We start from the raw sequence: 72089 nt of genomic DNA, 5'->3' as shown, positions 1-72089 counted from the left end.
GTTTCTACTCATTTAATGATATTTTGCCCATCAGCTGCCCTGGGGAAGCCAGAAACCTGACACAAACTTACCAGAAACACCGGAGTCACTCAACAGTTGTGTGAGCCACTCACAGTCTGTGTGCCATGGAGAAGCAGAACAGTCAGCTGGACAGGTTGTGATAATTCTTGTCATCTTCCACTGGAATCAACCTTTGGTTTTACTACAGACATGAATCTGACTTCAGGTGAGACTATCAGAAGCCTGAAGAGCAACTATGTTACAAAAAACACAGGTGAAGGTCCACTCCAGGATAGTATCAAAAGATCAGCTTTCTTGCCCAGTAACTCTTATTTGTGGTGAAATTTTCTTATCACTGCTTGGCCCCTTAGTATATAGCAGAATGAAAAAAAAAGGCCCAAACAATAGGCCTAAATCAAAGTTGACTTCTGAGTGAATTCTCTGACCAGCAACCAGCATCTTATCAGAGTGAAATGCAACCCTGGGAACAATCCCTGAAAACTATAAGTAAACAATAGGAAGTAACTATAAACCCCAAATGTAAAGAAAAACAGAAACTCCTCAGATGTGCCCGGATCCTGGCCAGATCCACACATGCCTGAGTGAGGCATATCAATCTACCAGATATCTCCTGTGCATTTTGTATAGATTTGTTTGTTAAACTGTATAAAAGCCGGACCCTCTCACAGCACAAACGGAGACCTCACCTACGAGTGGATGCACTGCATAGGACTTCCCAATTGCCGGGAAAGGCTCTCTGACCCTTCGCTGTGACGGGGCTCCCCAGCTGATGCATGGGTCTGGATGATGGTAAAGTCTGAGGGCAATTGGTGATGTATCTTTCTTAATCACTATAGCTAGCTTTATGTAGTAATGACTAGGTGCATTACCTTGCTTATTCTTTCTGCTGCTTTACACTAAAGTAAAATAAGCCTATTTCTTTAGCTTGTGTCCTTTGTGTTAACCACGTCAATTGGCAAAACACAGAATGAGTAGTCAACTGAGCAAAAAATTCTCCTGCAGAAGGATTCACTACAGCCTTTCCTGGATCACAAAAGCTTATGGATTACTTATTGAATATGTTTACAGGGCCAGGAAATCAGCTCCTGGACATTTTCACTCATATATTAGAATCTCAGTTTTTACAGAACTCAGCTCACACAGCAGGGTTTAACTGACAGCCTAGCACCTCACACTGACATCAGCAGAGATTTCTCTTCCCTCCCTCATCCTAAGGAGAAAAAAATAGAATATGGTAATTGCCAGGATATTTTAAATGTGGATGTTAGTGTGTCTTTGGGTTATGGCTTTATTTTTATTGAAATTGCATGAGTAAAAGAGAAGATACTGTTTTATAATACAAGACCTAGTGAGGAATGAAAGACCTATAATACCATGGTGTTCGTGGTTTGAGCCTGATCGGCAGCCAAACACCATGCAGCCACTATCTCCCTCTTCTCTTCCGGCAATGAGAAGGGACAGATGAGCCAGGTGTAGGGCAATGAGATAGGACCAGGAGGGGTAGATCACCCATTATGGTTACGAGCAGAAGGCAGACTCGTTAGGGGAAGAAAACAAGAACTTACATTTATTACAGGCACTAACAAAAACACTTGACAGAGTAGGACAATGAGAAACATTGCCACAACTTGAAAACACCTTCCCCCCACCCCTCCCTTCTTCCCAGGCTCAGGTCTGCTCCCAATATCTCTACCTCCTCCCCTCAGCAGCAGTGCAGGGGCAGGGAATGGGGGGTGCAGTCAGTGCTGCTGCTTCTTCCAACTTTGGTGGGGGGAACTTCTGGAACTTCTTCCCCCTGCTCCATCGTGGTCCCTCTCTCACAGGAGAGAGTCCTCCACAAATTTTCTCCAACATGAGTCTCTCCCACGAGCTGCAGCATTTCGTTACACTGCTTCAGTGTGGGACACTAACTTTCTCCAACTGGAGTCCCTCCCACGGGCTGCAGCCCTTCCCAAGCTACTCTGGTGTGGGACACCCCCGCATGCTGCAATCATCCCAGCACTGAGTTACAACAGTGGAGTCTACCTTTTCCCACAAGACTCTGGCCTTCTTCAGGCACAGCACCTTGATCATCTATGTGAAAAACACAGGCCATGAATCAGTGTCTGCTCCACCATAGATCTTCATGGGTGGCAGTGGCGGGGCCTCCCTGCTGTCTCACCACAGGATACAGGGGGCTCTTTGCTCCAGCACACCTGCCCGCTCCTTTTTTCCCCTGTTCCTCCACTGACCTTGGTGTTCACGCAGCTGCTGCAACTCCGGCTCACCAGTTCCACTGCTCGTCACCACATCCCTTCTTAAATACGTTATCGCAGAGGCGCAGCTGATTGGCTCAGTGTTCGAGCAGAGGTGGAGCTGACTTGGAGCTGGGGGAGCTTTGAGAAGCTTCTCATGGGGGGCCACCCCTATAGCCCCCTCTCCTGCTACCAAAAAACCCCAACACTCACTCAAAGACAGGACATAGGGAATTTATATTACAGCGATAAATTTCTTTATTACTTTTTTTTTCCCTATTTTCATTCTGTTTATTCCTTGGATACAAGGATAAAACCAGAGCTTATTTGTATGGATAAGGATATTAACCATTATACCAGATTACCAGTAAAACATATACATTTAGGTGAGAAGCAGACTACTTTCAGTTTTGCAGGCTGCTTTCAGATCATCTACTCTGTAGCTCCTTTAATATCACTTATTTAAAGGACCTTCTTCTAGCAAGTCTGTGACACACTCCTCTGCTCCAGCTTGCATCTTGTTTCACAGTGTTTTTTCAATAGTGTGTCACTTGCACAGTATAGTACAAAAAGACAAATTGTGGGGGACCTCAGCTGGACTGAGGCCTTGGGAAGGGACAACTTCAACCTTGAAAGGATTCCAATCTACCCCTGAGAAAGCAAACAAGAACAAGAGGAGCTGCAAGATGAGCAAGCTTATCAAGTGCAGTAAGAGAGCGTAACAACTCTGAACCAATAAGAAGAGAGACATATCAGAAGAACTGATAACCCCATACTTGGAACTAGTTTTAGGTGGATAGAGGTACCAGAAAGCTTGCGAGCCTGAACTTTTGAACTTTTCATCTTACTATGCTTACGTGATGAGCTTATGCATATTAACTTCTCCACTCTGGCAAGAGCCAGGATACATTTCCATGAACATGCAATGTATGAACACATACATGAAGGGGTGTGTCGGTAGGCAGTCCGGAAACTCTGTACACCCTGTAGTAAAAGTATAAAGGAACAAAGGAGGAGAGCAATAAAGGGACTTGTGTGTTAACTTGCTTTAAAGAAGAATCTGTCTTGTAGTTTTTTCCAACTCGACCTTGACAACAAATAGTCATGAATCAGAGGAAAAAACATAAATGTCCATAAATGCATATTTTTCTCCTGTCTGCCTGGTAGATTTTGCATTGCATGTGCTTTATATGGTAGATATGTCATTTAGACTCTGTCATTGTTTCAAGACTGATGCCTTGTCATGGCTTGTTGAACTACAATGCCTAGCAGCCTCCATATGTCTTCATGACCTTTCATAGGCATTGAGGTAGAGATGGTTGCTGATTCCCACTTCCAGTTCCCACTCAATCTGTCTGTGCTGGGAGAGAAGTGCCAGACAGCTATGCAATATTAACTCCATGGAGCTCCTGCATGATGGCGGTCTATTCATGAATACTCTGCTGTGATTTAATGTATGGCCTGGTGGCAGAATTATACTGAGTATTATCAGTGGTTAGACAAGAGAGGTGCAGAGACCCTCCTGTGTCTACTTTGTACAGAAGCAGTCCAGGTAGACGATTTACCTCTTTTCTTCCATGGATCTTCCCTCTTCCTCCTCTCAGCAGTTGCATCTGAAGACACAATAATGATGCAGAAGTTACAGAAGCACATTATCTAGACAGCAAACCAAGTAATGTAGAAGAGTTTGGATTTTGGAGGCTCTGTCCAAGAAGAAAAATTGGAATATGCCTTATCTGCTGAGAACTGTAGCTCCTTTTCAAGTTTCAAATGCTGTTAAGACCTTCCAGGGCTGCAAAACTGGTCTGTGTAGTTATTCTCAGACCTGGATCTGGATCCTGTTTTGTCTGTGAAAGCAAAAGATGTGGTATGTCATATTGGTCAATGAAATTCCTTCTAGTTGAGGCTGTCTTCCCCGATCTGTACTTCTACAGCCTCCAGAAGCATCAGTCAAAAGCTATGGTCATGTATCCCCTGGGGACTTTTGTTCACTGACACAGGCAGTATACTGCATAAGGACCAAATATCAGGCAGATCATATGGCAGTTTCAACTTAAGGGCTTCCAATCTTGTAATTTTCTCTGTCTTGTTCCTGCTACTTTTTTCTCCCCTTTTATGCACAGTTGATTGTGCAACTTTACGAAGAACTGAATATGGGAACTTACGTAGTTGCAAGAAAGAAACAATGCAATTTAACAGCTTTTACAAAATACCAGATTGGCAGAACAGGGCAAAGACACAAACAGCTCTACAAGCTTAGCCCAAGAAGTGGTCTGGTGAAGCAGAGGGATAGGAGCTTCTTTTTTTTCTTAGCCCCACAGCCATAGCAGAATTGGCAGATCTCTGGCAAAAAAGCTGTGCAACACTTAGTGCTACAGACCCACATGACGTAGAGACTCTCGTTCCCCTGTGATAGTGGAAGTAAGTAACACAGCAACATCAGAAAAAGAGGGACAGGGAATCAAGGAGTGAGATCAAAGAAATAAACACAGCAGCTATTTCAGTGAAAGATAATAACATCACAAAAGAGAGAGAACTGAATGGAAAACAGTAAGTCAAGAAAAGAAATACTCTAAATACTGAACAAAAGTTGAGCAACTATAAAGGGAATTGGGAAAATTTTAATGGAAGTGGAAAGGTTATGTGAAAAAGAGAAAGAGAAATATCCATCAGGGTGGAGATCTGGTCTTCCAAGTGAGTCTGGGAGATACAAGAGGTGGATAGAATGACAGAGCTCTGAATCATTACTGTGTGAAGGCATTTTCTTAAATGACCAAGCCTGTGCTTGGACATTCCCTTTCAGCTACTTCATGATTGTTTTTCACATGATGGCAGAATGAAAATTAATTGTTTTATATATTCAGGTATCATCTATGCAGTGTTGTGAAATTTTACCTCTACTCTTGCCTACAGACAATTAGACTTAAGTTCATTTGCCATTCCCTATCCTCTGGAGGGTAGCTTGCCTGTAGAAAGGTGGCCAGTGTTTTCATAGTCATCTGAGATCTTTTTAGGAAGTATTGAGTCCCAAACCAGTCAGAACCGGAATAAAATACTCATGTGGATTCAGGGAGCCCCTGAAGAGGCAGAAGAGGGTAAACAAAATAAATGGTGGGAGAAACTCAGAAAGTGCATGTCTAAAAGATTGACGGAGAGATTCAGCTGCACTCCTTGTATTTGATTGCTTGGCTTTGCATTGTTGAAAAAAGTAATATGCTTTTTTCCATTATTAATGAAAAAAAAAATTACTTTAATGAAACATTTATTCTGAGACTCAGAATAGTTTTGAATATGAGGGAGGTTTTCGGTCTCTTCTTTCTTCTCCTTTCCTACTTGTCGTTATGCAGGGAAAAGAATGGGAAGGAAGAGGTAAGTAGAGTTAAGGAAGTCTGAGCAGACAGTACAAAGTTAGAGAGTTCTGGTTGCATGTAATGAAACACTTTTTCCTGTGAGATCAAGTATTGAAACAGGTTGCCAAGAGAGGTTGTATAGTCTTTATTCTTGCAGAATTGGAAGATGCATCTGGATAAAGCCCTGAGCAACCTGATGCGACTTCATAGCTGAATCTGCTTTGAGCAGGATCCTGATCCAATGACCTGAAGTCCTCTCCAACCTCAGCTGTAACCTAAAAGAATGAGTACTACATGAAACCAAGGAGATCAGTTGTTGGGTAATTATCTGTGAAGTCTTCAGACAGGATGTCATTTTGAAGAAGAGGAGAGAGAGCCTAGGGCTGACAGTCAACTAAGAAAGGGAGAGCTGAAAGCCAGAAAGTTTTGCTTCAGGATAGAAGGTGAAGTCAACCAAAGTGAGGGTGAGATAAGGAAGAGCAAAGTGCTTTGTCAGGCAGGGATGGACTATAAAACAAAATGGATTAGATGTGGGAAGGGAAAGTTGCACCACATTTCAAAATCATAAATATTTCTGGGGCACTTCACTGTCTATAAAAGCCATTTTTGGACACAGCATTCTGGCAGATTTCAAATTAGGAAGTGTCTCTTATGAAATACATAGATCCATGGTTCATATCTTCACACTGGCTGACTTCAGTTCAAGCTCCAGCCCAGAAGACAATGCCATTAACTGGGTATTGATCCTCACATACAGACACATCTACTTCAAAAAATCAGATTTATACACAAGTATTTATCCAGAGAGCAAAAATAGTGTAAATAGTCCTACATTTGGGAATGTCATAAGAAGAATATTTTAATTAGACTACAAGGGATATTTCTAAGCCCGTACCTTACCAACATTTTTTTTCTTTGCTTTATGTCAAAAGAGAACTGAAATTTTTACAATCATTACTAAAAGAACTGAGTGATTATTTGTTTGGGATTAAAGTTTTATTTTGTAAAATCTAGTTCCAAGATAACAGTAATTATTTGTGAAGTCATGCTGAATTCAACTAACATTCCTTCCTCCCCTCACCCTGCAAAATAAGAGTTAGGAAAAACGAGACAGAGATGCTAATCCTTGTTTGGAAGTGTCGTGGTCTGAGCTCAGAGGGCAACTGAGCAGCTGCTTATTCCCCACTTCCTCCCCAGCACTGAAAAGGATAAAATAATCAAAAGCTTAGGAATCGAGATAGGACAGGGAGGACTGAATCACCCATTATGGTCATGGGCAAAAGACAGACTTGTTAGGGGAATTAAAAAAGAAGATAAATTTAATACAGACACTAACAACAACAACACTACTTAACAGATGGAGTAGGACAGTAATAAGCATTACCATATCTTGAAAACACCTTCCCCCCACCCCCCCTTCTTCCCAGGCTCAGCTTTGCTCCTGATATCTCTGCCTCCTCCCCGCAGTGGCACAGGGGGCAGGGAATTGGGAGTGCAGTCAGTGCTGTCGCTTCTTCCATCTTTGGGGGGCATCTTCTTCCCCCTGCTCCAGCATAGTCCCCCTCTCACGGGACACAGTCCTCCACAACTTTTCTCCAACTTGAGTCCCTCCCACGGACCACAGCATTTCCTCAAACTGCTCCTGTGTGGGACACCAACTTTCTCCAACCTGAGTCCCTCCCACAGGATGCAGCTTTTCCCAAGGTGCTCCAGCATGGGACACCCACACATGTTGCAATCCTCCCAGTGCCGAACTACAATAGCGAGGGCTGCTTCTTTCCACAGCTGTCCCAGCTTCCTTCAGGTGCAACCATCTTAAATGGCTGTGTGGGACTCCTCCTACCTCTCCTCCAGCTCTATCAGTGTCTGCTCTATGGTAGACCTCCATGGGTGGTAGGGAGGGGCTGACCTGCCGTCTCACCACAGGATCCAGGGGCATCTCTGCTGCGGCACACCTACCCCCCTTTCTTCCTCCATCCCTCCATTGACATTGGTGTTCACACAGCTGTCTCAACTCTTCCTCGCAAGTCCAACTCCTCCTCCCAGGTCCCTTCTTAAATATATTATTGCAGAGGTGCAGCTGACTGGCTCAGTCTTAGTTCAGAGGTAGGACCAACTTGGAGCTGGAGGAGCTTCAAGAAGCTTCTTGCAGGGGGACACTACTGTAGCCCCCTCCCCTGCTATCCAGAAACCCCACCACTCACTCAAACCCAGGACAGAAAGAAAGAAGAGAGATTTATCTTTGACAGTATGCTAGATTTCGAGGGGTTTTTTTCTTCATGAAAGAACAGTCAAAGAGATAGCAGAATGTAGTAATAAGGAAGAAATGCAAAATGGATTAACCAAAGATGGATCATACTACAACAGGACTTCAGTGATCTGAGAAAGAAAAATAATTGAGTAAACTTACCATTCCAGGATGGTTATGATTTACCAAGTGTATGCAGTTATGGAAGGGACAAAAGGAGATGTAGAATGTGTAAGTTTAGGTATTTGGGAATGAGGTCAATGGTAATCAGGGCATCACCTTGCTGCCAGAACTGCTTCCAGTTCTGTTCCTCTCACAATAATGGAGGGTGAATTCATACTGGACCTGATGCAGATAAAGGTTGTGATGGTTTTGGGAAATTGAGAGCCTGCTGTATAAATGAAGGTCAAGAATGAACTGACTATAAGAAGCTGTATAAATGTTCTTTTAGAATACTGTGTATTCCAGTCTCTCCATCTTGGAAAGACTATCTTCTAACCATGGACAAGGAAAGGCTTCAGGGACAAAGAATGCATGGAGTCCATACACAAAACCACAGTGCAGTAACTGAGAACCTTCAGCCTGGAAGCAACTGAGAGTCTCCTGGGAATACAGCTGAATGAGATCATCATGGTTACAGGGAAAGGGAAAAGGATATGATATTGCAGCATATCTTTGAATGCTAAAACTGTGGCTGCTGAAAAGAACCAACTTATTGCAAGTTCAAGGTGGAGACTTAGCTGTTTCTTCATGCCACTCACAGACCCCAAAGTATTATGGATGCTAAAATATGAGATTAGACAGACAAATTCAATGAAGAAAAAAGCAGTTAGAATATTCAAAGACACAGCACGAAGCCAAGAAACCTCAACTCACAGATTGCTGCAAGCAGACTTGGTCTTAGACAATTCCTAATACAACCTGTCCTGACTAGTGCAAGAGTCAGGGTTCTGGGCAGAAGCACATTTCTTCAGAAAGGAGACAAAAGGAGTGTGGTTGTTTCCCCCTGCTAAGAGGAGGCTTGAAGGTATCTGATTACTTTCTGTAAAAACATGAGGGTAGAAAAGGTCATGGTGGGTGAAGTGCGGAAAGACGACTTTACAACCAGTGAGGTTATAAAGTAGGTATGTTTATTCAGTGCTGGACACACGGGGGATCGCTCCTCCACAGCATGCGTGCCCTGGAGCCAAAAGTGGCCCCCTTTTATGATGCCAAAGTTACATATTCATTAGTCCTAATATATATGCATTATAATTCCGGGAATAGGGAGGGAATATTATAATTAATTCTGAGAAATCATTAACATATTCCCCGCCCCAAGTCCCTCCCCATCACGCCTGCGCAATACCTCTTGGTGGTCATGGGCAGGGGTCTTCTGATGAAGGCTCGTAGTCTTCTTCACTGTGTTTGCTAGTTGACCCTTGCTTTTGCGCAGACTCAGTTCTGTAGTTACACACATCTCGTCCTTCAGGCCTTGTTGGATATGATTTGTTGCTAACTTGCAGCTGCTTTATCTTGGTGGCTCAGTAGTTCCTTCCTTATCTCAAGGACGATGGTGGGCTCGTCCTGTTTTTCTCTCATTATTTGCAAGGTAGTTATCTAGTTAATGTTTTCTTGAGAAATCATCTGGTTAATGCCGCTTCATTCATACATCAATTCCCCCCTTTGCTTTCCAAAAAGTAAATTATTTTATTTCTTTACTTCTCAATATTGGTGTTAGTAGGGTACTAATATACTAGTGCTAATTAATTACTTATCGTCCTTAAGCTAATCTCTGTAGGATCTGTCTGGCTTTTTTTACTGGAAGAGTAGGAGTATTAAAAGCCGATTCACATCCTTTTAGTAATCCTTGTTCTAAACATTTTTCGATGATGGGTCGTATGCCTTCTCGGTCCTCTCGTTTCAGAGGATATTGTTTTATCTTTACCAGCTTCTGTCCTGCTTTTAATTCTACTATAACTGGTGTGTCATTTTTAGCTCGTCCTGGTACATCTATTTCCCAAACTCCAGGGTATACCCGATTGGTGATTTCTTCACTCAAATTCCCCTTTAATGGGGTATTGGACAAAAGTAAGCTCATTACTTGAACATACTGCTCGTCGTTTACCTCCAGAGTAACCTCTCCATTTTTAAATTCTATTACTGCTTCCAGTTGTTCTAAAAGGTCCCTCCCTAAGAGGGCCTTGGGAGAATTTGATAAATATAAAAATTTATGAATCCCCATCTGTTTTCCTAATTCATATTTTAAAGGTTTACAAAAATAAGCTTTTTCTGTTTGGCCAGTATCCCCCTTTACCATAACATATTCACCTTCTAAGGGTATTAAGGCTTGATTTAGTACAGAATAAGTGGCCTCCATGTCAACCAGAAACTCCACCTTTTTCTTTTCATTCCCTAGCCTCATGGTAACCAGCGGATCAGCTAGGGTTGATCCACCTGGTCCCCATCAAACCTTGCTTACTGCCGTTATCTTTTTCAGTTTACCCCAATCGAGCCGCTTCAATCTTGGGCATTCTGATTTCCAATGTCCCCTCCTTACAAAGGGCACACTGGTCCCTTTCCAGTGATTCCTTCTGGACCCTTCTTCCCCGCACCTCATTTACACATGCCACAACCTTCTTCTGACCTTTCCTGTATTCTTCCTCTCTGTTACTAAAAATCCTCCAAGCCCCGTCCAACAGCACTTCCAAATTTCTACCATCTGTATGACGTAACTTTTGCAACCTGCATCTTATGTCTCCAGTTGATTGTCCTTTAAAGAGTGAGACTAACTGCTGTACTCCCACATCGGACCCCGGATCGAGGGGAGTATTTTTATGCATTACTTCCCTCAATCGGTCCAGGAATTCTGATGGAGTCTCTGAAGTGCCTTGTTTAACTGCATATAGGGTTGACCAATTAATTGTTTTTGGCATTGCCCTCTCCATTCTCCTTAAAATCCATTCTTGGTATGTTTTCGATCTCCTGAATTGAGCCAAGCTATTCGTGGGTCTTGGAGAGGGAAATATTCCTTAATATCCTCTCCTGAATTCTTGCAATATTCTATGGCCATATCTCCTGTCACTTTTAATACCAATTGTTTTTCAGTCTCTGTTAGGCAGTCCAATAACAATTATATATCATTCCAATTAGGGTTATGCTGTTTTAATATAAACTGAAATTGTCTGGTGACCCTTACTTGATTGTTTCAAAATTCTTTCACAGTTCTTTCCCATTTTTCCAAGTCGGTGGTGGAAAACGGAACTCGTATTAATACAGCTCCCCCATCCACACCAACCGCCTCCCTCAGAGGTTCTTGAAAAAAAAAAAAAAACAAAAACTCCTTACTCTTTTTCCCTCAGAGTTGGGTAGTTGCAGGTCTATCTGGGGGAGGAGGAGTTGGAGTCTGATCAGGATCTGACTCTCGCTCTTCTGATGAGGGAAGCGGGGGAAGCGGCTGCTGTGGGGAAGGATGAAACAGTCTACTTGACCAGAGTCTGTTTCTAATTTTCTTAGTGCATCTCTGACCAATGCTGCATGCAGAGCAACATCACTTTAGTTTTTCTTTTATTTCCTGATTATTCCCTCGCTCCAAAGCAAGTACCAGAGGATCTGACAGTGCTATTAAGCTGCAGTCCCTTTGCTAATCAGGGTGATTTCAGAGGGTGAAAAACCCGCATATGACACCTCATCCCATTTCCTTTCCTTTCTCAGAAACAACATTAGTTGTAAGAGAGTATTAAAGTCTAGTGTCTCATTTAATGGCCATTCTGCTTCATCTTCCAATTTATAAAGTGGCCACCACTGATTACAGTATTTCATAAGGGTCCTCTTGTTTTCCGTGGATCCAGACCCCGTAATATCCTTCCAATGAGCTAAAATGCAACCCAAGGGACTCTTTTTCAGGACTTCTTTGTCCTGAGAATTCCCCGTTTTTCTAAAGGACTGTGTTTTGGTACTTGCTTCAGAGGAAAGTACAGCCTGATCACAGTTCAGTTCTTACCACTTTCTTTAGTTTTAACGTTCTTATTCACTTGCTTTGTTCACTCACTTCGTTCATCTCCAGCCACTCCCCTCACGGGGATATGGAACTGCAGATCAGAACTCCTCACTCGCTTCGCAGCGACACTGCATCTCACTCGCTCACACACACCAAACCAAATGTCTGTATCTCAAACTTTAAACATTAATCAATGAGTCATATACCATTAAGACATTGCCACAAATATAAAATCAGTTGATTCACACAATAAGCTTAAATAGAACGGTACCGGATGTAAAGATTTCACAATCTTGTAAAAAGATGATTCCTTCTAGCAGCCGGCTGCAAACATTCTTAAGTTCTGAGTCAATATGTAACAACCCTGGATCCACTCAACCAGTATCCAAGACTACTGGTGCTGTGCTACCGATTGGCAAACCTCAATAACAATACTTCATACAACATACAACCAACAAGGTACCCCCCCAATAGAGACTTATGCTGTACGCCAGACGTCTCTGCGCGATTTATCAGCAATCCCAGCCACGCATAAAACTTACTGGCCCCAAATGGTCATTTTGATAATTTCTGTTGTAAAGAATTGTCATTGTCTACCCCCGCAGTGAGCGTCCGGGGAGCAGAGACCCTCCGAGAAACACTCGGGGCACACCTAGGGCGTCCACCCCTTGGTCGATCCTGCAGCCGAGCAGAGCACGTCCCACCTGGGTCTCCAAAACTGACGTGCGGAAAGACGACTTTACAACCAGTGAGGTTATAAAGTAGGTATGTTTATTCAGTGCTGGACACACGGGGGATTGCTCCTCCACAGCGTGCATGCCCTGGAGCCAAAAGCGGCCCCCTTTTATGATGCCAAAGTTACATATTCATTAGTCCTAATATATATGCATTATAATTCCGGGAATAGGGAGGGAATATTACAATTAATTCTGAGAAATCATTAACATATTCCCCGCCCCAAGTCCCTCCCCATCATGCCTGCGCAATACCTCTTGGTGGTCATGGGCAGGGGTCTTCTGATGAAGGCTCGTAGTCTTCTTCACTGTGTTTGCTAGTTGACCCTTGCTTTTGCGCAGACTCAGTTCTGTAGTTACACACATCTCGTCCTTCAGGCCTTGTTGGATATGATTTGTTGCTAACTTGCAGCTCCTTTATCTTGGTGGCTCAGTAGTTCCTTCCTTATCTCAAGGACGATGGTGGGCTCGTCCTGTTTTTCTCTCATTTATTTGCAAGGTAGTTATCTAGTTAATGTTTTCTTGAGAAATCATCTGGTTAATGCCTCTTCATTCATACATCAGTGGGTGAGGAACTTTTTGAACTATAACACAATTTTGGCATAAGGACAAGTGAGTACAGTTTTGCTGTAAATTTAGGCTTGTCGTGGTTTAGGCCTGATTGACAGCCAACCACAATGCAGCACCACTCTCTCCCTTCCCCTCCGGCAATGAGAAGGGACAGAGAGCCAGGCTTGGGGTTCAAGATAGGACTGGGATGGGGGAAAATCCCCCTTTTATGATCACGAGCAAAAGGCAGACTCATTAGGGGAAGAAAAAAAGACATACATTTATTACAGACACTAACAACACATAACAGAGTAGGACAGTGAGAAGCATTGCCACATCTTGAGAACACCTTCCCCCCACCCCTCCCTTCTTCCCGGGCTCAGCTCTGCTCCCGATATCTCTACCTCCTCCCCCAGTGGCGCAGGGGCAGGGAATGGGGGGTGCAGTCAGTGCTACCACTTCCTTCATGTTCGGTGAGGGGAGTGTCCAAAACTTGTTCCCTCCTGCTCCATTGTGGTCCCCCTCTCACAGGAGACAGTCCTCCACAAACTTTCTCCGACTTGAATTCCTCCCATGGGCCGCAGCGTTCCCCACACTGCTCCGTCATGGGTCACTAACTTCCTCTGACTGGATTCCCTGCCACGGCTGCAGCCCTTCCCGAGCTGCTCCGGCGTGGGACTCCCCCGCATGCTGCAATCCTCCCAGCACTGAATTACAGCAGCGGGGCTACCTTTTCCCATGAGACCCCGGCCTTCTTCGGGCACAGAACCTTGATTATTCCGAGCAGGAATAACAGGCCATAAATCAATGTCTGCTCCACCGTAGATCTTCATGGGTGGCAGGGGGGGGCTGCCCTGCCGTCTCACCACAGGATACAGAGGGGTCTCTGCTCCGGCACACCTCTCCCCTCCTTTCTTCCTCCATTCCTCCACTGACCTTGGTGTTCATGCAGCTGCAGCGACTCCTCCTCACAAGTCCCACTGCCCGTCACCACGTCCCTTCTTAAATATGTTATCGCAGAAGCGCAGATGATTGGCTCATTTTCCCAAACAGAAGTGGAGCTGACGTGGAGCTGGGGGAGCTTCGAGAAGCTTCTCACAGGGGGCCGCCCCAATAGCCCCCTCCCCTGCCCCCAAAAAACTCCACCACTCACTCAACCCAGGACAAGGCTATAAAATAAAGAATCTTTCTAACCACTGGAGAAGGGAGGTTCTATGAGTGCCTGCCCACAGGAGTCATAGTTACAGGATGCTGGTCTGTCTTTAGAGAGACGTATAGCTAGATTTTGCAGAGGGGAATTTGATGTGGTGTGCAAAGTAGAAGAAATGAGGTTTCCTAAGCTCCTGTCAGGTCCAGGCTCCTTACTTCAAAATTTATCATCAGAGGAATCTCTTGACTCACAAAGTTTTGCTTACCACTCCAGTATATGGTAATTATAGCTTCCTATGTTCAGAATACATTAGTGGTAATGGAGGTGAGACACAAGTTCCTTGCTATAATTAGAACACTTGAAATAACATGTTCCTTTCCAGGAGTTACTAACTGGAAATGATACATGCGAGAGATTTGCAGATGTGGTTTGTCCTACGTCATATTGTTGACAGCTGCCTGAAATGCAGACTTCCCACCTCTTTTACTTCTAGTAGTCTGTCCAATCACTGTGATCAGCCATGAGGCAACATTGGAAGTTGCTGTCACTAAATGTCAAGCAGTGAATATATTTTCTGTCACAGAGATATGCACATCCTGGTGCTTTCATTGCTATTTTGCAAATATCCTGTCAGAGTAGATACAGAATTCACACCATCAATTTGTAAGGGATAGCAAAAGGAAGAAACATGACAGGGATCCTCTGTCTGATGTAAGTCTCAAAGCCAGGTTACTTTCAACTCCCTGGTTAAAAGGACTAAATTTCTTTCAGTATTGTGAATATAACAGTGTTTGTTATGTCCATGTGGGTTATACATCAGATTTTTCAGTATTAAAAAAAGCACGTGGTGCTCATCTGTGCTCTTTATGAGCACAACAGTGTACACCCTATCACACACTTTCATGATACAAGCTTCTCATAATGAGCTCAAAGTTTTCCTTTGAATCTTTGCCTTTAAAACCTTTTTCTCACAGGTGATATATGAGCACTGCAGATAGAGATATGATGGCAATAAGAGTCTGACAGGAAAACGGTGTCCTTACAGTAACAGTATGAGATGGCCCCACACAGGAAACATATTGTGCTTAACACCAGGGAGGCACCAAATCCTGCATCCTTAGACTGTGTCAGTGAGACTGTCTTTACTAGCCAGAGGTCTGATCTTGGAGAAACAGCAGTTTACAAGCTGCTTGGAGAAGTCCCAGGTTTCCCTCAGTCTGACTGCTTGTGGCCTAAATACTTAAACTTCCTCAGGCACCGTGCCCTGCCTGCCAACCCTGGCTGAGTAATCACAGTTGTCTTCTGTCATCCCAAAAGACAGAAGGGGACACAAACTAGCTCACAAACTAGCTCTCCTTAACCTGCTTTTCCTAGCAGACCTGTAGTATATGACAGAGAGTAGCCCTTTAGGGAGGATCTTTACTATTAGTTTTCACAGTATCTCTAGGCTTTTATAATTCAAATTAGTGTAGTAGCTCAAGCATCACTTTGTGGACAAAAGCCACAGAACCCAGCAATCCCCGGCCCCATTTCACAGCATACTCAGAACTTAAAGCAATATACAAAGACTTGTCAAGACAGACAAAATCTGTGTTAAGACATTTGCCTCGAAAAAGATTCATGAACCTCATGGACTCACATGAACCTCAAGGGGGTTAGGCAGTCATCTCCTATCGAGCCTGATGCTTGCACTTGTGCTAACAGCAGAACTGCATTACAGTGCCACAGGCATAGCCTGTTGCTCTTATGTGAATGCTCCACAACTTAGATCTTTTCTTTGTCTCTTGTGGAAACATCTTAAATACAGGAGGAACCTGAATGTTACATGAGTTCAAGTGGAGGTGGAGTTTTGAACAGTCCATATTTTGGGGGTAGGGGGGTAGCTGGGTGTGAGAAATGCTCAATTGCCAATGATCAATGGCTCAAACAGGATGCGTTGTGAAGCACTTTTTATTATGTTCTTGTAAGACCAGGTGCCCCACCAAGTGGATGGGCCTAACAGCCATAGTGCAATGGTTTATATGCCTTTCTCCCTACTGCAGGTTCCCTCCCCTGATTCCTCACTGACTGAGTACTACAGGGTGTACAGACTTCCTGAACCGCCTACCAACACGCCCCTTCATGTATGTGTTCATACATCACACGTTCATGGAAATGGACCTTGGCTTTCTCCAGGGTGGAGAAATTAATATGCATGAGCTCATCACGAAAGCATACTAAGATGAAAAGTTTGAAAGTCCAGGTTCCCCAAGCCTTTGGGTATCTCCATCCAACTAAAACTAGTTCCAAGTACTGGGTCATCACAGTTGACAAAAAGACCACTTATCTTCTAGCCGCAGGCTAGGGACGTAAGCAGTTGTGAATCAGTCCTGATCCCATCATTCTTATAGGCTTGTTATGTTAAAACAACATTATTTGCCTTACAGCTGGAATGTTGGCATAGAAGCATATAAGTTCTTTAAGAAGGACAGGCAGCGGGGAGGAGGAGGACAGGGTGTGGCCTTCTATGTCAATGACCAGGTAGAGTGCATGGGGCTCTGCTTGGGGATGGATGAGGAGCAGACCAACTGCTTATGGGTCAGGATTAAAAGGAAAGTGGGGGCAAGAGACATTATAGTGAGGGTCTGCTACAGGCCACCTGACCAGGACAACTGAGCAGATGAGGCCCTCTATAGGCAGATGGGATCAGCCTCACATTCACATGAGCCCCAGCCCTCATGGGGGACTTCAATCACCCAAGATGTCTGTTGGAGGGACAATGCAGCAGGGCATAGGCAATCCAGGAGGTTCATGGAATGCATTGATGATAACTTCTTTCTCCAAGTGACAAAGGAGCCAACAAGGAGAGATGCTGTGCTGGACCTTATTCTCACCAACAAGGAGGAGCTGGTGGGTGTGAAGTTCACGGGCAGCCTTGGCTGCAGTGACCATGAAATGGTGGAGTTCAAGATCCTTAGCGCAACAAGAAGACTGCACTACAAGCTTGCTACCCTGGACTTTAGGAGAGAAGACTTTGGCCTCTTCAGGGGTCTGTTTGACAGAGAAGCATGGGATAAAGCCCTGGAGGAAAGAGGGGCCCAAGCAAGCTAGTTAATATTCAAAGATCACCTCCTCCAAGCTCAGGAGTGATGCATCCTGACAAAGAGGAAGTCAGATAAGAATGACAAGAGGCCTACATGCATGAACAAGGAACCCCTGGCCAAGCTGAAACACAAAGAACCCCACAGAGTGTGGAAGCAAGGACAGATAGCCTGGGAGGAACACAGAGAAACTGTTCTGAGCAGCCAGGTATCAGGTTAGGAAGGTCAAAGCCCTAATAGAATTAAATCGGCCAGGGACATAAGGGGCAACAAGAAAAGCTTCTGTAGGTACATCAATGATAAAAGGAAGACTATAGAAAATATGACCCCTCTCCGGTAGGAAAAAGGAGACCTGGTCACCTGGGATATGGAGAAAGCTGAGGTACTCAGTGAATTTTTTGCCTCAGTCTTCACTGGCAAGTGCTCCAGTCACACCGCCCAAGATGTAGAAGGCAGGAACTGGAAGAATGGAGAACTGCCCACTATGGGAGGAGGTCAGGTTTGAGACCATCTAAGAAACCTGAAGGTGCACAAGTTCATGGGACTTGATGAGATGCATCCATGGGTTCTGAGGGAACTGTTGGATGAAGTGGCTAAGCCACTATCCATCATATTTGAGAAGTTGCAGCAGTTCAGTGAATTTCCTGCTGACTGGAGAAGGGGAAACATAACCCCTGTTTTTAAAAAGGGAAAAAAGGAAGACCTGGGGAACTACAGGCCAGTCAGTCTCAACTCTGTGCCCAGCAAGATCATGGAGTGGATCCTCCTGGAAGCTATGCTAGGGCACATGGAAAATAAAGAGGTGATCAATGACAACCAACATGGCTTCACTAAGGGCACATGGTGCCTGACAAATCTGGTGGCCTTCTGTGACAGGGTTATGGTGCAGGGAAGAGCAACTGATGCTGTCTAGCTGGACTTGTGCAAAGCATTTGACACTGTCACATATGACATCATTGTCTCTAAATTGGAGGGATATGGATTTGACAGATGGACTGCTCAGTGAGTAAGGAATTAGCTGGATGGTTACACCCAAAGAGCTGAGGTCAATGGCTCGATTTCCAAGTGGAGAACAGTGATGAGTGACTTTCCTCAGGGGTCAATACTGGGACCACTGCTGTTTAACATCTTTGTTGTAGTCATGGACAGGGTGATTGAATTCACACTCAGCAAGTTTGATGACAAAGCTGTTTGGTGCAGTCGACATGCTGGAGGGAAGGGATACCATGCAGAGGGACCTTGACAGGCCTGAAAGGTGGACTCGTGCAAACCTCATGAAGTTCAACAAGGCCAAGTGCAATGTCCTGCACATGGGTCAAGGCAATCCCATGCACACATACAGGCTGGGCAATGAGTAGATTGAGAGTAGCTGTGTGGAGAAGGACTTGGGCGCATTAGTGAATGAAAAACCAAATATGAGCCAGCAATGTGTGCTCACAACCTGGAAAGCCAAACATATCCTGGGCTGCATCAAGAGAAGAGTAGCTAACACATTGAAGGAGATGACTCTTCCCGCCTACTCCTCTCTCATGAGAACCCACTGGGAGCAGTGTTCAGTTCGGGGGCCCCCATCATGAGAAGGACATAGACCTGCTCAAGCAGGTCCAGAGAAGGGCCACAAAGATGATCAGGAAGCTTGAACACCTCCTATATAAGGACAGCCTGAGAGAATTTGAGTTGTTTGGCCTGGAGAAAAGAAGGCACTGGGAAGACCTTATAATGGTCTTCCGGTACTTACAGGGGATCTTTGGGGAGGGAGGGAGTTGGGGAGGGACTCTTTCTCAGGGAGTATAGTTATAGGACGAGGGGTAACAATTTTAAACTGAAATAGGGTAGATTTAGATTAGATATAAGAAAGAAATTCTTTATTGTGTGGGTGGTGAGACACTGGAACAGGTTGCCCAGAGAAGTTGTGGCTGCCTCCTCCCTGGACGTGTTCAAAGCCAGGCTGCATGGGGCTTTGATCAACCTGATCTAGTGGAGGGTGTCCCCTTCCCATGGCAGGGGAGTTGGAACTAGATGATCTTTAAGGTCCCTTCCAACCCAGTCCTGTTATGATTCTGTGATTCTATGATCTGAATATGGATTCAATTTAATGATTCTGAGTGAAGATGTTCCTTCCTTGGGCAGAAGGAAATAGGTGAGTTTAGCTAGCAGACAAACTGCCAGACTATCCTTAGAAACTCCTCTGTTAATTTTTCAGCCAAAAAGTTATTTTGAAAATGTTTATCTTTCTCTGATGTCCAGTGTGTTGAAAGGACATTTGCAATGCCAGATTGTAATACCTGGTGTGTACACAATAGATGGTCTTTTAGTTTCATTTTATAGCACTTTTTTGAGTCCAACTGGTCTTTTTCCTTCCAAACATGTACAGGAACACCATCCTGATTTTCTGAATTATCGTTATGTCACATTTCCAGATGTACTGCAGCAGCTTTGCTCTGTTCACAGACCTCTAGTGAAGTAGTTGCATGAGGTTACTTAGTTGAAGTTCATAGGCCATATGACATAGGAAGAAAATAAGGCCAAATCACACAGAACAGATTTTTGGATGTAATCATGTCCTTTGCCTTACCTCCACTTTAGTTTTCTTTGGGAGCAGGTCTGTCGCATGACACAAGTCCATTTTTAAAATCAGCAACACTGAATACTGTTTTCCTGAAGATTAACTGAGCAACTATGGACCTCGTCCTACCCTCCGTCGCTTACCATCAAAAAGAATCCCCCTCCTTGTCACCAAAACTTTACACATACTACGTAACAGATTATTCCTCCCCTAGAACTGCTCTGGAGGATATGCTGGGGGCCAAAGTGCATTAATTGCAGTCATAACAATAGACTTCAAAGACAATCACTGACAAAGCTGAACTTGATATGTCCCACAGGAACAGCACTAACAACAGTAATGGGAATAACAATGCAAAGCTTACAAGGGACAACCCAACCCTACCAAACAAAAGGAAGAGCCAGCTGGGGTTTTATGCAAAATGAACCCTTGTCAAAAACACCTGCAGAGCCAGAATGAAATTATCAAATTATATATCAAACCCAGGAGGAAAAGCCTCAAACACAAAAAAGAAAGAATGGTATCTTATCTTGTAGAGGGGAGCTTCAGAGGGGGAGGAATGTCCTAGAGATGTTGTCTAAATACAAGGAATCCATTGTGTAGCCTTTGCAAGTAACAGTATAGTTGGACATTACTAATGGAAGTAGTCTTGACTATTGAGACAAACAGATGGCCTCTCAACACTCCAAAACCATCTCAGCAGGTGCAGGAGGGAAGCTGTGTGTCTACCTCCAAATATGAAGCCTCAGTCACATGCTGGCTTCTGTGCATAAGCTTGTAAAGTTTAACAGCCAAAGGGAAGAGACAACAGTCCAAGAACTCATGTACAAATCCAATGGCACATTTTGGCTGCATTGTGCAATTCTGACCATTTTCACTTTACAGTGTAAGGTGGTCTCTAAAGCAAAATATTAGCAGACACTTTCAATCCTATGCTGGAGCCAAAACATCCAGAAGAAGTAATTTTATTTGTGGAACAACCACAGCCCATAAATGCCTTCTAAGGAAAGAAATGGCTTAATCAAAATCCCACTTTGTGTGTCCTACTAGTACATACTGCAGTCGGTGTACAGGAGAGAGTTCCATCTCTGTGGGGTCTTGAGAAAAACAACACTGATTGCAGATTGCAAAATTTTTGTCTCATCATGAGACAAAAGAAGGATGAGAATGAGCCTTGTGAGGGAATATACTAGTCTGCGCCACTTGAAATCTTCATCTTAGTGCTAGGTGTGGTAGCCATTCATGAGGGAGTACTTGAAAGAAGCAGAACAAAAAGTGGGATACCCAAGGAGCCCGCCATGTTAGTACTGACCATGAGGAATGACCTATGAATTTATAGGTTCAGCAGGTCCCAGGAGGAAGAAAGCATTTTTACACCAGTGTGTATACACTCTGAAATGCTCATACAAGTCCTCAGAGCCCTTCACAACCTCCAGGACCTGTGCCTCAGGAAAATCCTTCCCCTAGCCCTATCCACTCATTGTTTTAGTCACAATTTTGGCTATGGGATACAGACAAATCTGAATATGTGCAGCTGTGTGGCCACTATGTCTGTGCCTGGCTTCATACCTCCCCGATTCTGATCTGGACCCAGAATTGCTGATTTGGCTTCCTGGGTTGACCTCAGACCTGCCTTATCATGCTGGCTTTCTAATCATTACTGAAGTGTTCCTGACACTGGTTAGTGTCTCCAGATCTGATCCTCACTTGCTGACTTGACCTCCTGAATTAACCTTGCTGTCACCCTTAGCTCCAGTCTTCCTTGCCTTTTGGACAAGTTTAATTCTTGTTGCTGCATGACAACATGGAGTGCCCAGAATCCAGTAATCTGAATGCACAGCTGTCCAGAGACAGCCATCAAGACATGTTAAGAGTAACTGTCCTTTAGATCTTTCTCTTTTCCAGGGCTAAGACAACTCATCAGACTTCTTGAAAGTGAGATGGAGAAATGTATAGAGGCTCCATTGAGCATTTGGAATCAGGACCAGATCTTCTCTGGAGGTAGAACTACCTGACTAGTCTTTCAGAAACAGATTTTATTTCAGAAATTGAGGAAAGAGCAAACTCTTTGGTACTCTTGTACTTCTTTGGCCCAGTAACAAGCGATTAGGGCAATCACCTAAGACATGCTGGACCATGAGTCCACACTGCCAGCCCCGAAGCAACGCAACCTGATGTTTGAGCTGCCTCTGTGGGAGGCCTCCCTCCACTGCCCTGCTGAAGGAAGCTGTTATGAAACGTCTCAAATAAACAATAAAAAATAAAATTTATTTTTAGTCACAATTAATCAATACTCTGCAAACATACAAACAGCAGGTCCAAACGTCTGTGAGAGGAGAACAAACTATCATCTCCCAAACTCCTGGGGTTTAACAACATCCCAGAATTCCTTCCAAGGCTTTAATAACAACCCAAAACACCATCCAGGGGTTTAATGACAACCCAAAATGCTCAGTCACTCATCTAATAAAATAAAAGGACTCTCAACCTTGAGGAACATTTTAGGGCAGTGTTCCAACCCATAGGAACCCTGAGGAGTTTCCTTGGCTGGCATCCCAACCCAAGTGGAAAGTCCTTACCTGTAGCATCCTGCTCCTGTAACCCTGAGTCCTTAACATAATTCTTATTTCCTAATACACATTAGCTTTACCATGCCAGGCTTTCTCTGCCAGTATGAATAAACATTTGTGTCATTGCATTGCTGATGATTTCCTGATGGCACTAAGAAACCACAGGGCTGATGTCAACCTTGAAGTGCTGGATATTCAGATGTGTTTCTTGGGAGAGATAATTAGTCTGTGAAATATCTGTGCCCTCTTCTAGCTGGCAGAGAGAATGGGTATTCTGTGATGCAGATAAGGACTGATCTTCACTGGATTATACAAGTCTTCAAATTCTGTCCCTGCACAAAGATGTTTCCCAAATAGAAAGTCAACTCAGCGGAATAAGACCTGGAGAAGTCTTCACTCAACTTCCAACATATATTTTATGACGGACTCTAAGACTCTGGTATCAGTGAAAGAGGAAAATAAAAGTGTGATTCTACTTTCCCAAGTACCATGTGCTCTCCCACATGCTCACAGAATCATAGAATCACAGACTCATAGAATCATAGAACGGTTTGGGTTGGAATGGACCCTGAAGATCTTTTAATTCCAACCCTCTTGATGTAGGCAAGGACATCATCCATGAGATTAAATTGCTGAAAGACCCATCCAACCTGATCTTGAACAGTTTCAGTGATGGAGCATCCACATTTTCTCTGGGCAACTTGTTCTAGTGTCTCTTCACCCTTATCGTAAAGAATTTCTTCCTAATATCCAATCTAAATATACCCTCTTTTAGTTTAAAACCATTTCCCCTTGTTTTATCACTACAGGCCCTGGTAAAAATTCTCTCTTCATCTTTCTCATAAGCTTGTGGTAGGGCAGAAGAAGACTATGTTATGGTAACCCAGAATAGTTCATCTCTCCCATCTGAGTATATAGAGTCCTGAGCACATTCTATTTTGTTGTCATGGTAACCCATGATGGTTCAGTTCCCCCCTCATCTGCTCCCACCTTTGCACAGGAGCCAACCTGATGGCCAGCTGTGGATCTCAAAATTCACACAACAGCACTTGCACTACATCAGCAAGTTCACTAATAAGCAAGATGGAACATTGTATATATATGATACATTAGTCAGCACAGATTTTACTGTCCACCCCTGTGGTGCATTACTTTGAACTTTACTCCTGAGCAGGGCTCCAATCTGTCAGGTCCCCACTTGATTAATGTTTCTGTCCTGGAGCTCCCACTGTGGTAATGCTTTCACTAAAGCCAATGTTTTTACTTGCTGAGTGTTGTGCCTCATCCCTGAGGGATCTGCACCTGTTTTTAGCTTGTAACACTCCCTTTATATATCAAAAGGACACAACTAGGTCTTTGTAGAGCCTTCTCTTCTCCAGTCTGAGCAATGACAGCACTCAGCCTTTCTTCACAGAAGAGGTCTTCCATCACTCTGATCATTTTCATGGTCCTCCTCTGGACCCACTCTAACAGTTCTATGGGTCTATGTCTTTCTTGTGCTGAGGACTCTAGAGCTGGAAGCAGTACTCCAGCTGCAGTCTCACAAGAACAGAGTAGAGCAGGAGAATCACCTCCTTTGAGTTGCCAGACATTCTTCTTTGTATGCAGCCCAGGATATGATTGGCTTTCTGGCTCACATCTGATTTTTCATCCACTGGTATCCCCAAGACATTCTTTGCAGGGCTGCTCTCTATCCATTCATCCCCAGACTGTACTGATACTGGTGATTGCTCTGACACTGGTGCAGGACTTATACTTGGCCTTGCTGAACTTCAGGGGGTTCACACAGGCCCACTCCTCAAGCCTGTTAAGGTCCCTCTGGATGGCATCCCTTCTATCAAGCCTATCAACTGGACAACTCAGCTTGGTGTCATCTGCAAACTTGCTGAGATTGCACTTAATCCCACTGTCTATGTCATTAATGGAAGTATTGAACAGTACTGGTGCCAGTACAGACCCCTGAGGGACATTACTCGATACTGATATCCATTTGGACATTGAGATATTGACTCCTTGGATGTGGCTATTCAGTCAATTCCTTACACATTGAACAGTCTATCTATCAAACCCATAACTCTCCAATTTAGAGGCAATGATGTTGTGTGGGACCATGTCAAAGGCCTTACATAAATCAGTGTAGATTACACCAATTGCTTTTTCCTTATCCACCAATGAAGTCACTGCATCCTAAAAGGCCACCATACTAGTCAGGTTTGACTTACCCTTGGTGAAGCCATGCTGGCTGTCTCTAATCAGCTCCTTGTCTTCCATATGTTTCAACATAACATTCTTGAGAATCTGTTCCATGATCTTACCAGGCATGGAAGTGAGGCTGACTGGTGAGTAATTCCCAGGGTCCTCCTTTCTACCCTTTTTTAAAGTGGGTATGATTTTTCTCTTTTCTACCTCTACTGGAGACTTCACCTGACTGCCATGACTTTTCAAATATGATGAACAATGGCTTAGCAACTACATCAGCTGTTCCCTCTGGACCCTGGGATGAATCTCATCAGGTCCCATGGTACCAGGCATATCACTGATAAAGCAGAGGACATATCAGAACAGCCTGACAACCTTTTACAATTAAATGACTGGCTTGGTAGATGCAGGGGATATTGTCTACCTTGACTTCAGTAAGGATTTTGACACTGTCTCCCAATAGGTCCTCAACTGAAGCTTATGAAATATTGGCTAGATGAGCAGACAGTGAGGTGGGCTGAAAGCTCGCCAGACGCAGAGGGTACTGATCACTGGTATGAAGTACAGTTGGAGACCAGTAACCAGAGGTGCAGTCCTGGGGCCAGTACTGGATCCAGAATCATTGCTACTGTGATCAACATCTTCATTAATTGTCTGGATGATGAGGCAGAGTGTACCCTCAACAAATCTGCATATAATACAAATCCAGAAGAAGTGGCTGATATTCCAGAGGGTTGAGCTGACATCCAGAGTGACCTCAACAGGCTGGAAAAATGGGCTGACAGAGACCTTGTATAGTCCAACAAAGGGAAACACAAAGACCTGGGGAGAAACAATCCCATGCACCAGTACATGCTGGGGCCAGTAAGCACAAAATCAGCTTTGCAGAAAAGGACCTAGAGTCCTGATGGACTTTAAGTTGAGCCAATATTTTGTCCTCAAAGCAAATAATATATCTTGGGCTGTATTAGGAGGAGTGTTGCCAGCTGCTCAAGGAAGGCGATATTTCCTCTCCACTCAACACTGTTGAGGCCACATCTGGAGTGCTGGGTGCAGATCTGGGCTCTCCAGTACGAGAAAGAGATAGCAACCAGAGTCCAGAAAAAGGTATTTATGATGATTAAGGGACTGCAGCATCTATCCTGTGAGGAAAGGCTGAGAGAGCTAGAACTGTTCAGCCTGGAGAAGAGAAGGGTCAGGGGGGATCTTTGCATAGAAATATTGGAAAGGAGGGTGTGAAGGAAGTGGGGCCAGCTGCTTTTCAGTGGTTCCCAGTGACAGGACAAGAGGCAATGGGCAAATACTGAAACACAGGAGTTTCCATCTGAACATCAGGAAATGTTTTTTTTTTTACTGTGAGGGAGACAGAGCACTGGCACAGTGCCCAGAGAGGTGGTGGAGTCTACCTCCTTGGAGATCTTCAAAAGCCATCTGGATATGGTCCTGGGCACCCAGCTCTAGGTGGCCCCTCTTGAGCAGGGGAATTGGACTAGGTGACCTCCAGAGGTCTCTTCCAACCTCAGACAGTCTGTGATCCCATGAGAGCCCTCACCCAAGGTTCATATTATAATTTAAGCTCCTTTGTTCCTGATATTCATCCCTGCCTGGCAAATTTCTCCTTCCCTGAATGTGAAGCACCATTTAAAACAGTTTCAGCAGCCTCCTTCCCCTAAATTTTTCTTTCACCATTAACTGTGGCATTCATCTTCAGATCATTATTCTTGACTCACCATTAGGAATAGACTCCATACTTCTCCTTGTTATTTGATTGTGTGAATAAATTCAGTAAAGCTGTCAGAAAAAAAACCCTTTGTTTTTTTCACAAAATCAATAAGTGACTGATGGTAATTTGAAAGATCATTAATACCTTTCAAATTCCATATTTAAAGCCATATCATCTTATTAATGAATGTATATAATGAAATTGTTTCAATTTTAGAATATTATTTTGATTTTTGATTATACGGGTGATATAGAGTTATAGTAGCTATGAGAACATATGATATTTTAAGATATTAGACATTAGCATCTAGCATTGTGCTTGCCTTGATTACTATGGAAATAGGTATGGACTCTGAATTAAAACAATGGGTACCAGAAGAAACCGACCTTGGTTTGGGAGATCAGACAAAGGGTGAAATGAGCATGTGCAAGGATGGAGTTCAATCAGCGGACAGAGTGAGGAAGACTATCAACAACCACCAGAGGAACCCTGTCCAACATAACCACACATGTGTTGGAGATATTTGCATATGATAATGATTCCCAGGAAATAACATGAATATGCTAATCACTACTCTGCCCTCTTTGATTTTAATATCAAGGATTACAATCAGTGAGGTTAATATCAAGGATTACTTAGAATAGAAGTATAGATAAGGTCAGCTAATTGATAAAGCCAATCATTCTAAAGATCAAATTAAGAAGTGAGCATTCTACGCATTTTGAACCTTATGTAACCATGACTCTGCTGAAAAAGTGTATAAATATGTTGTGCTTTGTACCTGTTGGTGAACATGTCTTTGGTGAAGCTATCCCCCGTGTTCCCCAGGCTGGAATAAAGAAGTGCCTCCTTATCTACTTTGTGTAGATGAGTTTTATTTGCAATTGTGACTGATAGCACTCCCATCTATGCAGTTTACCAGGCAAGAATTGCCCCAGTCACTGCATTTGAAATCAAGGAAACACACTGCTGCACTACTGTGTGTTTGATCAAACCTCACCAGGGACCCAATATGTTTGATGTTGGTGTATTCTGGCTTTGATTGCCTTCTCAGGTAAGGGGCTTTATGTCTTCTATTTAGAACTTTATGTCTCCTATTTAGACAGGCTCAGCTTTAAATCAGTTTGCACTTGTTGGCAGATCTGCTGATGAATATTATACTACACTGTTACAATTGCAAGCTCTTTGAAGGACTGTCTACATTTGTTCAGCACCTAACACAGTACACCTACCAGTGTAGTCTATAGATATTACTGTAATTAAAATGTAAATCATTAAAGTAATTAATGAACACACAGCTTTTAAGAAAAACAGTTTTTATCCCAGGGATCCTGTCAGTGAATGTGATGAACAATGTATGAGACAATGGTTTGGGGTGGAACAATGGGAAGATGTGCCTGGAGAGGAAACTGGTGTGGGAAAACAAAGTGTGAAGTAAGTATAGAGTGAACCACCGCATATACCTCTTGATATGTGGTATGTCTCATTGGAGATTCAGGAAGAAGATGGGGGATGGTTATGGGACAGACATACAGACATCTGCAGTTTTGGGGAGGTACATGTAAAGTCAGGTGAAAGATTTTGGTTTGTTGGTTTCACATTTGTCTCCAAGAGTGAAAGCTGGGTTCTCTCCATTGCATTATCACCTAGCCCACTGTGCTGGGCAATAGGACAATGTCACTATAAAATCTTGTACAGAGATTGTGAGAATAAGTACATCATGATAATTAGGAGATATACAGGTGACGAAAGTCTGACCTGAAACTCCTTCTTCCAAAGCACCTCATAGTTCCCATATGAAATGCCAGCTCCATTCTCAGACATTTCTGATAATGTGACCTCAGGAATTTCATGATGCACATAAATCCAGCTGCACTGGGCAGGCTTGGTTCCACAATTTGTGTTGTTTCTGCAGTAATCAGTAATGTCTAGAAGCCTTGAACTGTGGCAAAAAAATAAGAAAACATGTCTGATGAGGCAGGTGATTCAGATGAAAATATGCACATATATTTTCAGCACAGGGACTTGCTGCTGCATTTGGGAACAGCACTGAAGGACTTCATCACCAAGGCTCCATCTTTCAACACAATTCCTTTTTGAGGCAGTATGCAATCCTTCTGAGCTCTCCTCTGTCAGGGAAGGAAAAAGATTCTTCACAGTCCTCCAGCTCATGTTGTTACTCAGCTTTAGGTAAAAGTGACATGAAATATGTGACATTGTATCCTATCATGTGGAGATTACAGTAGTGGCAAAGCAGGCTCTGTCTGTTATCTGAGCCAAAAATGTGTTGAGTCAACAATGTTGTCCTGCTGTTGGTGGGACACATTGGCAGTCCCATGAGAGCAATTTCCACAACTTTGATATTATGCCATGTTAGTCACTTCAGTTTAACCTTATATTGGAGAAGTTTCAGGAAGGTATATATCACTATCCTTTCACGTGTATAGTTTGTATTCTGAGGAGAAGCTGTGTTAGCATCAAGGCTGCTTGTTTCTGCTAGCAAAGTTAGCTATAAACAGAAGGGCCATAAAAAGAGTTTCAACAATCTGCATGTGACCAGCCCAGCATGCTAGTGGTTTTCCTGTTCAAAACTGTTTCTGGACCAGCTCTAAAGATAGGCCTTATTTTGGTGCTTTCTGTTGTCTAAGTCCAGGGTTCTTCAAATATTAGACCCTGAATTTTGGAGGGAAGGGAGTGAGGTGTTGGTAATTAAACAGAAAAATCTTTTATGTTTCATAGACTGTAAAAACCAGAAGACTGGACATTGAAAAAAGGCCCCTTTAGCAATCATCACTGGATTGCTACTGCCTCTCCTCCATGCAGACACAACATTCATATATTCATTCTTACCTCAACCAGAGAAGCAAAGGGGAGTACAGTCATAGTACATCTCACTTACACATACAGGGGCAGTTATTCTGTAATTCATGGCAAAAAGACCCCAACAAGGAGCAATATATTTTTGAACTGTTCATGTTGATAACACACAGATGCTCTGAGCCCTATGGACTTTATCATCTTCATAATGTTGAAACACCATTGTAGATGCAAGATGAGCCAAAACAACTTAAAAGTATCATGAAGATTATTGGAAATAGGAATGCACATCCACTATTGTGAATGATGAACCTTTCACTAAGAGTATACTGTGCCTTGAGAGATGAGATAATGACAGTATGATGCAATCGCCTTTAGCAAACATAAATGAAGAATCCAGATGACGCAAACAAAGCTCTACCATTTGTTCAGAGATGTTTCAAGTCACGCTCTACTCAGTCCACAACATTTATAAAGTGACACGAAACTGCATAATAAAGCTCCATCAGCCTCTTTTCAGGATTTACACCTAATAATGAAAGACAAAAAGCCATGTAACACTGTGGAAATCCTTGTTCCTCCTGATGCTGTAAAAAAAAAGTGGCTGAAATCGTGCAGGAAAACAATCTGAAGTGCATTCCTTTGTCAGCAGCAAACACAAGAAGTCATTGATGAAGGTTGGAAGGAACAAGTATGAGAGTAAATGATGCAGTCTGGCAGGCTGGTATAGAGCTGGATGAAAGTACAGATGTTTTTAACATGTTCATGGTATTTCCCAGATTCTGCTACAATAAGGAAATGCACAAAGAATTACTTTCTTGGAAGCCACCACAGGAAAGTTGCACTGGAGAAGACATATTCTCCCCAATCATAGCCAAAGCTATCTTCCTCAGTATTGCTTCTAGTCAGTCACATTTGAACAATGTAGTTCAGTACTAAAGCCAATACACCAGGCAAGTTACTTATACTAGTTCTTGATAGTAGCTATTATTTTTATACACTACTTGCATTAGTTACTGTTGCAGTAGCTGGTGCAAGTCTGTCTCTTGCTGTCTCCTCTTGGCTTGACCACCCATGCTTTCTCAGTCCACATACACAGTCTGTTTTCTCCAGATTATGGAGTTGAACAGCACTGCAGGATAACATCAAAGTCCAGCTGATTTGTTCCTTCTGTCTGCCTTGGCCAGCCCTTCCAGGATTCTTCAGCAGTTGGAGGAAACTCTCTTTGCTCTGCCCAGACTCTCATCACTTAACATTGTCCAGAGGGTCCAAAGGCTTATTGTCCTCATCTTTATTGTTTTAATACTTAGACCAGGGTTTTGTAAACCTCACAGAATTTGACCCAAATGCTGAAGGGAACAGAACCATTGATTTCCACTTGCTCTACGTCAAATTTTCCTTTACAGGAAAAAATCTTGATCCAATAGAGAATGTGTTGGCTTATAATTATTGGGGTTTTTTGCTTTCTAAATTTTAAATATCAAATAAAAGCACAGTAACCTACTCAGCGAAATGGGGAGTGTGGGCATGTGGTGCATATTTCCCCTTTCTATTGTTTGCAAAATATACTTAGTGTTTTACTTCCAGTTGGTCCTGCATAGCAGCCACTGGGAGACTGCTGAAATCTGAGAGCATCATCTGGGTCCGGTGACTGTCCAGTACAGGAGGAGTGCTACTGAAATCACAGAACCCTTGTTAATCTAGAGAATAAATGGGGAAAAACTGAGGAAAAATTTTTAAGTCATTTAACCCACAGTGCTTGAGAAATAGATTTTCTCACAGAGCTGGAGAACACAGAGTGAAATATAGGACGCCAGAAGGCAGCTATTCGGGGCACCACATGATGAAGGTGAAGCAATGTCTAGAGGAGTAACTCCACAAACCCAGCAGTCCAGGCACTGGCTGCTGCCCCAACCTTACCCATCACAACTCTTTGACAAGGCTCTCAAACAGGAGCTCAGAAGCCATTAGAACAGCAAAGAGAGCAAGGATATTTGTGCATGTGAGAGAGGTTCCCAACTAAAAAACATGATGAATGGAGCAGTTTGACACCTAATGCTGCAGCTTTCATAGTGAACAAGCCAGTTACAGTCTGCAAAAATGAGAAAGGTTATATTTGAAACCCGTTAGCATACACCTCTCATTTGAATATGAATTTCTCTTCTGTGAATGTTGTGATCTAATGCTGAAACCTTCCCTCTTTCTCCCTGGGCATCATCTGATATAAGCAACTGGATAGAGCATTTCCCTGTCATTGCCTATAACATTTCATTATAGTTGGATTTACTGCTTGTCTCTGGAGTCCAAACAGTTGCAGCTCTGGTAGTTACAAGTAACGGGTGCTATTCAGTAGCTTTTTCTGTAGGTGCTCCATTATGACAGGACGCCAGCACCATGTTACAATGTCACCAACATACAGCACAGGAGTCATGGTGACATATGAGAATTTCCCCTAGGAACTTGCAGCCAGTTGGTGCCAGTTTGTTGGCTCTTGCTGTCTGACAGGACCAAGCTCAGCTGCTCAGGGAAATGACTACAGCTGGGCACCCTTTTTGTCAAATCCAGACAAGAGTATCAGAGGGAATCATCATCTCCAGGTGGAACATCATCTACTTCTGCTCTAGATGAGCTGGCTGAGTCCACAGACTCAACTTCTTCTGTCCCTGCAGGGTGGCACAAAAGAAAAGCTTGTGATGCTGCTCTAGCATCTATTGTGATGGTCCAATGAAATCACAGCTAATGTCTCAAACCTCCAGTAGAGAACTGTGGTAAAGGAAATGGTGTCTCTATGGAAATGCCAGGGCTGTACTGTGTAATGATGGGAAGATGCAGTAAGAAGAGAGGTTCCCATGGAGGTGGGACCACACTTTTCTGAGGCTGGGCTTCCCTATCTTAAGCAACTCTGTAAAGAGACAGTAGAGAAGCCATTTTCATTACACATGTACCATGAAGAAAGGTCAGACAATGGTCATACCTGCAGGGAGTGGGAAAGTAACTCCCCAACAATCCCCAAGCCCACTGATTGATTTCCAGAAGACTCTGAAGGTACAAACTCTGCATGCACAAAAAACAAGAGAATTACAGATGTATAGACCATTCATGACACTTAATTAGCCTAATTAGTCCAAGTGCCCACCTGGAGGAGGGGAAAGGAATTATAAAAGGACGCAAATCAAAGCCCTATGTGGTGGGACCCCTCCAGAACTGGACCTCTAGGCTGGCTGGACCAATGCTGGAACAAGGACTGGTGAAATCTTTCCTTTTTTGTCTCTCTTCCTTCCTCTCTTGACTACTTTTCCTCTTTCTCTCTCATTTTCTCTTCCATTCTCTATCCCTATATCCCTGAATATATTCCAAGGCTTGTCAGGGCATGTTTGTGGGTTGTTGGGTCATGTTTATTTTGTGGCTTGTTGGTATACATTGTAAGGTTGCGGTTTGTCGGTGTGAGTTGTGGGATTTACTGCTTGTTGCAGAGTTTGCAAGGCTTACTGCCAAAGTTTCATTGTCAATATCTGTTGTGAACAAATAAAAGTCAAGGTTTTTGAATTGAAGAATCCCTGATGTCGTTTCACCTTAATCCTGACCTGTGAATTGACAAACCTGAGTTATCATCCCAAGAAATTGGGATGTGGCATCTATAAAGGAAGAAAAGGATTTCCAGGCTTGCAGCAATGACCACGGGACCAAAAGTGTCCCTTCTATTTCTTCTGAGGAGAGCTCTGATCAAGCTGATGACTTTTTGTCTCTCAGCTTTCCAAAGAAGCTTTAGAAACATGTTGAAAGCCACCAGTTTAAGAACATTTGGTGGGTTAATGATGGAATTTGTGTTGTGATTGATGAAGAAAGAAGTGCTGGCAAGGAGAGGGCATTGGAGAGGTTTTGAAACTGAGAGCATTAAAAGTGTCATTCATCAGCTCAACCTGTATGGATTCTCACATCATCCTGCCAATGTGTAGGCTGGAGGTGCACAAGAGGCTGGGAGAGGACACAGTCAGGACAGTTGACCAGAGCTATCCAAAGGGATATTCCATACCACATGGCACAGTGCTCAGCAATAAAAAGCTGGGGGAAGAAGAAGAAAGGAGGGACATTTGGAGTTATGGCATTTGTCTTCCCATGTAACTGGGAATGATGGGAAATAGTGAATTAATTCTTTCTTCCGCTTTGCTTTCATGTGCTTTTCCTTTACTTACTAAACTGTCTTTACCTCAACTCATGAACTTTCTCACTTTTCCATATCTTTCCTCTATCCTTCTGTGGACAAGTGAGTGAGAGTCTGTGTGGTACTTAGTTGCCAGCTGGGGTTAAATGATGATAATGGTTTTTGGTGCCCAATGTGGAGCACAAAGATTTCAAGGTAACAACACATCTGATTGGAATGTGCTAGATTGAATTTATAACTGTTATTGCTGTTTGGCTATTAATTGGGGAGCTCCTGTGCTTGCCATGGGGCATGCTTGCCTTACTGTGTATTAGAGTCTAGTGTTCATTAGTGGCTGCTTTTTGCTTTCGCTGCTTGCTATACTGCTGTACTGCTTATCATCTTCATTTACTGTACCTGGGAACATTTTGACAACAGCAATGGTGATGCACCTGGCCTGGCAGATCATAACATCATAGAATCATAGAATAGTTTGGGTTGGAAGGAACCTTAAAGATCATCTAATTCCAACTCCTCTGCATAGGCAGGGACACCTTTCACTAGATCAGGTTGATCAAAGCCCCATCCAACCTGGCCTTGAACACTTCCAGGGAGGCGGTAGCCACAGCTTCTCTGGGCAACTTGTTCCAGTGTCTCACCACCCTCACATGAAAGAATTTCTTCCGTACATCTAATCTAAGTCTATCCTCTTTCAGTTTAAAACCATTATCCCTTATCCTATCACTACACTTCCTGATAAAGAGTCCTCCCCATCTTTCCTGTAGGTTCCCTTCAAGTACCAGAAGGCCGCTATAAGGTCTTTCCAGAGTCTTCTCCAGGCTCAACAACCCCAACTCCCTCAGCTTGTCCCCATAAGGAAGGTGCTCCAGCCCCCTGAACATCTCTGTGGCCCTTCTATGGACCGACTCCAATGGGTGCATCTAATGGGATGGCCAGGGCATCGTTGTTGTTATTGTGGTGCTGTACTGGACTATCTGGAACTCCATTGTGAACTCAAGTCAAAGGGACTGTGACCTGGAGATGAGTCTACAAAGGAGCAGAATACCCTGAATGTGGCCATGGATAAGTCCACACCAGAACAGGTACATTTTGAAGTGTCTGTGGCCATGGTTATATCTGTGCCATGGTGGGTATAGATCTGACATGATTGTGGTCCAAGGATACACACTGGAGAAGTTACACCTTGAAGCACCTATGCTGTGGATAAGTCCATGCTGCAGCAGGTACACCTTGAAGCATAAGTGACTGTGCATGAGATCATACCAGAGCAACTCAAAGTGTGTGGCCATGGATAAGCCCACAACAGAGCAGGCATACCATTGAAGGGACTGCAGCCATGAATAAGGTCATGCTGGATCAGGTTTACTTCTGAAGAGACTGTGGCTGTGGGTAAGGCCATGCTGGAGCAGGTGTATCTCTGAAAGCATTATGGCCCATGGATCAGGCTGGAAGAGATGCATCTCAGAGCAACGACAGATATACCCCTGAAAAGACTGTGGCTCATAGATAAGGATTCACTTGGAACAGCTTCACCACTTCAAGAAGTGTCACAAGAAGAAAGTAACAGCTGCATTTTCACAGAGCCCAAATCTGAAGGAAAACTACTGCATAAGAAGCCCATATGTGCATCCTGAGTGGGCAACCATTGCTGGGGAGAAGGATGACCCATTCACAGCAGCTTCACAGGAGGACATGCAGACAGCTGCACCCAGCAAGTTGACACCTAACAAGCAAAGTGCCCAAGCAACTCCCTGCATCACCACTGCCTGTCCATTTCTATAGGCAGGTACTCTAATGCTTTCAGACCCTGCTGTAGCAGCAGGCAGGAAGAAGGTCAATCCTTAGGTCCCCTCCCTTTTACTATCACACTGCAGCCAGGCCCCAGCCAGCCTCCAGGAAGCTGCTTCTGTTGCAGTTGCTCCTTCATCAAGCCATGGTATACCTCCATACCAAATTTTACATTGCATACCAGGGCTAAGGCTTCCCAGCTTTCCACCTCTTCAGCCAGGTGCAGCAGCTCTGCAGGCCTTCTTGGTTGCCCTGCCTTCTTTCTGGCACCCATGGTTTCTAATGGTCATGCTGTCAGCAGCCTCTGTTCTAGCCATGCCAAGGACACTGAATGGCCAATTCCAGCAGCCCCTCATTACCTGACTTGCACTGCTGCAGGTGATGTGCTGGGACCCCACCATGGGATAGACTAGATAAAGTAGACACACTAGGTACACAGAAAGTAGAGTATCAGTGTTCTGGGTTGAGTGAGTGGTGGAGTTTTTTCGTGGCAGGGGAGGGGGCTATCGGGGTGGCCCCCTGTGAGAAGCTTCTCAAAGCTCCCCCAGCTCCAAGCCAGCTCCACTTCTGTTTGGGAAATTGAGCCAATCAGCTGCGCTTCTGCGATAACATATTTAAGAAGGGACGTGGTGACGGGCAGTGGGACTTGTGAGAAGGAGTTGCTGCAGCTGCATGAACACCAAGGTCAGTGGAGGAATGGAGGAAGAAAGGAGGGGAGAGGTGTGCCGGAGCAGAGACCCCCCCCCCTGTATCCTGTGGTGAGACGGCAGGGTGGCCCCCCCCTGCCACCCATGAAGATCTACAGTGGAGCAGTCATTGATTTATGGCCTGTTGTGCCTGCTCGGAATAATCAAGGTTCTGTGCCCGAAGAAGGCCGGGGTCTCATGGGAAAAGGTAGCCCCGCTGCTGTAATTCAGTGCTGGGAGGATTGCAGCATGCGGGGGAGTCCCATGCCAGAGCAGCCCGGGAAGGGCTGCAGCCGTGGGAGGGAATCCAGTCGGAGGAAGTTAGTGACCCATGACGGAGCAGTGTGGGAAACGCTGAGGCCCATGGGAGGAATTCATGTCAGAGAAAGTTTGTGGAGGACTGTCTCCTGTGAGAGGGGGACCATGATGGAGCAGGAGGAACAAGTTCCAGACAATCCCCTCACCAAAGATAAGGGAAGTGGCAGCGCTGACTGCACCCCCCCATTCCCTGCCCCTGCGCCACTGGGGGAGGAGGTAGAGATATCGGGAGCAGAGCTGAGCCCGGGAAGAAGGGAGGGGTGGGGGGAAGGTGTTCTCAAGATGTGGCAATGCTTCTCACTGTCCTACTCTGTTATGTGTTGTTAGTGTCCGTAATAAATGTATGTCTTTTTTTCTTCCCCTAACGAGTCTGCCTTTTGCTTGTGATCATAAAGGGGAATTTTTCCCCATCCCAGTCCTATCTCAAACCCCAAGCCTGGCTCTCTGTCCCTTCTCATTGCCGGAGGGGAAGGGAGGGAGAGCTGCTGCATTGTGGTTGGCTGCCAACCAGGCCCAAACCACAACAATCAGACAGCTGGAAATAAACTGTCTCAGTAAGAAACCTTTTCTAGTTGTCCTGTCCTGTTTTTACAACTGAGTTTTATTGCACCAGTGAAAGTAGAACAAATTGATCCACAAGCAATTGCATGATTTCTCATAACAAACAAGCTCAGATTCTGAGAAATCCATGGTAGTTCATCTAATTTGAGAGCTTTCCAAGTTTGCATAAAGTCATATAGAAGAAAAGCAAGGGGGGAACACTAGTTCTAGTAAGGTTCACCAATGGAAACACATTTCACACCAAAATGAACCCCAGAGATATGCAAGAATATCCTTTGTGATGTGGGAAGGAAGAATTTTTATTTATATTTAGTTTATATTGAGACATAAAGCAATAAATTAAGCTTTAGTGACATTTAGCATACAAATTGAAGAAGGTTTCCCCATTTGCTCCATACAGCAAAGCATGCTGTGTGTCACATATGGTATGAAGGGCTCCTGGCTGAAGAAAGAGTGTCCAGAGCACAGAGATTCACAGGGATGCTCTCCCTCACCTGCACTTTCAGTGTATTTCCACCATAACTGACCATCAAACCCCTACCAAGGAAGAAGTCTCAAGAGATGGGCCAAGGCAATGTGCCTGTAAAGCTTGGGGAACATGTCTAGTAAACTAGTCAGAGAGTACTGGATTCTTGCAGTAATTGGTCTCATGGACAGGATATTCCTGAAGGTGAATGTTACCTATTGTATTGTTAACATTTTGGCAACGCTGGGCTTTCTGAGTTAATGTTCTAGTTGCAAAGCCAAGCCAAGTAGAGGCAACTTAAGATCTTTGGGAGAGGTGTGATAAGATCAGCTCCAGATGGCACCACTGCCATAGAGGGTATAAACCATTATGAATAGTAACAAATGCTGGAAAAATCTAGGTGATAAATTTTCTTGTGTAAAAAAACTTTGCACTGAGCCCACTGATATTTGAGATGAACTTGAAAAATTGGAAGGTTCTAAAAAGTTGAAGAAAGGAAAGGAAAAAACAGACTTGTGCTGGCTGTTAGGAAGTTGTTTGCTAGCAGTAGTGGAGAATGTAGGAGACATGTAAGAAGAAAGGCTCTAAGGTAAAAATTAGGATCATACAGTTAACCTAGCCACAATACCACTCACCCTTGGTTCCTATCAGGAAATAATAAGAGCAAAATTTCTACAGGCAGTGTGTCTGAGGAACATAGTTGTGTTTGGCAAAAAGGCTTAGATAAAGGGTTAAGGAGGCAGCACCTGCAAGGTTTTCCAGTGATAAACCAATTATCAGGAGAAACTCAGTAACAGCTAACAGGATCCACATCAGCTCCCCACATATATCCAAAGTTAGAGAATATCACTCAGCACTTTAGACAAAGCGATTGAAATCAAAAGGGAAGTTCTGCTGTGTGGGTTGTGTCCACTAAGGCAGAAACATGAAACCAGAGTCTGGAAATGTTGATGGCTGTAAATGATAAATAAACTACAGTGGTTTTGACTGATACAGAAAAGCAATGACTGACGCAGACAGATCAATGTACCTGTTAAGGTAGAGCTCTTTTAAAGAAAAAAGCAGTTTCTGTAGTAGATGTTAATATTTGCTACGGTATCATAGGAGATTCCAAGTTCTGAACCTTCATTAAACTGAAAAGACATAGTTTTGTGAAACTTTAGTTGAAACAAGCCCCAGATTACCTCTTCAAGGGTTAAGATTTTGATTCATCTGGTACATATATTGTGTAATTCAATTACAGACATCTTTTTCTTTTCCCTTTGGGAAGTAACGATTTCCTTTTCCAAATAGTTTCTGTGACATGACTTACATAGAATTTACTAATTCATCAGGAATTACAGTATTACTATGAGAGGGTCTTTCTCATATTTAAATGGCCTGACTCAGAAAAATTTTTGTAAATTGAATTTCTCTGGTTAGAATTCAGATACTAGGATCAGTGACAAGCTCATAGGAAGGAAAATAATTTGTTTTTGTCACAATATTCACAGGAAGATAAATTTATATTTCAAATTGGAGGTGCATGTTAGCTGGATTCAAACACATCCTTTTTCAAGTTCATAGTCTGCAACTGGATTGGCTCTTTTAAAATAAAATTCCATGGATAAATGGATCTTCTAGATCTGTTTTCTGTTCCTTGAACATGTAATAAAGTTCAGTCAGAAGCATAAAAACAATATCAGTCTCTTCCATCCCAAACATTCTGGTGTTTTTTAAGAATCATGCTAATTTTAGAAAAGAAGGTGTCTTCAACAACATCTTGTCTATCTTCATAGTGGTCACATGTAGATGTGGATCAGGCCAACAGGAATGAGGATGCTGAAAGCAAAAATAACAGATGTGTCAGTGAGCAGAATGTGCTATTGCTGAGACTGTGGAAAATTGCTGGGGGAAGCACCAAAAATGTGTAGTTAAGGAATTTGAGAGAACGAGTAGTACAGGAATTGCATCTGCAGAGTATAAAAACAGCTGGTTTAGGTTTAATAAATGTCTTCAGTTGTACCTCACTCTACAGGGGAAAAAATCAATTGTTAAAAATGTAGATTCATCTTTAGCAACATATAGGAATAATAGTTTGTGGTGTAATTATACGTCGAGCAATGTTTCACACTCCACCAAAACACCGTTAACCTTACCTGAGGGGGTGTTTCTTATTTATGGGGATAGAGATTGGCCTGGGATTCCATCTCATTTAAGGGGAGGACCTTGTAGCTTAGGAAAATTTCAATGATCTGTGCTGTGTGAATTTATCGGACCACTCTTATTTGAAGAACTACAGAAGGTAGTGGGAGAGCTACAAGAACATAATGAATGGAACATTCAGGAGACTGGTTTAATGGCTTAGGGATATGGGATTGTTTTATGTTAGGCGTATTTTGATTACTAATCTTTATATGCATATTATTAGTGTGTGTGCCATGTGTAATACAATATATACAGTGCATGATTGACAAAGCTATAGGCAATGTAAAGTTAAGTGCTTTAGAAAACAAAAAAGGGGGAGATGTTGGGGGAGACAAAATGGAAATGCATGCTAGACCTTGGGGCAGGCCTCTCAGCCTGAACACAAGTACTGAGAGTCTCCTGCTAAGTCGACCCTGGGAAAAGTAGAGTTAATGTTTCTCTTTGGTAGTTAGAAGAGTGCTTTGTTATGAGAAAAATGCTGATAAGCACAATGATGTTTTTGGCTGTTGCTGAGAAAGAAGAAAGCAAGAAGACTGCCAGGACTTCATAATTAGTGCATAACACCTGGTGTTGTTAAGCTGGTAGGAAAATACTGTAACTAGATGGAAAAGTACTGTAGCTTACAAAAGGTATATAAGCAGCCTGCATGCTGAAATAAAGTGTCTCAGCATCACCTATGACCTGAGTCCATGCCTCAATACGCCACAGTCACATATTTAAACTTTCTCCTTTTTTCAGTGAAGAAAACCTGAAAGTTACTCTTAAATAACTTGAAGTCACATGATTTCAGGGGTCAGAGAGTTAATGATACCATCATAAAATTGTAGCAACTGGTAATAAGAAAACTATTCCAGTTTTGATATTTTCCATAAAATCATCCAGCTACTTTTGAATTATAGAAGTTCAGTAATGTGATACACAGCCTCTACCCTGGGTTTGTGCTCCCAATTTCTGGCTAAAACTAAAGGGATTTTTCAAAACATTTTTGTGTAAGCTGTCCAAGTCTTATTTCCAAGGATTGCAGTGGAAGACGGAGAAGAGAGGAGCATCTTTATACAATATAATCATCCCTGAGCAAAATCACCTGTTTCCTTGCTACCTCTTATTATTAGCAATATCAGTCTATTTCTGCAAGTTCCTTTTTGGTATTTTTAAAGGGTCAAATTAAATCTAAATGGTCTTTTTGCTTTGGAATAATGTTGACACAGAAAGTGACACTATTATAAGTATGTTAGTGTAACTGTTAAAACTCCCTGCAAGGATTGATTATTTCCATGAAAGACATTAACAGACCCCAGGACTAGTTTTGGAATATGCATCTTTTGTTTCTGCCTTATTATGATTGATAGCTTTCTGATCTGTAGGTCTCACAGTTTACTAATGGGGAAATTTGATTTTTCAACAGCATCTATTCCAGCCTGTCCAAAGTTCAGTCATTTTCACATCTCAGTTCTCAAATCATCATTTTTTGCAATAGAAGTCAGAATAAATTTTCAATATATGGGTATTGTATGAAGTCCAGCAGGACTGATACAAAAGACAGCTCCAGCTACCTCATTCCCCAAGCACTCTAGTTCATAATGAAACTTATTAATGGGAATTGCTCTGCTATCAACTCCATTGATTTCTCTGCCTTCAGAATTACTTAGAATCATGTCTCAGTGTAGGAGGATATATCACAAGACACGACTAGTTAGGAGAAACAGAATCTTTTTGGTTCTGGTTAAAGGACCTGTAGCCTGCTGATTTCTCACTTCAAGGAAAACAATGTAATAATAGAAGCAACTTGAACATATAGTAGAGGTGTTAGCACACAAGAGAAAATACTAATGTTGCAAATACCTTAATAATATAGTTTGAATCCTAGAATATTATTTTGATTTTAGTTTAAAAAATGACCTTGATTTAAAATGGAGTTATAGCAGCTATGACAATGTGAGGTATGTTGAGGCCCTTAGGAACATATAACTAGTATGGTGTTTGCCTTAATCACTATAGCAATCATTATGGACTCTGAATCAAAACAATGGGTACTGGTTATGGATCTTGAGCTAAAATGACTATGTAACCATGACTGTGTAACCATGACTCTGCTGAAAAAGTGTATAAATATGCTGTGCTTTGTACCTGTCGGCAAACATGTCTTTGGCGGAGTTATCCCACGTGTTCCCCAGTGCTGGAATAAAGAAGTGCCTGCTTATCTGCTGTGTGTAGATAAGTTTTTTCACAATTGCAACCGCTAACAGTTTTGGCAACCCAGATGGGACCTTGCGAGTGAGACTGGACGGGATCGAGCTCTGATCGAACTCCAGCCAGCACCAAGGAATTATCAGGGAGAGCCATCGTTCTCGACCCATAAAGCTCCTCGCAACATTCCCTGGAAAGGTAAGGAACTTCTTTCTGAATCAGTGGAAAGCCTGCCTGTCAGACGGAGCGAAAGTTCTGCATGGTTGGGGCTAGGGAATTCCCGAGCAGTGGAAGCCTAGGCGCCGCCCATAAGGCGAATACAAAAGTTTCACGGGGTTGGCATCAGTGTCAGAGGTGGAAGGGAATTAAAGGAGCGGGGCCTGTGGGACTCCTTGAGAATAGGACTCTCTTGGGCACTCCCGGGGATTTTCCCAGAGGGACTCCTTATCTCAATTGAGTCACTGCGAGGAATAAGGCAAGGATTATTAGAAGAGGGTCTGGGCTGTTCATAAATCGTGAGATGTGGGATCTTGCGTGGAACAACGTATACCGGGGTTGCTAGCACCTCACTGGTATACCTCTGGTCAGGAACACTGCGGTGTACATATAGGTACTCTCTGGTCTTGACACGGGAAATTGTATTTTTTGTATTCTGTAATTTGTCTCTGTGCTTCTGAATCTTGTAACTTTGTAACTTTGGTAATACAGGAAACAATGAAACACTGTTGAAATACTGTTGAGGTTTTCTGTGTGAATGAGTGAATGAGACTTGTAATTACGCACGAAGCCAGTGTGGAGCTTTGATCCGTGGCTCTGTTATCCCGCGAGGGGTGGAGATGGAGATAAGTGAAGCCAAAGGACAGAACAAAAGCTGCTAAAAAAAAAAAAAAAAAATATATATATATATATATATATATATATATACTGTCAGTTTGCTATGGCATTTAAATTTTCAAACCTGTTTAAAGAAAGGAGAGGGAGTAAGAGTTCTATACCAAGAAACACTCCCTTAGGTTGCCTTTTAGCTCACTGGAAAGAGATGCATGAAGAATTAAGCAAAAGTCAACTTACTGAATTTTGTAATCATGAATGGCCATTGTATAAATCAGAAGATGGAGACATGTGGCCCCTGAATAGGACCTTAAGTTATAATACTATTTTGCAATTAATGTTATTTTGTAAAACGGTAAATATAGTGGGAGCCACAGGGAAGGAGGAAAACCAGCCATTCTTACAACTGTTGAATTTACAGTTTGGAAATAAAATCATAACGCATTAATTTCTGTACGTTCCAGAATGTCCAGTACCCTTAATGGGAAGAGATTTGGTATCCAAATTAAATGCCCAGATATTTTTTGAAAATGGAGAATTGTTGTTAAGAATACCAGAATCAAAACCAGGGGAAATTCTGATGATACAGGAAAAACCAAAGATACAAGGAATCCCCCCAGAAGTGAGTTATGCAGTAGTTCCCATGGTATGGGAAACTGATGTCCCTGGAAAATCCAAATTAGCACAACCAGTGAAAATTGAATTAAAGGAAGGAGCGAAACCAGTTAGGATCAAACAATACCCAATTAAACCTGAGGCAAAACAGGGAGTTAAAAGGCTGATTGACAAATTCTTGAAATATAAGATTTTAGAAGAATGTGAGTCAGAATATAATACACCTATTTTACCAGTCCAAAAGCCCACAGGTGAGTATAGATTGCTACAGGACTTGAGAGCTATAAATCAAATTGTAAGACATTCACACAGTAGTGGCAAATCCATATACCTTATTGACAGCCCTTAAAGAAAAATATCAGTGGTTTAGAGTGCTTGATTTGAAAGATGCTTTCTTTTGCATACCCCTGGAACAGGAAAGTCGTAAGCTGTTTGCTTGTGAGTGGGAAAACCCACAAACAGGGTGTAAAGTACAGTTAACAGGGACACGACTACCCCAAGGATGTAAGAACAGCCCAACAATCTTCGGTAGCCAACTTGCCAAAGAACTAGAGATATGGACAAATGAAAAGACAGTGACTCCATGACCAGAACATCAACTTTTACAATACGTGGATGACTTCTTAATAGCTACAGAAGAAAAGACAGCCTGTATACAGGTAACCACTGAACTTTTAAATATTTTGGGACATAATGGGTATAAGGTGTCTAAGAAGAAAGCCCAAATAGCAAGCCAAACTGATATATTTGGACTTTGAGATTTCAAAGGGGCAAAGAAGATTGGGGACTGATCGAAAGGAAGCAACCTGTGCTATTCCGGAACCTCGGACTGTACATGAATTAAGAGCTTTCTTGGGAATGGCCGGGTGGTGTCATTTTTGGGTTATGGATAATGGTCTTTTGGCCAAGCCATTATATGAGGCCCAAAATTCCACCCCTTTCATGTGGGGTCAGCAACAACAGGAGGCCTTTCAAAAGCTTAAGCAAGCTTTAATGACAACGCCAGCTCTAGGATTACCTGATTTAACTAAAGATTTCCAGTTGTTTGTTCATGAAAGGCAGCACCTTGACTAGGAGTCCTAACCCAGAGGATGGGAAGTTGGAAGAGACCTGTGGGGTACTTTTCTAAACAACTTGACACGGTGAGCAAAGGATGGCCTTCCTGCTTATGGGCAGTACCGGCAACAGTAATATTGATACAAGAAGCCAGAAAGCTCACCTTGGGAAGAACCATCATGGTCTATGTTCTGCATATGGTTGCTACAGTGTTGGAACAAAAAGGGGGGTGTTGGCTGTCCCCTAGATGAATGATGAAATATCAGGCAATTCTTACAGAGCAAGATGACATGATTCTGAAAACAACTAATCTTGTAAATCCTGCAGTTTTTCTGAGTTCTTCAGAGGAGGAAGAACAACCTGAACATGATTATATAACAACTATTGAACATACATACTGTCGTTGAGAAGATTTGAAGGATGTCCCCCTCGAAGGTCCTGAATGGGAGCTGTTTACAGATGGCAGCAGCTTTGTACAGAATGGAACTCGCTACGCAGGATATGCGGTAACAACTGAAAGTACTGTAGCAGAGGCAAATGCACTGCCCAACACTGCATCAGCACAGAAAGCAGAATTAATTGCCTTAACACGAGCATTGTAACACGAGCATTGGAATTAAGTAAGGGAAAGACAGTGAACATCTGGTCAGATTCAAAATATGCTTTTGGAGTGGTTCATGTCCATGGAGCATTATGGAAAGAACGAGGACTATTGTCCTCCCAGGGGGCAAATATTAAGCATCAGAAGGAAATTTTACAGTTGTTTTTGGCGGTTCAAGAACCGGCCCAAATAGCAATCATGCACTGTAAAGCACATCAATCCGGAAATACAAAAATAGCAGGAGGGCATAGGTTAGCAGATCAAGCTGCCAAGGAAGCAGCTCAACAGCGAATGTTACAAATGGCAGTAATTCCTACTAGAACTGTAACTCTCCCAAAGGAACCACCAGAATACTCGAAGGAACATGAGAAATTAGCTCAATTTTTAAATGCAAAGAAAAATTTAGAAGGATGGTGGACAACTTCTGAAGGCCAGGTGGTTGTGCCCCCATTAATTATGAGGGAAATACTACAAGTAAACATCAGGAATGCCGTTTGGGTGTAGAGGCCCTGGTGACATTCCTGAAGAGGCACATAGTATCAGTAAGGATCTTAGAGATGGTTAAATCAGCTGCTGCAAAATACAATGTATGTTTAAAGAATAATCCACTGGTACAGAAGAGAGTTCAAATGGGCAATTTGAAAGCAGGACTAGAACCTGGTAACTATTGGCAAATTAATTTTACAGAATTACCCAAATGTAAAGCATATCGGTATGTTCTGGTTGGGGTTGATATCTTTTCTGGATGGCCAGAAGCCCTTTCATCTCGCACAAATCAAGCTAAAGAAACAGTTAAATGGCTTTCACAAGAGATAATTCCAAGATTTGGGGTGCCTATTGGAATATCATCAGATAGAGGTCCATATTTTGTAGCCACTGTGGTGCAGGACATAAGCAAAGCCCTAAGGATATCCTGGGAATTGTACGCTTCCTGGAGACCACAGTCCAGTGGAAAGGTAGAAAAGATGAATCAGACTTTAAAAAGACAAATTAGTAAAATATGTCAGGAGACTAAATTGAAGTGGCCTCAGGCACTCCCATTAGCATTGTTGCACATTAGGGTAAAGCCCCAAAGTGGGATGTTAGTCAGCCCCTACGAATTGATGTATGGAGAACCATATGAGACACCTGAACCTAATCCAAATATGCATGTAACAGGAAAACAAGATGTATATAATTATTTGCTTTCTCTTGGAAAAACTTTAGCTAAACTCCAAAGTGCAGTAGTGTGGAATCGACCCCTGACTCTGGAAAATCCAGTACACGACTTACAACCTGGAGACTATGTCTACATAAAGACCTGGACAACGGAACCCTTACAAGAGAAGTGGAAGGGACCCTACCGAGTTCTCGTAACCACATTCACCACAATTAAGGTTGCTGAATCAGATGTTTGTATCCATTACACCAGAGTGAAGAAAGCACCATCTACAAAGTGGAGAGTGATTGGAAATCCAGAGACTTTAAAATTGACTTTGAAGCATGAATAATTATCTGAACCTTGTCTTTCTGTTAGTCTTTCAGTCTGAGATGGTGGAAACGTGGACAAAGGAAAAATCGTTGTCAGGCCAAGCACATGTTACTAATGATACTCAGATTCAAATCAATAACGTGAATGACTGGTGGGTAGGAGTAGATGGACAAGTACAGGTAAAAGATAAAATTTTAATAAGAAAAGAACAGGATGCAGAAGAAGAAAGGGACACAGAACAAGTAATATCGGTACCAGGTAAAACTCAGGAAGAAAATTTCATGATAGGTTTGATTAAGGAATTTGCAAATTTACCAAATGTATCACAAATTACTGCCTGTCTACCAATACCACAAGCAGTTGGAGAATCTATCCCATAGGGCATTTTGACACTGAACATGACTACTGTAGAAAAGAGGAATGAAACTACCTATTGTAGGCAGAAGCCTGTAGTTGGATGGCAGGAGAAGGTAGAGACCATTAAGAAACAGTGGAAATCCCCAGGGAGCGAAGCAGATTGTGCAAAATTGTTGAATTATCAATATATGCCAACTTTGAGATTTAAAAATGTTGGGTGGTGCAGCTATGATGAGCCTGTAAAGCGGAATGTATCAACAATGACCATGAAATGGTAATGTGAACAGGCAAAACAACTATCAAAGAAAGGACAGGAATGGGATTCTATATGGCCTATGAGTATACTCCTACAGTTTCAATATATGGCAAGGGCCTCATGGTGTTTTGCATGGGAGGGATTAGAATTCACAGTAGATCCAACTGTAGTGGATAGAAGCACCACTACTAGAGAAAAAGAGGAAGTAGTCCCTTGGTGGCAGTGTGAACAGATATATAATTGCAGTACAGTAAACCAAGCGATCCAGTGTATACCTCCTTTGGCAGCAGCTTTAAAATTCGGTTGTTTATGTCGGGGATTAAAAAATACCTTAAATGTGACCAGACTTTGGAAAGTGAGCTGCCAAAGGTACATGATCCCAAATCCTCGGCATTTAGTCTGGGCAATGAGTGACGGTACCTGGGCATCTCATCTACCAATAGATGGAAAAGTTAAACAGATTACTTTAGGACTGCCTACATTATGCCCAATTTGGAAGAAATCTCCCTTTAGAGGAAGTCAGGATAATCTGCATTTGGCACGAGTGAAAAGATCGGAGCTGGATGATGATGAGGCTTAGAATGATCCAGGGATGGGAGTAAAAATTGGTTGGGTGCTGGAATCCCTCCTAAATCCCATAACATCCTATAGAAATAAAGCATGGCTGTACCGATTGACTGGACAGATTGAATGATTGGCAAATGTGACACGTAGAGGATTTAGACAAATGAATATACAGCTGCAGGCTACATCAAGGATGGCCATACAGAATAGAATGGCACTAGATAGGTTATTGTTAAAAGAGCATGTTGTATGTGGAGTTCTGGAAGGCAAAGTAGATCATTGCTGTGTACAAATTCCAAATGTCACTGAAGATGTGGAGCATGATTTGGATTTGTTGGGAAAGATAGAATAGGAAACATATAAAATCAGAGAAGATATGTCGGAAAATTTGATGGGTGAAATTATTAGTGGAATGGGATTGAATCTGAGTTCATGGATAAAGTCACTAATTGAAACTTTATTCATTTTGACATTGGTGTTCATAGTGCTCAGCTTAACTTATTGTTTGAGATGAGAACTGACCTGGAAAACAGAGTTTAATCGAATGATCATACAGGCAGAAGCAAGACAACGGGCCCCACCATCTTATGACAATTTGGCATTCAATGAGACTACAATTTGAATATGTGAAAGTATTGAGTATGATTATCAATACTTTCAAAGGGGGGAAATGTTGCAAATACCTTAATAATATAGTTTGAATCCTAGAATATTATTTTGATTTTAGTTTAAAAAATGACCTTGATTTAAAATGGAGTTAGAGCAGCTATGACAATATAAGGTATGTTGAGGCCCTTAGGAACAGGTAACTAGTATGGTGTTTGCCTTAATCACTATAGGAATCGTTATGGATTCTGAATCAAAATAATGGGTACTGATTATGGATCTTGAGTTAAAATGACTATGTAACCATGACTCTGTAACCATGACTCTGTAACCATGAGTCTGCTGAAAAAGTGTATAAATATGTGGTGTTTTGTACCTGTCGGCAAACATGTCTTTGGTAGAGTTATCCCCCGTGTTCCCCGGAACTGGAATAAAGAAGTGCCTGCTTATCTGCTTTGTGTAGATAAGTTCTTTCGCGATTGCAACTGCTAACACTAACAGGCCCTTTTACAGTTTAGTCTTGTGAAAGCACGAAAATGCAGGCAGGAATAAGATTTCAGAAACTTGGGTTAGGACCACCTATCCTAGAACCTAGCATCAAAAAATGCTGAGATTTCAGTGCCTACTGTGATCTAAGGAAACCAGATGGCCCCCCCACCCTCAGGAAACATTGCACCTGGGGGTTGAGTCATGCCCTTTGTCTGTTAAGATTGCTTGTTGGGACATGCCCTTTGTATATTGGGACATGCCTTGTGTTTTGTTAAGACGTGACATTTATCTGATAACATGGGAGTTGCTAGGGGAGGATTGGTGCCTGGGGCTTGGGGTGGGGATATTTTAAGGATTTCTCGGAACTAATTGTAATAATCCCCCCCTATTCCTAGAATTGTGATACATATGTAACATTCTACATAATAAAAAGGAGCCGCTTTTGGCTTCAAGCCACACATGCATTTGGAGGAAATGATTCCCCCATGCGCCCAGCGCTGAACAAACATACCGACTTTATAACCTTACTGGTTTTAAAGTCGTGATTCCATGCTTCATTTTGGCAGCCCAGATGGGACTCTCTCTGCTCGGCTGCTGGAACGACTGAGGAACAGACGTCCTAGCCATGGCCCAAGAATTCTCGGAGGAACTCCGCTCCCAGCTGTTCACTGCAGGAGCAGACAAGAGCCATCTAAACTGCGGACAAAGGTATGTTTACGGCATAATGGGCTGCTGGTAAGGCACGCAGAGACGTCTGGTGCACAGCATAGTCCCAAGGTGGGGTACCCAGTCTGGTTAAGGCACCCCGGGAAGGTCTCTGTCTAGAATGGTAACAGGAGTGAGGGGCAGACAGGCTTTGGGAGACTATCAATGATTGGTATATAAGAGATAGTTTGATGGGAGACTATCAATGATTCACATATAATAGATAGTTTGCCTTCTGTAATAAAGTCCTGCCAGAGCACTCCTACTCTGCCCTGACCCGGACTTGTGGGAATCTCTTATTAAGGGCATTACATAGGACTTGCAGAAATTTCTCCTTAGGGCAGGAGGGCAGTACGCAAGTGAAGTCCTGGCGCGGACCCCTTATTAAGGGCAATACACAAGTGGGATAGCTATCATTCATGTCATCTGTTGTAACCCGTGGGAACTAAAATAAGTTTTTGCATCCAGTACCGTGCAGTGAGTGCTGATTCGCATTAGTCGGTTTTGTACTTGTGGCAAATGGTTAATGGTTTATGATTTATGCTACACACGAGCTTGGATGTTGTTTTAAATTGATGCATTTTGTGCTGTGAGTGAAAAGCGTGGCAGGATCTTTGTGTGACTGAGTCCCTGCATGCCTGCAGTGTGTGAGTGGGACACAGCGCAGCTGCGAAGCGAGTGCGGAGTTCTTATTCGCTGTTCCATGTTCTCCGCGAGGAGAGTGGCCGGAGATGAACGAAGCAAATGAGACTGATATGCTGAGTTGGATATCCTTAGCTGCTGGTGGGGTGGTAGCTGGAATAATAATTGCCGTGGTCGTTTGTCGCTGTTTTTGTGGTAACATATCAATTTCATGTAAGATTAAAGCAGGAACAAAAATGGGAAATACCCAAGACAAAGAAATCCTAAAGAAAAGCCCTTTAGGATGTATATTAGCATGTCGTAAAGACATCACTGGGTCTAGGGGCACAGAAAGTAAAAAGACCCTTACTGAGCACTGCAATCATTGGTGGCCTTTTATAAACTGGAAAATGAAGCAAAATGGCCACTAAATGGGACCCTAGACTATAACACCCTTCTACAGTTAATGTTGTTCCTAGAAAGAACAAAGGGAAGTAGAATTTTTAGTGGATACAGGAGCAACCTATGTGGTCCTTAATCAGGCCTTGATGCCTCTAGGAGAAGAATATGTAATGGTAAAGAGAGCTACTGGCCAAACTGAGAGAGACTATTTTCGTAAACTGCTAAAGTATAAATTGGAAAAAGAAATGGGTGTTCACAAATTCTTATATTTGCCGGATTCACCCAAAGCCCTTTTGGGAAGAGACCTCCTAGAACAATTGCAGGCCACAATTAAGTTTAAGAATGGGGAAGTTACTCTGGAGGTAAATGATCAACAATATGTACATGTGTTTACTTTTAACAGATCTTCCAATAAAAGGAGAAATCAGCAAGGAAATTACTGACCAGGTATACCCAGGAGTATGGGCAATGGGCATACCAGGGTGAGCTTAAAATGCTATACCAGTTATCATGAAATTGAAAGAGGGACAAAAGCAGGTAAGGATAAAACAATATCCTCTAAAGTGGGAGGATTGGGAAGGTATTCAGCCCACTATTAAAAAATTTTTGGACCAGGGGTTGCTGAAGGAATGTGAATCTGCCTTTAATACCCCTATCCTTTCAATGAAGAAACCAGGTGGATCCCACCGGGTTGTACAGGACCTGAGGGCAATTAACAAAATAACCAAGGACCTATATCCTTTAGTGGCTAACCCCTATACCTTGCTTACTACGATGACCAATGAATTAACCTGGTTTACTGTTCTAGATTTAAAGGATGCCTTCTTTTGCCTCCCTCTCCACGAGCCTAGCCAGAAATTATTTGCCTTTGAATGGGAAAATCCCAAAAGCAGCCGTAAAACTCAATTAACCTGGACGGTGCTGCCTCAAGAATTCAAGAACAGTCCCAAAATATTTGGCAATCAACTAGACAAATATCTTGAAAACTGGGACCTGCCACCTGACAAAGGCAACATTCTTCAATCTGTAGTTGACCTGCTTGTTGTCACGGAGACCAGAGAAAGTTGTACAGCCTGGACGGTGAGTCTTTTAAACTATTTGGGCCTACAGGGGTACCAGGTCTCCCAGAAGAACGCACAGGTAGTACAACAGCAAGTTGTCATTTGGGCTACGAGATAAGTGTGGGTGTCCGTACCCTAGGACAAAGCTGAAAGGAAACAATTTGCCAGACACCACAGCCCAGGACTGTGAAAGAACTACACACCTTTTTGGGCATGACTAGGTGGTGTAGACTCTGGATTTACAACTATGGACTCCTTCTGAAACCTTTGTATGACCTTATCAAGGCATGGACATGTGAGAATAGACTGAGATGGACCCCAGAAGCGATCAGGGCCTACACAGACTGATGTCAACACCTGTGCTCAGTCTCCCGGACGTGAGTAAACATTTCCTTTTATTCTCGCATGAGAAGCAGGGAATTGCTTTGGGAATCCTAGCCCAGGACCCTGGGCCCTATTGAAGAGCTGTGGCCTATTTCTCCAAGCAAATGGACAAGGCAGCAAAAGGGTAGCCAGGGTGTCTCAGAGCAGTGGCAGCTACTATCTTGAATGTCCAGGAGGCTTGCAAGTTCACCTTGGGTCAGAAAATGACCGTGCTTGTCTCTCACACAGCGTAGGCAGTCTTGGAAGCTAAAGGTGGCCACTGGATGTCACCACAGAGGTTCCTGAAATACCAGGCTATCATGGTAGAACTAGACAACACAGAGATAGTGGTGACTAATATTGTCAACCCAGCTTCTTTCCTAGATGGCAACCAAGGGGAGCCTGTGGAACATGACTGCTCAGAGACTATTGAAGCAGTGTACTCCAGCTGTCCAGACCTGAAAGACACTCCATTGGAGGGAGCCCATGACTGGTTCACAGATGGAAGCAGTTCTATCGTAAGCGGCACCCAATACTCGGGATATGCTGTCACAACAACCAACAGAATTCTGGACTCTGGGCTGCTACCTGCTTCAACTTCGGCTCAGAAAGCAGAAATAATCGCCTTAACAAAAGCCCTGGAGAGAGCTAAGGGACTGAAGATCAACATATGGACTGACTCCAAATATGCATTCGGATTGGTACATGCTCACGGAGCTATTTGGAAGGAAATAGGACTCTTGAACTCTCAAGGGGAAACCATCAAGCATGACACAGTAATTTTGAAACTTCTGGAAGCTGTCCAATTACTGGAAAGTGTGGCTATCTTGCATGTAAAGGCACACCAGAAAATACGGTTGGCCATAGGAAGAGGCAAAGAGTTCGCAGACAGAGACACAAAACGAGTGACACGAGCAAAACAGGTAACCGAGGGAGCGCTAATCCCAGACGGTAAGGTCCTACTGGAGGGAAAACCTCACTATAATAAGAAAGACCTTAAACTTATAGGGGATTTAGATGGAGAATATAGCCAGGATGTATGGGCTGTTACTCCACATGAAAAAAAATCATAGTTCCCTCACACATGATATGGGCAGCAGTCCGAGAGGAACATAGAAAAGGTCATTCAGGAGCAGAAGCTCGGTATAAATATTTGATTGGGAAGATCATTGCAAGAAACCTGTATACAACAGTGCAACAGGTGACACAACGGTGTGATCTTTGCCTTCAGACTACCCCCAAAGGAGGTCCAAAATTAGAAATGAGCCAGATAGGCAGGGGTAACCTGCCTGGGCAACAATGGCAAATTGATTTCTCAGAAATCCCAAGAAACGGAGGGTACCAATATTTGTTGGTATTAACTGATACTTTTTCAGAATGGCCAGAAGCATTTCCTTGCAGGACGGCGAAAGCTTGGGAGGTCACCAAAGTCTTGCTACAAGAAATCATGCCAAGGTTTGGGGTACCATCACTATTGTCCTCAGATAGGGGACTACACTTTGTACCAAAAATAGTTCAACAAGTGAGCTTACAACTAGGGATTGATTGGCAATTACATACCCCCTATCAGCCTCAATTGAGTGGTCAGGTAGAGAAAATGAACCACTTGATCAAAGAACAGATTGTGAAATTGGGGAAAGGAGCAAACTTGGCTTGGCCACAGTCCTTGCCTCTGGCTTTTTTATGGAACAGAACGAGACCCGGGGCCAAGGAAGGGGTGAGCTCATTCGAAATTCTATATGGGAGGTCATATTCTGTAAATATGGGAACATCATCACATACAGGGGAAGAACAATTGAATGAGTGCCTCATGGAGTTGAGCAAACAACTCAGAAAGATTGAGAAACATGTATATAGTACAAGAGGCAGGGGACTTGATGGGCCAGTACATAAGGTATTGCCTGGCGACTTTGTATATATAAAGTCTCTTGCAGATAAGACCTTTGAACCACAGTGGGAAGGACCATTCCAAGTGCTGCTGACCTCCTTCACAGCTATCAAAATCAAGGAGCAGAATGCTTGTATCCATCACTCTCGAGTGAAGAAGGCTCCTAAGTCTCAATGGAGAATCGTACAAGTGCAACCAGGAAAATTATTTTTATCTCACTCATAATAGTAAAAGAATTTACTACAGGAAATGAAAAGGGGGGAATTGATGTAAGGAAACCAGATGCCCCCCCCACCTTCAGGAAACGTTGCATCTGGGGGTTGAGACATTCCCTTTGTCTGTTAAGATTGCTTGTTGGGACATGCCCTTTGTTTGTTCTGACATGCCTTTTGTTTGTTGGGATATGCCCTGTGCTTGTTGGTGTTGCAGTTACCTTAATAAAACGGTTTGAATCCTAGAATATTATTTTGATTTTAGTTTAAAAATATGATTTTGATTTAACATGAAGCTACAGTAGCTCTGAGAATATAAAGTACACTGAGGCCCTTAGGATTAAGCAACTAGCATGCTGTGTGCCTTGAACACTATAACAATTGTTATGGACTCTGAATTAACACAATAGGTACTGGTTATGGATCTTGACTTGAAGCAATAGGTACCAGAGGAAAACTGGTTTGGTTGGGAAGATTGGCCAAAGGAGGAATGAGCATTAGCCAACAATAAAATGAGCATGCGCAAGGATGGAGTTCAATCAGCCGACACAGTGATGAAGACTATCGACCACCACCAGAGGAACCCCGTCCAATATAACCACGCATGTGTTAGAGACATTTGCATATGATAATAATTTCCAGGAAATAACATGAATATGCTAATCATTGCCCTCCCCCCCATTCTATTTAAATCAGTCAGTAAAGATGACCAATGATTTCTGTAAAATAGGAATATAGATAAGGTGAGGTAACTGAAAGTCAATCATTATAAAGTTCAACTTAAACTTTATGAATTTTGTTGATCTTATGTAACTATGACTCTGTTGAAAAAGTGTGTAAATATGTTGTGCTTTGTATCTGCCGGCGAACACGTCTTTGGCGGAGTTATCCCCCATGTTCCCCAGCGCTGGAATAAAGAAGTGCCTGCTTATCTGCTGTGTGTAGATAAATTCTATTCGCGATTGCGACCGCTAACAGTTTTGGCGACCCAGATGGGACCTTGCGAGTGAGACTGGACGGGATCGAGCTCTGATCGAACTCCAGCCAGCACCAAGGAATTCTCAGGGAGAGCCATCGTTCTCGACCCATAAAGCTCCTCGCAACGTCCCATGGAAAGGTAAGGAACTTCTTTCTGAATCAGTGGAAAGCCTGCCTGTCAGACGGAGCGAAAGTTCCGTGTGGTTGGGGCTAGGGAATTCCCAAGCAGTGGTAGCCTAGGCGCCGCCCATAAGGCAAATACGAAACTTTCGCGGGGTTGGCATCAGTGTCAGAGGTGGAAGGGAATTAAAGGAGCGGGGCCCGCGGGACTCCTTGAGAATAGGACTCTCTTGGGCTCTCCTGGGAATTTTCCCAGAGGGACTCCTTATCTCAATTGAGTCACTGCGAGGAATAAGGCAAGGATTATTAGAAGAGGGTCTGGGCTGTTCATAAATTGTGAGACGTGGGATCTTGCATGGAACAGCGTATAACAGGGTTGCTAGCACCTCACTGGTATACCTCTGGTCAGGAACACTGCGGTGTTCATATAGGTACTTTCTGGTCTTGATTAGGGAAATTGTATTTTTAGTATTCTGTAATTTATGTAAATATAAGTCCAGTGCTCAGAGCAGTCTGCAAGTTCTCCCACAAAGTCATGAACTCTCCACTCCCTGTGAGTAACAGCATCTGCTCCAGTGCTATGAGCAGATGCCGGTGCTGCCTGTGGCATTGTGTATGCTCAGACGTGTTTTGCTCGTGACACATATTGGTCTTACGCCTGGTTTTAAACCTATGGTTTCTATGACTTTACTGCCTCCCATTTATGGAGCACAGCACAATTGCTGCCAGAAGAATGTGTTTTGTATCTCCTCCCCTGTACAAGATAGGAATGTGGTCTAGCAAGGTGTTTAGCACCTAACTGGAAAGCAAAAAATTTCAAAACATAATTCTGTCAAAGAAAATACCAGTCATGTGAGACTGTTAAAGTTGCTAACTTCCAAGTTACTACAGATGGCAGATGGCTTACCCAGTTCTGTAATGTCAGTGTGGATACTGTAGCATTCATATATTTTTAAAAAGAGACCAGATCTTCAGCCACATCTGACTGACTGCTGAGTGCAAATCTGTTGTTAAACAATGTCATGGCAGTGGGAATAGAACAGTGGGAATTCATTCATAAAAGTAACTACCAGTTTCATTTAATTTTGCACGACGACTCTCAGGAGACAGAGAATCATATAGTGCTGGACCTGCATTTTAAATGAGCTAGTGGTGTTGTTGTATGTCTAATTTGTTCATGCATTTGCCACATGTCTCTTATGCTAGGACATTTTCTGTGAAAATACTACTATATAGATATTGACAGAGAAATACTTTAATATACTGCTGAACTTAATCAAGTGTTCAAAATCTGAGCCAAAATATTCCAATTTTTAATTGAATGTTGTTAATAATATAATGTAACTATTCATGAAGAAGCATTCCAGTATTCTCTCTTATGGTTGATGTTAGGCTCAGATAGAATACTGCTCCAAGCTGGCTTGTCTCCTGTTGTTGAAGCCTGCTGTTGCATTCTGTGGTAATCCAATACACAGAACAGTTTGGGAAGCACATCTAAGAACTAATCTCTTGTATAACAGTGGCAATTCACAACTATTTGTTGCTTGAGGCAAACCTTCAGTTTACTGAGCACATGGTGTAGACAAGTTTGTGGTTTATCCTAGCCTTTGTTTTGATGACTGGTTGCATTTATCATAAACCACAAGTGGTTGTGAACTGCCATGCACTGAGGATCTTCATTTCTATTACTACATCATACAGACAAATAACAGTGTGCCTTCAAAAGCCTCCTGTAAGGTATAATCCACAGGCTAAAGTATTTATGTTTTATTGATGGAGAAAATGTAGCCATAAAGGCTTAATGAGTTTGTTGGAAAATGGGTGAAGGAAAAGAAGTTGTTTAGGGTAGCATAAGAACTTCAGCAATCAGTCGAATACCTGCAACATGTTGTCTGTTGCACAAAGGTTCTTGAGCTAGGCAAATGTAATAACTACTTCCTGGAAGTGCGTAAACTCAGAAGCTCCATGCGGAAATTGAGAGACTCTTAATCAGAAGCTCCCGTCCTTGAAGATTAAGGCCCTCTGAAAAACAATGAATGAGCTGAAGCTATGCAGGAGATAAGAACGTGCAGACGTAAACCAAATAAATGTCAAGTCCTTACAATATAAAGAAGAAAAGTTCAAAAGTTTGGACAAAGTCCAAGAAAGGTTTCTTCTCAAAGACCACAAGAGACCACTGGAGACCACAAATGATCTCATGGAAACCCCTCAGAGACCCAAACTGCATGCGTAATAACTATGTAAATATGATAATGAGTTATGGAAAATAGAATGAAAATATATGACCATTCAAAAAAAAATTATGAATATGTATGTAACAGAGTGATAGAAGCTTTGGCTATTGTAACATATGGTGGACATGTTACATGGAATGATTCCCTTATGTCCCTGGCTGAACAAAGTAATGCCTGCTCATTAATGTTAAACCCGGCTTTAAGGAATTTTCATTCCTGATTTCAGTGACAGGTTTAGGTAAAGTCTAACCACAGTAGAGGAAAGTATATGATAACTTTACATACTCCTATCTATAGGTGTGCTCATGCCTGATAGTATTTCTGATGCAGCCTCCCACTCAGTAATGTTTCATTAACTGAAAGTCTAGACTCCCATTGTAAGGAGATGTACAGCTCCACTAAAGGCATCCACAAGAATTTTTTATATACTGAGGGGAAAAGGAAGCCTACACAATGTCCTTCCATAATCACCACCAGGTATTTAAAACATGGCAGAAGCCAGAAATAGAAGTAAATAAGGAATGGGATGTACCTAGTGACAAGGGAAACTATCAGTGTAATCAAAGCTGATATTTAGTAAGGAGTGTGTAGGTGTGTAGATGATGGAGCGTGAGTGCAGAATGTTTTGCACAGCTGCATAAGAATGTCACTATGTTTCTCTGCCACAAAGATACTGTAAAAGTATCTCTGCTGATTTTGAAGAGGCAAATATTTTTCACTACATAGTTAATATTTTTACAAGAGAAGTGAGATTTTTATGTACCTGTGGTCAAACTGATGATCATGATCTCATAAGCTTTTTAAAAAAGGGCAGGAGGGTGGGGAAACCATTATTCACACCCAGAACATATCCATAATGTAAGAAATTGTCTACAGGAAAAAAAAAGCTCATCTGCAATCTCACAAGGACAGACAGTGTTGCAATGCACTTCAGAACCAAAGGGCCAAAGGAAAGGTCAGTAGTGGTAAGATTGCACTTCTAATGTCAATGCTAAGCCTGGCAAAGACCCATTCCCAAAGTTTAGCATGGTCCATTTTGCAGTGTTTTGTTATTAATAGTTTAATCATGCCTTGTATTTTCAATCTGTTTTAAAACATTAAATATGTTAATTAACATTATTAGTTTCATTTGTTAGAGCTCATTAAACCATGATTTCTAGAGATGGTAAACATTTTGCTGTATTTCTTCTGAATTGTGTGTTCTATACAGAGTTTTAAAATACTGAAAACATAGATAATGGTGGAAAAGATGAGTAGTTTTTTAGTTTAAAAATGCCATTTTTACAAAGTTCTGTGGTGTCCCTGAAGGCCAGAATTTTAATGCTGTGCATTCATCTTTTGAAATCCTGGCCAGTATGCCTAACTCCTTCTCAAACCTATGACAGCTTGGCACATGTCTGCCTTGGAAGATCTTGGCCTTAACATCTCTGGAACAGGACTTTAACACGAGTCATGCAGTCATCTAAGCATTTCCAGCTAAATCTTTTTACTTTTGAACAAAGGTAATGACAGGTAGGGAGGTAGGCCTGCAACATCCTTTCTTAGTCTTGAATAGGCAATTCAATTATGTATGTTGTGTATGATGCTACTTGTGGAACTATTTTTTTAACACTCATACCGAGCCTCCAGTCTCAGCAGGTCATTGTGCCACACATGCTAGATTTCAGGGTACCCTGCATAGGCAAAGGAGTTGAACTAATAAGACTGGATGAAGAAGATGTGAACGTTGCATGCCACTCTCCACCAGGAGAAACAAGAGAAGATTCTGCTTTGGAAACTGGACCTGTGTTTTTACCAGGAAAATGCTTCTGAATCCAGGAAACAGTGGTTTGCCAGATTGTCTCTACAGTATCACAACTGGCTGCAGAGAACAGTCACAGTATGTGCTCGGAAATCACAGGGCTGACTTAAAAATTAGAATTAGCAACATTGGAAAAAAAACACATGTCCATGTCTTTCAACTTTTAACTTCTCTTTGGTTTGAAAGCTCCCCACCTCAGATACAAGGGCCAGATCTTACTGTTGGCAGATTGTCATGGGTTAACCCCAGTGGGCAACTAAACCCCACACAGCTTCTCTTTCTCTATCACCCAGTGGGATGGGAGAAGAGAATCAGAAGGGTTAAAGTGAGAAAACTCATAGGTTGAGATAAAGACAACTTAATAGGTAAAGCAAAAGCTACACATGAAAGTAAAGCAAAACAAGGAATTCATTCATTCCTTCATATTGGCAAGTAGGTGTTCATCCATCTTCAGGAGAGCGGAGCTCCATTACATGTAACAGTTACTTGGGAAGACAAACACCATAACTCCAAATATCTCCCTTTCTTCTTCTTCCCCCAGATTTTTATTGTTGACCATATGGTATAGAATATGGTATGAAACATCCCTTTGGTCATTTGGGGTCAGCTGTCCTGAGTGTGTCCCCTCCCAACCTCTGTGTACCTCCAGTCTGCTCACTGGATGGGAAGTATGAGAAGCAGAAAAGGCCTTGACACTGTATAAGCACTGCTCAACAATAACTAAAACATCCCTGAATTATCAACGCTTTTAGTCACAAATCCAAAACTTAATACCACATGAGCTGCTATGAGGAAAATTAACTCCATCCCAGCCAAAGTCAGTACACAAGAAAAGAGAACTGTCAAGAGTAAGTGAGGTCTGAGGAGGACTTAATAGGGATATCACCTTGTGCAGCTCTTTATTCATTGTCACATGCTGTGAAATGAAAGAGAGGAAGGCCAGGGAACAGTCACATAGAGGTCTGTGTCTGCCACCGGCTGCCAGGGAGAATTTCACCTGTCAGACTCTCCTTCCTGCCAGTGGATGAGTGAAGTACAATCTGCTACAGAGTTTATTCATTCATGCTTGTCAGTCCAAGGGCACAGTGCTCCAAACCGCTGAGCACCCTTGTCTATGAGACAAGGAAGCATTCAGCTGCTTGTGGAATCAAGAACTTGGAAAAGAAATCCAGCTCACAAGAGGGGTAGTGCAGTATACACCAGCACAGCATGTGGCCTGAGATCATGATGGGTGGACCTGTAGCTGAATTTGTGTTTCCCAGGCCAAGTATGACTAAGATTGAGAGTTCAATCTAGCTGACTACAGAAATAATGACCAGTTGTAAAATTTTGAGTCAGGGACAGATATTGATCCCCAAAACCACCCTTCAAGTGTCTGAATGGCAGGATTTGGCTCTGGTATAATTTCTAGTTAATAGAGTTCTTAACATGATCTGACCAGAGGTGGTTGATACTATGATCTGACAAACTAACAGACTCATTGTACAGAAGAATATTTTCAGTCATTTAATGCAAATATCAACATCATGAACTGAATTAAACAGCATTGTGTTGTGGGTCAGGATGTAAAGGGATTAGAGGGGTTTTATAGACCTTGTCAAAGCCTCACACTCCTAGAAGAAATTGCATTCAGATACAGCTCAGAATGATACGCTGTTCTTTAAGACAGCCTGAAATAATATTATAGTGTGAAAGAGGAAAAGAACCAATGAACTTCAGGAAAGTCATACAGTGTTCTGCATGGAGTGCTGGGAAAATTCCTTGAGATGGGATTAAGGTGGAGAAGCTATGGCCAGGGATAATAGAAATTAATGGAGTACTGCCATATCACACATAGAAAGACTAGTGCTTGCTTTGCCTGTCTCTGGCAAGAGTTAGGAAATCTCACCACCACTTACCTAACCTGAATTGCAGTAGGACCTAGAGGTTGGGAGTCTGTGCCATGTGCTCTTCTGGCAGGATACCTGTCCTGCTTAAACAAACGCATCAGAGCAAGGAGTAGTGAATTGTTTCCCCCGATTCCAACTGTGCTGAGGATAGCCAATAATTTCCCACCAGGGAAACCCTGAACACTCATCTGTTGGCTCAGGGACAGTGTCTCTGGCAAAATGGATGATTACAGTCTTGACAGTAGTGTCTGGCTACTCCTACAGCCTAGGATGCAGAGTTGTGACATGAGAAGGAATGATCACCTGGCTCCTTTTTGGCCCCTGTTTTTGGAAGATGGCAGATGGAAATGTGGCAGACAATGTCCAAGGCACTACAAAAGATGAAGCAGAACAAAGACACATAAACCTAAAGAAATCAGTTGTATTTTCTCAGTTTCACATCCTCTTTTTGTAGGACTGGGTCCACAGCTGTTGTGTTCCAGGAAGACAGTGATCAGTTGATGATTTCTGTCTCAGGAATCACCATAATGTCAATGTCACCTTGCTATGACCAGAAGTTGATTTACGAAGATCTGGTCATCTCTGAAAACAGATTATATCATGCTGTTAACTCAAAAGCATAGATTAGCATGGAGTCCAGTACTGATGACTGAGGAGAGTTGGGTATCTTATTTTGCTGGAAATTAGCATGAGTTTGCCTGTTTGTCCAGTTCATCCTTCAACAAGCAGAAAACAGAGTGGTCTCCCCAGATGAATGGCAATATCCCCAAATTAAGATGAAATAATACTCCAAGAATGAGTCTTCAGAGGAAGAAAAATAACAGAGACCTGCAGGATAATTAGAGAAGTATTTCCACAGCTGTTGAGCTGCTTGATGGATAAGATTGCAGGGGACCTGGCCTGATCGCAGATAGCAAGTCCCCAGAGGCGAATGGCAGGAACCATTTGCTGTGGAATCAGTCTGTTATCATTTTATAGCACTGCATCCTGCCTAGGAATAACACTGTGCATAGGCTTGAGAACTGGGAGATTAGGACTGCTGTATTACAAGGCAGCTGTATAATATAACCCCATACTGTTCCATCCACTTGCAGTAGAGGCCTTACATCTGTGTTTCTGACTTTACTGCTGGCAACATAACTAGAATTATTCTTTCTCTCCTTGTTGCCTAAGTAAGCTGGGAAAAATAGGAAAGCAGTTTTCCTGCCTTATTTCCCTCTCATGTTCTCTTCTTGAAGCCAACCTGGTGTTGAGAAGACTCTGGATTTCAAGAAGAGTAATTTACACTGATCGATCTATAGCAGCTATGCAGAAGTTATTCAGCTGTCAGATATCTAAATATTTCAGAGGCCAAACATTTCAAGCCACAGAGCAAATGACCTGTCTTGGCATATCATCTGGTCAGTTTAACACCTTACAAAAATTACACTCACAATGCCCAGCCTGGCTCAAAATGCTTCAAATCTGAAGGTAAAGACATAGAACCAGTTGTATTTCCTATTCTTCTTTTTTTTTTTTGCATGGCTTTATAAATGGAAAAACTATTTGCCAAGCAGGGTTCTGATCTCTGTGGACCTTTCTGGCAAAGAACGAGTCAAACCAGAATAACCACATGATGTCATTTGATATTGTTTTAAATATGTATCTACTATTTACTCTCCTTATTTCACTTACTTATTTAAGAAGGAAAGTAAAATTCTGGTTTTTTTAGATGTAGTCCATTAAGCAGTCTTGTGCTTTAATTTTACTTCTAGAATGAGAGCACTTCTACTTAATGCTTGAACCAGGTTTCTGTCTTAATAACTGATATTCTGCCTATGCAATTTCTTCCTCTCCATGGACTACAACTCAACTGACAACAAAAATTCTGAACTAAGCCCCTACAATACTGATTTATTTAAATCACTATGATGCTGTTGATGTAATTTCTACAGTTCGCTGTTATGAGAATGACTTTAAGCTTAATTCAGCAACAAACATATGCAGCCCACCATCCACTGCACAGAAACTCACAGAAATGTTTTAGACACGACATGGAGATAGTTTAAAGCATTAGTATTCCCTCACTGTAAATCACGTTCTAAATACATTCTTCTGAAACCATTATTTTCTTGTGATTATTTGTGACTTCTCAATTTTAATTCTAAGTGCACTCACAGTTTCCTATGATCACACACGTGAGTTCCTGCTGCTCTCAGTAAGGCCCAGAGAGTCTGGGATTTTAATATTTTAGTCAGGCTGGGTTTTTAATCATGCTATCTGTACATTTTATAGAATATGTGTTAAAACATGTGAGATTTATTGTAAACTTTTTGCTGGGTTTTAAGAGATGATAATTTGCCATGAAAGAAATGTAACCTAATTTAAACACAAAGCCTTATCAATGTGTTTTTTTCATCTTTCATCCATAATCATCAGAAATGTACAAAATATAAATTCATAAAACTTTTCCTGTTATCTGGACTTCTCTTATGATCCAAAAGCTAAAATGCAGTCCTGCTTCTGACACTTGAAAGACTTATATTATGTGAGGACTGTTGTTCAATGACTTCCAGTTTGTCATTTGTAAATCAGAATCTGATGTTGCTTGGCCTGAATGGAGAAAAGGAGAAGGAGGTGGAGTAAGCAGCCTTCACTGCATTGATTAGCCAACATCTATTAAAAACAATTGTGAAAAAATGGGTCCACCTCAAGTCACCACTGTTCATGGAGATAAAGAGTTTGGATCAATTAATTTCAATAATGGAGCTAAAGTATGGGTCCAAAGTTCAAGAGGATCTCCTGAACCGGCTGAAGTAATAGCCACAGGAAAAGACAATACTGTTTTAATCATGAAACCTGGACAGGAAAAAATGGAATATGTTCCTGCAAATAAGTCTTATCTGCAAGAATAACTAGATGTCTTAAGCTTCTATCTTTTAGACCCTCCTAAGATGGATTTGCTTGTGTATCATCATGGTCCATTTGGGAAAGGCTTTTGTTTTGCCAGTTGATGGGGTTAACACAAATGACACAGACACCAAGCTAAAGAAATAGGCTTATTTTACTTTAGTTTAAAGCAGCAGAAAGAATAAGCAAGGTAATGCACCTAGTCATTACTACATAAAGCTAGCCATAGTGATTAAGAAAGATACATTACCAGTTGCTCCAGACTTTACCATCATCCAGACCCGTGCATCAGCTGGGGAGCCCCGTCACAGCGAAGGGTCGGAGAGCCTTTCCCAGCAATTGGGAAGTCCTATGCAGTGCGTCCACTCATAGGTGAGGTCTCCGTCTGTGCTGTGAGAGAGTCCGGTTTTATACAGTTTAACAAACAAGTCTATACAAAATGCACAGGAGATATCTGGTGGATTGACATGCCTCACTCAGGCATGTCCGGATCTGGCCAGGATCCGGGCATGTCTGAGGAGTTTCTGTTTTTCTTTACATTTGGGATTTCTAGTTGCTTCCTATTGTTTACTTATAGTTCCCAGGGATTGTTCCCAGGGTTGCATTTTCACGCTGAAAGGTTGCTGGTTGCTTCATGCTGCTGATAAGATGCTGGTTGCTGGTCTGGGAATTCACTCAGAAGTCACCTTTGGTTTGAGACCTATTGTTTGGGCCTTTTTTGTTTCAGCTTTTACCCCAGGATGGCCATTTGAAGGTCCATAAGAGACACATCTTAGGTGACAAAGGAAAAATACAACCAAGACAAGACAACAGAATGATTTCCAATGCAAAGCCTGTATCATATCCAATCTTACTTTCAGTACTCAATATAATGAAATATGTACACATTTTGGTAGCTTTCAGAACCAGCATCATGATGGAGAGATCGTGGACGTGTTCTTGTAACCTGTTCTATGGATAATTTGAGTGTGACTATATCTGGGTGCCTCAGAAATGTATTCTATCTCATCTGGCACTGACAGATGTGTTCTTTTTACTCGATGCATGAAGACCAACTAAACATGTACTGGCACCCCCAAAGCTTAGATCTTAATGGAATCAGCTTATATCTGACTCCATTGAAAACCATCATGGAACAGCCAGAACATTTGTGACAACACTTAAAATGATGAAATAAAACTCTGTCACTCTGTGATACTGACTGTAATCACAAAGAATCAACTAATGTCATTAGCTAGCCACATGGAAAAGGAGACTGCACACCACTGGTGGAACATCTTTACTGGATATTCACCATCTGTCAACCAAGAGTTGAATTTTTTAGCACATCATCCTGTAATATTGTTAGTTATCATTATCCTTATTACTTTATATATCTGTTATATATCGTATCGTATCAAAAGGATAGAGCATACATATTGGATTCTTCCAAAAGGTTTGTGATCTTCACTCATAAGTCAAAGGACTGATTGAAATAAAAAATCCTAAATCATAGGCCTCAATCTAAAGTTGACCAGCAACCAGCATCTTAACAGCATGAAATGAAACCATGGGAACAACCCTTGAAAACTGTAAGTTAACAACAGGAATGAACTATAAATTTTAAATGTAAAAAAACCAGGAACTCCTCAGACGTGCCTGGATCCTGAACAGATCTCGATGTACCTGAGTGAGGCAAGTCAATCCACCAGATGTCAACCGTGCATTTTCTCATATAGATTTACAGATTTGTTTGTTAAACTGTATAAAAGCAGGACCCTCTCACAGCAAAGATGGAGACCTCACCTACAAGTGGACACACTGCGTAGGACTTCCCAATTGCCAAGAAAGGCTCTCTGATCCTTCACTGTTATGGGGCTCCCCAGCTGATGCACGGATCTGGATGATGGTAAAGTCTGAGAGAAACTGGTAATGTATCTTTCTTAATCACTATGGCTAGCTTTATGTAGTAATGACTAGGTGCATTACCTTGCTTATTCTTTCTGCTGCTTTAAACTAAAGTAAAATAAGCCTATTTCTTTAGCTTGGTGTCTGTGTCCTTTGTGTTAACCCCATCAATAGGCAGAACAAGCTAGCCTGTGATAAAAAAAAAAAATGAAAATTGACCATGGTGCAAGGCTGCATACTGAGTACTTCTTTTAACCAGAGTGTGGGTCACTGCTAGTAAATATAAACCTAGCTCTCAGAGGAGTCCTTGTAGGTATTTTGTGGATTCTAGATATGTTTCTTATACACTACAATGCAACATCTGGAAGAAGATATGGCAGGAAGTCTGACCAAAATCCCCAGTCACTTGTAGCCATGCTTCAACATGGGCTAATAACAATAACTATTTACTTCGTCATTCATGGCATGTATGCAGGTTTCAATTGTATCTTTGTAAGAAGAGTACACCAATGTGGATAGTGTTGTCTTTGCTCACAGGGAGTGCGGGTCCATGTGGTATGTCTCTACAGTGTCTCTAGCAAGGAGATCTTTCAGATGAGCTTTGGGAACTTACAGCTATGTCAGCTGCAGTGTGAGTGCAGAGACATCCAGCAAAGCATCTGTCACGTCTTCAAGTTGCAGGCACACTGGCCACTGTCCCCTCTGCAATTGGTTTGTAAGGATCCCACAGGAATAAAGTCCAACCAACATAGGTTGAGTGCCAGAATAAAAACTTTATTTATTCCAGAAACAATGGAAATAGTGCACCCACGCGGCAATAATGATTAGGTGTTCCCCACAGAACTGGGGAGATAGGAAAAGAAAAGAAGAGAGTAAAGAGAAGAGTTCAATACAGAGTAAGAGAAAAGTCACCACTCAAAGTCCATTGCATCCTAACGATCTTCCCAGTCTCCAGTGGTGGTCCAGTCCTAGTCAGCAGCAAAATGACACAGCCTCATGTCTGCCTTTACACTCTCAATTTCTTGCTGCGTCACTCATCTGAGCCAATCAACATCTGAGTAGGAGAAGGAGCGCTGATCATCAGGGGTATGCATCAGGGCATTCTCACTTGTCCAGGCCAATCAGCATCTGAGTAGGAGAAAGAGCGCTGATTTGTCAGGGCCCTCTGTGCTCTGTATCCAAGGCAGAGCAGGCAGTATAAGTGCCGCCAGCAGGAAGCGGAGAAAACCACGTCAATCCTCTCTGGGCAGCCAACAGTTTGGGTATTTTGTTGCTGTTCAGGAGACTCCAGCTGTCTTTGGGCTGTTTGAGACAATTCTTCCCAAGGACCCATTCATCACAGCACCCCTGAAATTTCTGAGCTCCTTGAATGCAGATGGCAGCTAATCCTCCCCAGTGGTTAAACCTGCAAAAAGCTGCTTGCCTACATTCATCTGGCTGGTTACAGCTGCTGTAACCCAAAATGGTGTAAGAGAAGGGTGTGGCAGGTGCATCCATCCAATGAAAATGTGGCTTCCTGGCTGTTGAACCTTTCCTGTGTCCTTGTTCTCAGGGCTTTACAGTAGTTGGGGTTCTTGGCCAATAGGGGCTGGTATTGACCACATGTCAGATTCAGCTTGGCTATAAATGGAGTCCCTGGGGGGAGCCATTTTGAGCTAGTCATGCCCAGAGCCTCATGCTGCAGGTATGATAAAGAGGAGCTAACACTTAAGGGTTAAGACATGCCGTTTGTTCGATAAGATTTTTTGTTAAGACATGCCCTTTTTTTGTTAAGACATGCTGTTTCTTTGATAAGACATGCCATTTGGTAACATGGGACTTGCTAGGGGAGGGCTGGTTCTGTGAGTTGGATGGGTGCCAAGGGACCAGAGGGCATGCACCAAAGTTGTAGTTGGGGAAATCTGGCACCAGGGGCCCAGAAGGCATGCGTCAGAGAGAAAGTTGAAAAGTTCATGAAGAAGAGGGAGCCTTACTTCATCCTTGAGACCCCAGCCCACGACCACCAGAAATAACTGCAGGTGCGAAGAGAAGAGACAAAGGCAGGGCATATGGAAATTATTTCTTGGAAAGTCTATGAATATGTATAAGTGTCTCATGAATATCTATCATTTTGGGCATAAAGGAAGAAGCCCTGAGACATATGGGTGTGTGTTTTTGTGGTGGACTGATCCTCCATGCACCCATTTTCAAACGTGTTTAAAGAAGGGAGGGGGAGTAAGAGTTCTATACCAAGAAACACTCCCTTAGGTTGCCTTTTAGCTTACTGGAAAGAGATGCATGCTGAATTAAGCAAAAGTCAACTTACTGAATTTTGTAATCATGAATGGCCATTGTATAAATTAGAAGATGAAGAAATGTGGCCCCTGAATGGAACCTTAAGTTATGATACTATTTTGCAATTAATGTTATTTTGTAAAAGGGAAGAAAAATGGGATGAGGTTCCATATGTAGATCTGTTCTTTTATCTGCGAGAAAAACTGGAGTGGCAAAAAGGATGTCGGCTGATTAATCAAGTGATGTCTCTTATGGTAAAGGATAAAAAGGTCCAGAAACTTTGTCCTGCATGTACTTCCACCAAAATGTGCTTTAAACATTTGGCACTGAAGGGGAAGAGGAAGACTGACTGACAGAACCCCTCTCGGAATAAATCAATGTGCCTATTGTAAGAAGGAGGGGCACTGGAAAAAGGATTGTCCAATGAAATTAAATAGTCAGCAAACAGCAGCTAGTGTGATGATTCAGGTAGGGTATGCAGATTGACAGGGACTGGAGGTGAACCCAGCTGAGCCTCTGGTTACAATTAAGCTGGGAGAGAAGGAGGTTACATTTTTAGTGGACACAGGAGCAACATTCTCAGTTCTGAACAAACAGAAGGGGTGATAGGATCTAAAATGGTAAATATTGTGGGAGCCACAGGGAAGGAGGAAAACCGGCCATTCTTACAACTGGTGAATTTACAATTTGGAAATAAAATCATAACACAATAATTTCTGTATATTCCAGAATGTCCAGTATCCTTAATGGGAAGAGATTTGGTATCCAAATTAAATGCCCAGATATTTTTTGAAAATGGAGAATTGTTGTTAAGAATACCAGAATCAAAACCAGGGGAAATTCTGATGATACAGGAAAAACCAAAGATACAAGGAATCCCCCCAGAAGTGAGTTATGCAGTAGTTCCCATGGTATGGGAAACTGATGTCCCTGGAAAATCCAAATTAGCACAACCAGTGAAAATTGAATTAAAGGAAGGAGCGAAACCAGTTAGGATCAAACAATACCCAATTAAACCTGAGGCAAAACAGGGAGTTAAAAGGCTGATTGACAAATTCTTGAAATATAAGATTTTAGAAGAATGTGAGTCAGAATATAATACACCTATTTTACCAGTCCAAAAGCCCACAGGTGAGTATAGATTGCTACAGGACTTGAGAGCTATAAATCAAATTGTAAGACATTCACACAGTAGTGGCAAATCCATATACCTTATTGACAGCCCTTAAAGAAAAATATCAGTGGTTTAGAGTGCTTGATTTGAAAGATGCTTTCTTTTGCATACCCCTGGAACAGGAAAGTCGTAAGCTGTTTGCTTGTGAGTGGGAAAACCCACAAACAGGGTGTAAAGTACAGTTAACAGGGACACGACTACCCCAAGGATGTAAGAACAGCTCAACAATCTTCGGTAGCCAACTTGCCAAAGAACTAGAGATATGGACAAATGAAAAGACAGTGACTCCACGACCAGAACATCTACTCTTACAATATGTGGTTGACATCTTAATAGCTACAGAAGAAAAGACAGCCTGTATACAGGTAACCATTGAATTTTTAAATTTTTGGGGACTTAATGGGTGCAAGGTGTCTAAGAAGTAAGCCCAAATAGCAAGCCAAACTGTGATATATTTAGGCTTTGAGATTTCAAAGGGGCAAAGAAGATTGGGGACTGATCCAAAGGAAGCAATCTGTGAGACTAAATTGAAGTGGCCTCAGGCACTCCCATTAGCATTGTTGCACGTTAGGGTAAAGCCCCAAAGTGGGATGTTAGTCAGCCCCTATGAATTGATGTATGGAGAACCATATGAGACACCTGAACCTAATCCAAATATGCATGTAACAGGAAAACGAGATGTATATAATTATTTGCTTTGTCTTGGAAAAACTTTAGCTAAACTCCGGAGTACAGAAGTTTGGAATCGACCCCTGACTCTGGAAAATCCAGTACACGACTTACAACCTGGAGACTATGTCTACATAAAGACCTGGACAACGGAACCCTTACAAGAGAAGTGGAAGGGACCCTACCAAGTTCTCTTAACCACATTCATCGCAATTAAGATTGCTGAATCAGATGCTTGGATCCACTACACCAGAGTGAAGAAAGCACCATCTACAAAGTGGAGAGTGATTGGAAATCCAGAGACCTTAAAATTGACTTTGAAGCATGAATAATTGTTTGAACCTTGTGTTTCTGTTAGTCTTTCAGTCTGAGATGGTGGAAACGTGGACAAAGGAAAAATCGTTGTCAGGCCAAGCACAGGTGACTAATGATACTCAGACTCAAATCCATAATGTGAATGACTGGTGGGTAGGAGCAGACGGACAAGTACAGGTAAGAGATGAAATTTTAATAAGAAAGAACAGGAATAGGATTGAATCTGAGTTTATGGATAGAGTCACTAATTGAAACTTTACTCATTTTGACATTGGTGTTCATAGTGCTTGGTTTAACTTATCATTGTTTGAAATGAGAACTAACCCAGAAAACAGAGTTTAATCGAATGATTATGCAAGCAGAAGCAAGATGAGACAAGCCATTGAAGGATCCACCATCATATGACAATTTGGCATTCAATGAGACTACAATTTGAATATGTGAAAGTATTGAGTATGATTATCAATACTTTCAAAGGGGGGAAATGTTGCAAATACCTTAATAATATAGTTTGAATCCTAGAATATTATTTTGATTTTAGTTTAAAATATGAACTTGATTTAAAATGGAGTTAGAGCAGCTATGACAATATAAGGTATGTTGAGGCCCTTAGGAACATATAACTAGTATGGTGTTTGCCTTAATCACTATAGGAATCGTTATGGATTCTGAATCAAAACAATGGGTACTGATTATGGATCTTGAGTTAAAATGACTATGTAACCATGACTATGTAACCATGACTATGTAACTATGACTCTGCTGATAAAGTGTATAAATATGTTGTGTTTTGTACCTGTCGGCAAACACGTCTTTGGCGGAGTTATCCCCCATGTTCCCCAGCGCTGGAATAAAGAAGTGCCTGCTTATCTGCTGTGTGTAGATAAGTTCTTTCGCGATTGTGACCGCTAACACTATTGCTCATAATGCTTTGGCCAAACTTCTCGATACAGTGGAATTACCGTTGGGTGTTTGTATATATCAGTGTATAGATAATACCTTAGTTGGTGGAGATACTAATGAACAAATAGGGCAGGTGGATGGAAATATTTGGAATTCATTAATTAAGAATGGGTTAGATATTGCACCTTCTAAATGTCAGGGTCCTGGGCAAGAGATTAAGTTTTTAGGAGCTTGGTGGGTGGCTGGAGCAGTTGCAGTCCCTGATAATACTTTATCAGTTATTGAAAAGAGGCAAATTCCAAGTAAGAGGGTAGAATTATAGCAGTTGTTAGGGACTTTCGGTTATTGGAGAAAGCATATAACAGGGTTTTCAGTGATTTCTCATCCCTCATATGATCTGCTTTGGAAAAATACAGTGTGGGATTGGACTTTACAGCATACAGAGGCTTTGAATATTTTGAAAGATGAACTTAAGGCCTATCAAAGTTTGGGGCCTTTTCACCCACAGGATCCATTAAGGGTGGAGTAGGGATTTGCTCAACATGCCTCTTGTTGTGGTGTGTTTCATAAGGGACTGCAGGGACCAGCCAGATCTTTGTTATTTTCTCCTACTTCATTTAAAGAAACTGAACGGTGATATTCAGAGTGGGAGAAGGGACTCCTCTCACTTACTAGGGCAGTTAAGGAAGCAGAGAAGTTACGTACCACACAGGATGTTGTGGTACAAGGCCCTTTCCCTCTTTTAAATTCAATTCTTAAGGAATCACCCCTTCCTGAGGGAGTAACCCAGAATGCCAAGGTACGTAAGTGGTGTGCTTATTTAGAGGGAGTTAGTCAGTTATTGCAATTAAGAGAGGGCCCAGTTAAAGATTCTAAGCTCCAACAGCCTATAAATCCAGATTTGGTCTTGTTAGGCCAACCTTATAAGCCTTCTCCAATCAAGGAGGTGCCTGAATTGACTTGAGATTCAGATACACTAGGAGCGTGTTTACCGATGCATCCGCTTGTCAAGTGGGATTAAAATGGCAATATAAAGCAGTAGCTTTGGAAATTGGTATTGGTAAAACAGTTGTAGAGGAGGGAGAAGGTAGTGCACAAGTGGAGGAGTTGTATGTCTTTTTGTTGGCAGCAGAGAATGGTGCTCTTGTGATTTATACTCATTCTTATGCAATTTATAAGGGTGCTACAGAGAGGATATGTTGGTGGGAATCTAATCAGTGGGAAGTGGGTCCTGGAGATGGCCTGTGTCGATGAAAACATGTAAATCGGTTCCTATGGCTTGT

General features: G+C 42.4%; 1 protein-coding gene across 6 annotated transcripts; it reads left to right on the top strand.

Annotated features, from left to right (window-relative positions):
- Positions 1-41698: 41698 nt before the first annotated feature.
- Positions 41699-53950, top strand: LOC116960606 (protein NYNRIN-like). 6 transcript variants are annotated; one of them, XM_042788142.1, is made up of 3 exons: positions 41699-41773; positions 48988-49129; positions 50553-53950. In XM_042788142.1, exon 3 carries the CDS (start codon positions 52658-52660, stop codon positions 53684-53686), a length of 1029 nt encoding a protein of 342 aa, XP_042644076.1. In that variant the 5' UTR covers positions 41699-41773; positions 48988-49129; positions 50553-52657; the 3' UTR covers positions 53687-53950. The 6 variants fall into 6 exon arrangements, with proteins under 6 accessions (XP_042644076.1, XP_042644078.1, XP_042644077.1 ...); XM_042788144.1 differs by lacking the exon at positions 41699-41773 and having other exon boundaries at positions 48887-49129; positions 50553-50596; positions 50958-53950; XM_042788143.1 differs by lacking the exon at positions 41699-41773 and having other exon boundaries at positions 48887-49129; positions 50553-50686; positions 50958-53950.
- The last annotated feature ends 18139 nt before the right edge of the window (positions 53951-72089 follow it).

This window comes from Tyto alba, unplaced genomic scaffold (assembly GCF_018691265.1).
Source record: "Tyto alba isolate M040663 unplaced genomic scaffold, T.alba_DEE_v4.0 Super-Scaffold_13, whole genome shotgun sequence".
NCBI lineage: Eukaryota > Metazoa > Chordata > Aves > Strigiformes > Tytonidae > Tyto > Tyto alba.
This window is presented reverse-complemented; position numbering and strand designations above follow the sequence as displayed.

Excerpts from the sequence above, each read along its gene's own strand:
- LOC116960606 (XM_042788142.1), top strand. The coding sequence starts at position 52,658 with ATGATATGGGCAGCAGTCCGAGAGGAACATAGAAAAGGTCATTCAGGA.